The following is a 56,862-nucleotide window of genomic DNA, read 5'->3' on the forward strand; positions in this document are numbered from 1 at the left end:
CTGCCTCTGACATCTGTCTTAGATCTATCACCCCTCCATTTGCAGCTATGCCCTCTCATACAAGCCGACTTCGTCATCCTAGGAAAAAGACTCTTACTGTCCAAACTATCTAATCCTCTAATCATCTTGTATGTCTCTATTAAATCCCCTCTTAGCCTTTTTCTCAAATCAGAAGACCCAAGACCCTCTGCCTCTCCTCATAAAACCTTCGTTCCACACCAGGCAACATCTGGTAAATCTCCTGTGCACCTTTTCCAATGCTTCCACATCCTTCCTGTAAGGGGGTGAGCAGAACTGTACACAATATTCCAAGTGAGGCTGCACATCATGGCTTTGGAACTCAATCCTTCTAACAATAAAACCGATGATACCGTATGCCTTCTTAACAGCACTATCAACCTGCATGGCAGGGATCTGTGTACATGGTCACCAAGAGCCCTCTGCACTACCAAGAATCTTTCCATTGACCCAGTATTCTGCCTTCCTGTTATTCTTCCCAAAGTGAATCACCTCACATTTAGCTTCTTTGAATTCCATTTGCCTGTTCTCAGCCCAATTCTGCAGTTTAACCAAGTTACCCTGCAACCTGCAACATTCTTCCACACTGTCCACCACTCCACCGCTATATCCTTTTGGAGTTCTACACCATTGTTTCATAGTTTACAATTCAATGTTTGAGTTATTTTCAAACTTTGAAATTGTCCCCTGCACACTAAGATATATCAACAAAAGTAAGGGTCCCAATCTCAACCCCTGGGGACCTCTACTAACAAACTCCCTCCAGCCTGAAAAACATACACTATCCATTTTCCTTTTCCTTATTACTCAGTCAATTTTGTAACCATATTGCTACTGTCCCTTTTATACCACGGCACAAACGTTTCGCGCAAGTCTGTTATGTGGCACTGAATCAAATGCCTTCTGAAAGTGCAAGTGCATCATATCAATAATGCTATCCTCATCAAATCTTTCTGTTACACTCTCCAAAAAACTTCAGTACATTAATCAATCGCAATTGCCCCTTCATAAAGCCATGCTGACTTCCTAAGCAACCCACCTTTTTCCACATGACTGCTAATTCTGTTCTGCATAATTGTTTATAGAATTTTGATCTGATTTTGATTTATTGTTGTCACTTACACCTAAGTACAGTGAAACGTTTTGTTTTGCAGTACAGGCAGACCATAACATACAAGGGCATAAAGATCATAGGGTGATTGAATGGATCCAGGTGTGGTAATTTTTACAGACTTACAATTGTTCAGCATTTTTGAACCTCAATTTTAAGAAATAAAGAGAGCTTACAAAGAGCCTCCGTGTGTATGTGCCATCTTAAATCCAGCAGCATCCCCACCACGAAGGTTAAACTGACTGGTGTCTAATTGCTGGATTCATCCTTACAAATGTTCTTGAATTATGTCTGCATAACATTTGCAATTCTCCAATCTTCTGGCACCTCCCTTGAGTCTAGGGAAGACTGAAAGTTTGCAAGTACAGAGTTTCATTTCTCCAGGTATTTTTCAACAATTTGAAAATGCCGTTTTCTTTTTACTTTTCCATTGTGCATTTATTCCGTAAACCCAGTGTTTCCATCCTACTCATGGAGTCATAGAGACGTACAACACAAAAACAGACCCTTCGGTCCAACTTGACCATGCCTACAAGTATCCTAAATTAATCTAGTCCCATTTGCCAGCGTTTGACTCCTTATTCCTGTTCTACCTTATTTTACCAATAGCAAAATAATCCACTCTACGTTATACTCCACCTTATGTGTTTTTTCTCCATTTGCTTATGATTAAAGTGATACATAGTTGTTCTGTTTCCAACAATCTTCTATTATTGGATCAAACAGGCAGAGAGTAAAATATCTAAACATTAAAAAATAAGACTATCAGCAAAACTATGTGAGATTGTTAGAAGACTTGCGAAGGTAGCTGCAGAAAGGTAATTGAAGAGTCTAGGAGCTAAGGGCATTACCTCAGAATAAGAGGTTGCATGTTTAGGATAGAGATGAGGAGGAATATTTTCTCTCAAGAGGGTAAGAATCTGTGGAATTCTTTACCACAGAGGGCTGCCAAGTATATTCAAAGATCAAAATCACACAACACCAGGTTAGAGTCCAATAGGTTTAATTAGAAGTGCTAGCTTTTGGAGCACTGCTAGTCGGGCAGGATCATAAGACACAGAATGTAGAGCACAAGATCAAGCTGTCATGCAACTGACATGACATATTGCTTGACATGACATAACCTTAGGGTGCTGTTAAATCTTTCATTTTTTAGAATGGATTGCAGGTTTCAGTTCAATTATATATAAATCCCAGAACTTTTTCTAGTCACGTTCCTGAGGTGCCTTAAGGTTTTTATAAAAAAAAGCTGACAGCTCAGGCAGTCCATTAAAGGTGTGAAGTTAGAGTCTGTCTGTATTCCAATCTTCAGTCAGACTGGTTTTGTTTCCAAAGTAGGAATTTATAAAATGTCACGTGGATTGACTGCCTGTAGGTTATGTGCTTTTTGAAGAAAATATAATGCAAATACAATTCTGCAAATGCAAATTCACCCCAAAGACTAATATGTGTGTGCATGCATGTGAGGGAGTGTATGTGTGAGAGGACAGTGTGAGAGAGTGTGTGTGCATGAGTGTGATGGAGTAGAAGCCTGTGAGAGGGTATGCACGTGGGTGAGAGTGTGGGGGGTGTACATATGTCTGTGTATGAGAGAGGGTCTGCGTGATTGTAAGTATGTAAGGGTGTGTGTGTATGTGTGCTTATGTGTGAGTGTGTGTGTGTGAGAATAGATAGTGTAGTGGGGTCACCTGTAGTGTGACATGAACCCCAGATCCTGGCTGAGGCCATCCTCATAGATATTGAACTTGGCTATCAGCCTCTGCTCGGCCACTCTGCGTTGTTGCATATCCAGAAGTCCGCCTTGGAGAACAGTCACCTGAAGATCCGAGGCCGAATTCCCTCATTGCAAAAGTGTTCTCTGACTGGGAGGAAACATCCCAGTCTGAAAATTGTGTGTTGTCCATTTGTCCATTGTTGTAGCATCTGCTTGGTCTCACCAGTGTACCATGCCTCAGGACATCCTTGCCTGCAGCGTATGAGATAAACAATGTTGGCCGAGTCACATGAGTTCTGGCTGCATACATGGTGGGTGATGTCCCCACGTGTAATGGTAGTATCCATGTCAAAGCTCTGACACATCTTGCAGTGGTTGCCATGTCAGGGTTGTATGGTGATGTGATCGATGTTGTCCTGAAGGCTGGGCTGTTTGCTATGAACAATGTCTGCTTAAAGTTTGGTGTTTGTTTAAAGGTGAGGAGTGAAGGTGTAGGGAAGATCTTGGCGAGGTGCTTATCCTCGTTGATAATGTGTTGCAGGCTGCGAGGAACATGGCGTAGTTTCTCCACTCCCGGAAAGTGCTGGACAATGAAGGGTACCTATCAGTCACTTCCCATGTCTGCCTCCTGAAGAGGTCATTACGGTTTCTCACTGTGGCACGTCGAAACTGGTGATCAATGAGTTGAGCATCGTACCCTGTTCTCATGAAGGCGTCCTTCAGCACCTTCAGGTATCCATCGCGTTGCTCCTCATCTGAACAGGTCCTGTGTATGTGTAGGGCTTGTCCATAGGGGATGGCGATTTTAATATGTTTACCTGACGAAGGAACAGCTCTCCAAATGCTAGTACTTCCAAATAAACCTGTTGGACTATAACTTGTTCATAACTTTGTCCACTCCAGTCCAACACCAGCACCTCCACTTCAAGTATAGTGAAGACTGAGATTAAAGGTTTTTGATCAGTAAGGGAATCAAGGGCTATGTGGAAAAGGCAGGAAAGTGGAATTGTGGATTATCAGATCAGACCATGATCTTATTGAATAGTGGCAAATTTGAGGGGCTGAATGACTAAGCATTGATCCTATGTTTTATGATCTTATACATTTCCACGTTCTGCAACAGGAAATTTTGACCTATTATAATTCAGTATAAGTCTGAACTATTTGAGTTTACAAGAAATAAGTAATTCCACCACAGTCCCTTGAAGAATACAATATACCACACCTTAACCTTTTGCCATATGTACACTTATATGGTTACATTCTGCTTAATCCCAAAAGCTACTATCTTTGTCTTAATTGTCTTATGTGGAAATCATGTCATAATGCTTAATGAAAGGGCTCTGGTTTAATAGTTGTGGGATACCCATCCAGAGGGGTGGTCTTGGCTTGGTGAGGTGGTTGCAAGTTTGACGGTCTTGACTTGGCGTGAAGGTCTTGTTAGTGTGGAGGTCGTCAGCAGCTTCCAGGTATTCCAGCGTTTGTCATCTTAATCAACTTTCCCCGAACTGAAATTAATCTGAGATGAACTGTGTCTTAATTTTTACTTATTTCTTCTTGTCTATAACTTCTGTCATTAATACAGGCTTTGTGGTATGGCGACTTTAAAAATTCTCACTTTTCTTTGTAAAAATACACGTGACAATAAATTGCACATAAAAAAGCAAGACTGATCTATTTCATATCACGTTTATAGATTTCTAACATTTGCCTTCTCCATCTTTTGAATAGAATGTTGGAGAGTCATCAGAGTAACAAGCTGAGTTATTTTAGTAATAGTTCGATAATAATCAGTTCGATAATAATCAAAATGATGACTAGTTGTAAACTTACAATTCACTGGCTAGTACAATACATTAATGAGATTTATTTTGGAATGAACCACTGATGTTGTAATGGAAGAATCCAATTGTCCCTCCTTGAAGGGAAACAAAATGGGTCATTAGGTACTTAAAATATTTGTTCCACAAACCATGATGATGGGTTGTTCTGTGCCACACTGCCATGTATCTGGGTCAAATGTAAACAGAACCATTAGTTATTTTTACCCCATTATTGTCAAACTGTCTAAACATTTATCCATAAACAATGGAATTTATTTCAATAATGTAATCACAATTTTCTGCACAGTCATCGGGAGTAGCTAATATTATAGCAACATATGTAACCAAAAGATTGATTCTGAATATTTTTACCTTGATACCTAATCTAGGGCACTGTTTACAGGCTGATCCATTCAATATCTTAGAACATTTCATTGTAATTTCCTGCAGCGTTTACCACTCATCTTTCATGCATCAACTTGGACATGCTGGTTACCTTTCAGGATACATGTATTTAATGAGTTGACAATGCAGCAGGAGTCAGAGCTGCATCAATTTAAAGATCAAAGTTCTTTGGTGAAATGGGGCTTTTTTCCCCCCCATCTCTACTCTAGTTACTGAGAAGTAAGAAACAAACAAGACCAGAACAGATGAGTCAATGGAAAAACTTACATCCTTTGAACATTTCAACCCATGCTGTTGATGTCATCATTGGCTGTCCAGCCAACTGAACTAATCAATTCCCCCACCCAAGTTATGAATGTACTGATAGTGACACAAGCTGTTTTTCCGATGTTAATGTATAAGTACAGTATTTAGAGTCATAGAGGTGTACAGCATGCAAACAGAACCTTTGGTCCAACCCGTCCATGCCAACCAAATATCTCAACCCAATCTAGTTCCACCTGCCAGCACCCAGCCCATATCCCTCCAAACCCTTCCTATTCATATACTCATCCAAATGCCTTTTAAATGTTGCAATTGTACCAGCCTCCACATTTGGGGGAATGGTGGAGATAACTCCATTCACTTTGCCCCACAACCACCATCCCACCTTCCCTCCCCCCCACCTCCAACCACCAGCAGCTCCCTGTCCTTTGAAATAGCGCCATAGGATCCTTTAGGTCAAACTAAGGAAGTAAAATAGAGCCTCAGTTTCACAGCATCTGGCAGTGCAGTACGCCCTCGGTGCTGCATTGTTAATGTCAGCCTTCATTTCTGGTCTCAAGTCAAATGTCAGTTAATCTGTTTATAGGTGTTGAGGATAAATATTGATCAGGACACAGGGGATAGCCTGGATGTAAGTTTGCTCACTAAGCCATAGAGTCATAGAGATGTACAGCATGGAAACAGACCCTTTGGTCCAACCCATCCATGCTTTCATTTTCAGATGTTTCGTCACCATACTAGGTAACATCATCAGTAAGCTTTTGGTGAAGCACTGGTGTTATAACCCACTTTCTATTTATGTATTTAGGTTTCCTTAGGTTTGTGACGTCACTGATGATGTTACCTAGTACGATAATGAAACGTTTGAAAATGAATCTTCCAACTCAGCAAGCAAACTTACAACCAGAATCTCAACCTGAGTTACAAATCTTCTCAAAACTTGCCAACAGAGGAAAGCCATTCTGTACTTTTCCAGATAATACCCTGGGATATTTTACCCCTTTAAACAGGCTCTTGACCAGATGGACCAATGGGCTGAGAAGTGGCAGATGGAGTTTAATTCAGATAAATTTGAGGTTCTGCATTTTGGGAAGGCAAATCTTAGCAAGACTTATACACTTAATAGTAAGGTCCTAGGGAGTGTTGCTGAGCAAAGAGACCTTGGAGTGCAGGTTCATAGCTCCTTGAAAGTGGAGTCGCAGGTAGGTAGGATAGTGAAGAAGGTGTTTGGTATGCTTTCTTTTATTGGTCAGAGTATTGAGTACAGGAGTTGGGAGGTCATGTTGGGAGGACATTGGTTAGGCCACTGTTGGAATATTGTGTGCAATTCTGGTCTCCTTCCTATCGGAAAGATGTTGTGAAACTTGAAAGGGTTCAGAAAAGATTTATAAGGATATTGCCAGGGTTGGAGGATTTGAGCTATAGGGAAAGGCTGAACAGCCTGGGGTTGTATTCCTTGGAGCGTCAGAGATTAAGGAGTGACCTTATAGAGGTTTACAAAATTATGAGGGGCATGGATAGGGTAAATAGACAAAGTCTTTTCCCTGGGTTGGGGGAGTCCAGAACTAGAGGGCATAGGTTTAGGGTGAGAGGGGAAAGATATAAAAGAGACCTAAGGGGCAACTTTTTCTCGCATAGGGTGGTATGTGCGTGGAATGAGCTGCCAGAGGAAGTGGTGGAGACTGGTACAATTGCAACATTTAAAAGGCATTTGGATGGGTATATGAATAGGAAGGGTTTGGAGGGATATGGGCCGGGTGCTGGCAGGTGGGACTAGATTGGGTTGGGATATCTGGTCTGCATGGACATGTTGGACCGAAGGGTCTGTTTCCATGCTGTACATCTCTATTGACTCTATATTGCGCTTACTTTTTAAGGTTTCATCTGAAAGCCAGCATTTCCAAAAGTGTGGCACTTTTTCAGTTTTTAGTGGCAGCCTAGATTGTGTAAAGGCTAGTTAAAAAGTAGGCTGAATTCAAACTGGCCCATCCAATGTGTCAATTTGCTCTCAACCATTAGCAAAGTGTTTGACTAAAAACGGCACTTATTCACTAACAAGCTGTTGATCATTGCTGCCAGGATTTTGATGCAGGATCTCAGTACAATGTTAATTTGGAGATCCAGAGGTGAAGTTGGAGTGAGGTCTTTTGCCATCAAGGTGGAACTTAATTGAGTGTGGTCTTGAAGAATCTGGGAAAACTAAAGTCAATGGGAATCATGATGAAAACTCTCCATTCATGGTGGAGTCATATATAGCACAAGGGAAAATGGTTGTGGTTATTGGACGTCAATAATTTCATCCCCAAGACATTGCTGTATGCGATCTATTTGGAAATTCCACAGGGTATAGGTCCAAACACCTTCAGCTGTTTTAACAATGACCCTGCCTCTATTGAAAAGTCAGAAGTAGAGATGTTTTTTGATGACAACAGGGTTCAGTTCAATTTACAACTCCTTAAATACTCTACCTGGATTCATGAATGGCATGTAATCTTTACCCATCCAAGTGCAAACCAATGACCATCTCCAATGAGAGGCATCTAACTGTTAACATTCAACAGGATTAGCAACATTGAATTCCCCACCATCAGTAACCTGTATGTTACCATCATGCAGAAGTGTAACTGGACCACAAGAGAAAGTCACAGACTGGATATTCTGCAATGACTTTAACTCACTCAAAACTTTTTTTTTAACCACCTATGAGCACAAGTCAGAAATGTATTGGAATACTCTTTGACAACACTCAAGCTCAGCAGTATAGGGTAGAAAGCAGTCTTCTGGTTGGCACCTCATCCAGCACCTTAAACAAACACTCACTCTGGGATCTATCCACAGTGACAGCAATGTGTATCATCTATGTGTTGCAAAGCAGCAACTCCTTACCAACAATGTCTACCACCTGGAAAGACAAGAACAGCAGGAACACCATCCTTTCCAAGTCACTCACCATCCTGGTGCAGAACTGTATATCCATTTCTTCAAGATCACTGACTCAAAGTCCAGCAACTCCGTTCCTGACAGGCCAATGGGTATCCCTAAGCTGCAGCCGTTATAATGACCCAAAATTAGGGTTGTTTTGGTTTTGACGGTGATAACAACAACCCACGGGGATTTTTTTGTTTTGAAAAATTCTCTCTAAAGAACTTGAATCAATGGTCCCCAAGCCAAATTGTTGCAACTGAAAGTGAATTGGTATTGTCAGTTTATTGTGCTCCTGCTGCTGTAACTTATACCTAATGGGTAATGTTTGTCATTGATCATATGCAATGTCATATTTGTCCTTTCAATGGAGTGATCTGAAACCTTGTTTGAATTGCTAAATTCAATTTTAATTTTGCTACTGGCTGCAGTCTTACAAAACATTACCAAGAGATTTCTGCATGATTCCCTTTTTAAATCAATGTTTTGTTGCAACCTCTTAGGGTCATAGAGATGTACAACATGGAAACAGACACTTCAGTCCAACTTGTCCATGCCAACCAGATATCCTAAATTAATGTTGTCTCATTTGCTAGCATTTGGTCCATTTCCCTCTAAACCTATCCCACTCATATACCCATCCAGATGCCTTTGAAATGTCATAATTGTACCAGCCTCCATCGCCTCCTCTAGCAGCTCATTCCACACACACACACCGCCGTCTGCATGAAAACATTGCCCCTTTGATCCCTTTTAAATGTTTTCCCTCTGACCCTAAACCTATGCCCTCTAGTTCTGGACTCCTCCACCCCAGGGAAAATGCCCTATCAATGCCCCTCATAGTTATATAAACCCCTATCAGGTCACCCCTCAGCCAACTCCTATACTCAATGCTCTGACCAATAAAGGGAAAAAGTACCAAATTACTTGTTCACTATCCTATCTGTGACTCCACTTCCAAGGAACTATGAACCTGCACTCCAAGGTCTGTTTGTTCAGCAACACTCCCCATGACCTTCCCATTAAGTCCTGCCTGGATTTGCCTTTCCAAAATGCAGCACCTCACATTTATCAAAATTAAACTCCATTTGACATTCCTCGGTCCATTGGCCCACCTGATCAAGACCCTGTTGTAATCTGAGGTAACCTTCTTCACTGTCCACTACACCTCCAATTTTGGTGTCCTCTGCAAGCTTACTAACTATATCTCCTACTTTTACATCCAAATCATTTATGTAAATGATGAAAAGCAGTGGACCCAGCACCGATCCTTGTGGCACTCCACTGGTCACAGGCCTCCAGCCTGAACTCAATGCACTTTTTAAAAAAATGTTTCCATTTTATTACTTGATGTTGATGTTAGTCAATATTTGAGATGCCAATCATGGCCTGAATGTGATCTCCTCTGTAATCTGATGAACTGGATACATTTGGAGAATCATCTTTGTCATTTCCCAGAGAAAGTGAGGACTGCAGATGCTAGAGATCAGTGTTGAAAAGTGTGGCACTGGAAAAGCACAGCAGGTCAGGCAGCATCCAAGGAGCAGGAGCGTTGACATTTCGGGCATAAGCCCTTCACATTCCTGATTCTTTGTTTATTGAAGCATCGACACTCCTGCTCCTTGGATGCTCCCTGACCTGTTGTGCTTTTCCAGCACCACACTTTTTGACTTTGTCATTGGCTATCCACTACTGAGCAGCAAGGTCCATTTCAGATCCCATGTAAAGATAATGGTGAAGAATTCCATTGCAGACCCACCCTGTTGGAATTTGACCACACAGTACCTGTAAACACATTCACCCTTTCATAAGGAAAATTCGCATTTTCAGACAGGGCTGTCTCATGCGTGCACACTTTGTGCCAGACTGGTTACAGGTTAACTGCTTGCCTATTTTGCTTGCATAGATTGCACCGAGAGCAGTTATGTAAGGAGTGAACATTCCGGTCATCGTGACACACGGGAATGGTTTCTGTGTGTGATAGAGAAATGGCAAGTTCTCAACAGAAACAGAAACACAGTTATGTAAACAACTTTCAAAAGTCAAGCTTTTTGACTGGACCATTTCTGTTGGAAAATTAATCTGCATTTCTTTGTTTTGGTTACAATAATATATTTGAATTCATTTGATTTGATTTTTTTTTCCCTCTGAACAGTATTGGCAGCAGTATTGGATTTGTTCACTTTTGAATATTTACACACTCCTGCAGCCATTGTGGCCGTGTTGGCATTGTTAATTTGATGAGAATCGTTGAGATATTTGGCTTTATTGATGACACTGTTAGCTAGCCCTAAAATCCTTTCATAGGTGAGGGAGAAAGCTTCCTGTATTCGCATCTCTAGCTTTTCTTTTTGTTTTTCACCTCAGAAAAACTTCCAGCACGATCAGAGGTTTTATGTAAACGGACACTGTCTTACATAAGGGTGATGTAATCTACAGAACACACTTACAATCGACAAGGGAACATTCTGTGAATCAAAGTTACCTATATCCAAATTGTGGGCGACATTTAGTCACAAGCAGGTTAGCAACTGTATTTGTGTTTTTGCAAACCAGCTGAGCCAGGCAGAGAATCTCACCTCTGTTATAGCATATTGGCAAAATGTGGGTCGGTCAGTATTTTAGTTTTAATGCAGGAGTAATTGCAGATTTGATATAAAACATAACCACTTATTTTTAAAAAATATTTCAAGGCAGACGCCAGCATTCAGGAGAGGGTTATCAATATAATATTTGGGTGATATATTGTAGGGCTGGTGCACTGCATTGCCTCTTTATTTCGCGCAGATTAAATATTTAGCTCTTGCAAGTGGGTGTGTGTGTGTGTATATATACTGTACACAGCACTGTGCATGGTGACTTGTCACAGTTTGTCAATAGCTGTGGGGAGTAAAATAAAAACAGCTTCAGAGGGAGCGGGGAGGGCGGGGAGAGATGTCAATCCGGCAATCCCTCCACCCACCTCCACACCCCCCTCCCCAAAATAAAATAATTCAAAATAAACAGAATGTTACAGAACTTGCTGGTTTTGTAACAGTCTGACTCAGGCCAATAGGAGGCAGGGGATGGCTGTCATGTGATTCTGGGCTTTATGTAACATTTTTTTTGCATTGTGGTTGGCGTTCCCTTGCTCTATAGGAATTGGAAAGGAAGAGGACGGGGTGCATTTCAAAGGGTTGGGAGCCAGGCAATAAATGAGAGAGGGGTGTCAGAGTGAGGGAGAGCTGGTTTGATTTGAGTGGGAGGGGGGGAGAGAGAGCCGTGGGTTTGGATTTAAAGGGGGTGGAAGGTGGTTTCATCCTCCTCTTCAACCCCCCACCCCTGCACCATCCCCTGGTCTACTCCAGCCATGGGTTCACAAGGAAGGGGTCTGGACGTGATGCTGGAGCTGGCTACCGAGGCGAGGGAGTTCCAACTGGCCGCCGAGATCTACCAGCGGCAGCTGCGGGCCAGGCAGCAGCAGCAAGCGGGGGGCGACCCGGAGGAGATCCGCTTGAGACGTGCCCGCTGCCTGGTGCTGGCGGAGAGGCTGAGCGAGGCGCTCCAGGAGTACCAGCTCCTGTCGGCTCAGGGCAGCCTGCGAGCCGAGCACCTGGGCGAACTGGTGGTTTACCTCGCCCGGAGCCTGAGGGTCAGTCAGGGCTGGGGAGAAGGTGATCCTCCGGGCGTGGGTTTGCTGAGCTGCCGCTGCTGTACGGGCACCTTGTTCGAGCCGGTCACTCTCCGCTGCGGACACACTTACTGCAAAAACTGCTTGGAGAAGGAGCGGGACAGCGTCAGGGCTTGCTGCAAAGTTTGCAAGGAAAGAGTCCCCACCGCCGGACCCTACAGAGTCAACGTGGTCCTGAACAGTTTCTTAGGCAAATACTTCGTGACGGAGACCAGAGCACTCGCCCTCCGACACGAAGGCAACAGCTTATATAAGAAAAACAAACCCCTGGCTGCCTTAGAGAAATATCATCAAGCTATTGTATTAGGTAATGTCTTGCTGTTCGTTCTGTGTGTCAGCTGCTGCCTTCAGTTCTTCGGGAGTGTGTGAATTTGGGGGGTGACCGTTCTTAAAACTTCTGAAAGTCTACAAGTTGCCCAGCATTCATTTCAAAAGGGAGATGGTTAAAGTGTTTTGTTTCATGTTGTTGCACGTTTAAGTTTGACATAATGTAGTGAGGGAGCTCAACCCTAAATTGTCACTGGCAAAATAAATCTGATGGTGTTTTTTTTAAAAAATGACCAGGTCGAAATTTAATGGGAGCGGGCATTGGGAGAGTGTTTCCCGAAGGTTAATGGAAAGGTAAAAAAAATAAGCTCGAAGTATTCCGGATGCTGGAAATTTGAAATAGACCCAGAGTTTGTTGGGGAAACTCAGCAGGTCTGATGGAGAGACTCTTCCTCGGAATCCACAGTGGACTCGAAACGTTACCTCTGTGTCTCTGTCCACAGAGGCTTGCAGACTTGCTGAGTTTCTCCAGCAAACCTCTGGAATTATCAGGGCATAAGGTCCTACCTATTGGCCGTTTGTCAGAGTCCTAGGTTTGGAGACTAACTGTTGTGTAACCTGGGTGGGAAAATTGGGTCAAACAGGCAGTTCAATGTCTGAAGCTTTTTTATTTGCAAATCGGTTTCAATACTGCGTTTTTGTGCGTGTTTTGAATGAATTTAAAATAGGATATGTTAAAAAGATATGGCTTTAGGAGCATTCTGTCACAATAACAACTTCCCAGTTAGACGCCTCTCTCAGAGGTTTTTAAAAGGCGGATAATCGCACTCATTACCAGTTCTAAAACGTTATTTTGGACCACACTTTATCCTTCTATAATGCGCCCAGCAACATGAAAGAATCAATACTTCAAAGCTTAAAAAGTTAAGGTTTGATCTTCCTAATACCGTTTACCTCATGCTCCTAAACAGAGCAGTCTTTAAGAAGAAGCTCATTAGCCTAACAGTGGATTCGCTTCCAAAGCCACAACACTTATTGCAAAGTAAAATATTGAGAAAATAGTTTTGCCAGCTATCGCTGTGTAACATTTGACAGAATAATTTTATGCTGATAACCCTAAATCACGGTCATTTGATTTTTTTGACAAATCTAAATTCAAACTAAATTACTAATTCCTTAATCTTCAAACACAGTCCAATGCATTATTCACATTTAACCATGTTTAGCTTCCCACTCTGCTTCAAAACTGGCTTCCTGAGGAAGCAAAGAAACTCAGATCTTTCCTGGAAATTTACACTAATACAAAATGATTGTGGCTGAAAAGAGAGAGAGGTTACTGAAATCGTTGTATTCCTTTGGCATTTGGCTTTCTTGAGCATTTACCCTGATGAATGCAAAGTTTAAAAACTTCAGCAACATGTCTTTCTTTTTAGCAGTGTTGAAGTTTTGTAGGAAGAAATGGTTATTGAGTCATACAGCATGGAAACCGACCCTTCGGTCCCACCAGTCCATGTTGACCACAATCCCAAGCTAAACTAGTCCCACTTGCCTACATTTGGTCCATATCTCTTCAAACACTTCTTATACATGTACTTAGCCAAATGTCTTTTAAAACATTGCCTTTTTGAAAAAAATGGGGGACAGACTTCAAACAAGAATGCAATAGCCTTCTATGATCGTGATAATTATGAATTATTTATATTTTACTTTCATTCCTTAATCATATGTAACAATCCCTCATTGTCATTTAGAAACATTTATAAATAAACAAAATGGATAAACACATTGGATTTTTAGATTTACTGGATTTTCTCCAATATCTCTCATTTAAGGTACAACTGCAAGAAAGGCAATGATAATTCTCCCTTAACCACGTCAGAGTCATTTTGCTGTCAGTTATGATATTTGGATTTAAAAATTGATTTCTCTATTGGAAATAAGATTGGATTTTATCTCTTTTTCTAAAACTGTTAATGTTATGTGTGACTGAGTCACCAACCTGTAAATTGGAAGTTCTGTTCTTTAATATAGTTTCAAAGTTATATTGTCTTCCCTGGTCTTTTGTGTCACTAACTCATGAATTTTGGATACCTTTTTGGAGAGGTAGTCCTTTGAAGAGCGATTCCTAGACTTTTGTGATACCTGGGCTGATATAATGTGATTGAAACCTGTCAAAAAGGTTTATAATGTCATAGGGATGTACAGCATGGAAACAAACCTTTTGGTCCAACTCGTGCATACTGACAAGAAGTCCTAAATTAATCTAGTCCTATTTGGCCCATATCTCACCTTACAAAGAGACCTTGGGGTGCAGGTTAATCGTTCCTGAAAGGTGGAGTCCCAGGTAGACAGAGTGGTGAAGAAGTATTTGGTATACTTGCCCTTTATTGGTTAGTGCATTGAGTACTGCAGTTGGGAGGTCATGTTGTGGCTGTACAGGACATTGGTTAGGCTACTTTTGGAATACTGCGTGCAATTCTGGTCTCCTTGCTATAAATTAGCTTAGATTCCCTAAAGTATGGAAACAGGCCCTTTGGCCCAACAAGGCCACACTGCCCCTCCAAAGAGTAACCAACCCAAACCCATTCCCCTGCCCTATATTTATCCTTGATTAAAACGCTTAACACTATAGGCAATTTAGTATGGCTAATTCACCTGACCAGTACATCTTTGGATTGGAAGGATGCTGTGAAAACTGAAAGGGTTCAAAAAAGATTTACACTTTCTCACTGGCAACATTCTTGTATACCTGATGAGCAGGTAGTGAAAGTGTTAAGTTTAGGGTTGTGTAACAAAGGCTCAGCTTGCATGACTTTGACCAGATAAGAACTTGCAGTAAACAGTGAGGTGCTGGAGGCAAGGGTAGTGGGTTAACGAGGTGAAAAATGTCCATTATATAATGCCAATTAACATGGTGAAAAGCATCCGTTATGAAATGTCAGTTAACAAGGTTAAGAATATCCATTGTATAATGCCAGGTGGCTTAATCTTTACTGTTGATGCTCACTGATTGTAATGGTCACCCAATCAATGTAGATGTTGCCTTATTGGATGCTGCTCCCTGTAAGTGACGATGTATTTCCTTAAGAATATGCCGTTCAAGAGAAGACCGAGAACTCATGTCTTTGTGCACATGGGCAATTGTTCTGTCTCTCTCCAGGGCCTGGGATAAAGGTGAAGGAGGTAAAACCATACTGTGTCTCTGAGTGTTTGCTTCGACTGATTCTGGGGTAGGGAAATGGGACGACACAAGGTTTGGAAGGTTTGAGCTTCAGGGAGCTGCTGAATAGACCTGGAGTGTCAGAGGATGAGAGGTGACTTCATAGAGGTTTATAAATTCATGAGGAGCATAGACGGGGTGAATAGTGAAGGTCTTTTCCTTGGGGTAGAGGATTTCAAAACTGGAGGGCATAGCTTTAAGTTGGAGAGGGGAAGGATATAAAAGGTGTTGATGGTAGAAGTCTCAGGTGGGGATTTGGCTTTCTCTACCTCAACTTGAAAATTATTATCCATGCAATATGTCTGATTCAGTACGGTTCCAAAAAGGGGTGAGGATTATAACCCAAAAATATGGTGGAAACTGCTGTATCACTGCTGTAATTATGTTTCTGCAATTGTCTTTGGAAAGCATCAATCAGAAGAGGACAAGTCAGTGATTACAAAAAAAGGATAAACAAATTCATCAAGCCTACACCAAAACTCATGGTGGCTAGAACTTCATAACTAGACACTTTCTTTGAGCCCATCTGCAACCGACCGTCCCATAGGCAGTGTCAGGACAGGATAAAAACCCAGGGCCATTAGGAAGAGCAGTGTTCCGGAATATTCCTTGGTGAGCGCTACACTTCATTTGATTGCCTGAATCAATTGCCTGATCCTGTGCTGCAGGCTGAGAATTGGCAAAATGTAGCCAATTCAATCATGCCACCATGGGCATAATCGTATGATTTTAAACTTGTCACCTGCATAATGAATTTTTGAAGACTTTGTCATTTCAGATCTGGGTAATAGCCTCCTCCGTTTATTCCTTTGCTGATGAATGTACCCGATTTTTGTTTCGTCACAGTGAGAAAAATAAGTCGCAACCAAGATAGTCATCTTTTAACATAAATTATGCGTTCATAAATATATATCCGTGGGTGGAGAGCAAAATTCAAATTTGTATCTGGCTTTCTTCTTCCAAGAAAAAATATTCTTGAAACGAAGCAAGTTTCCTATTCTGAAGGTAAAGTTGGTGTAACTGAGATGAAGTTTTCAATGTGCTTGCATCACTGTCTATTTCTGGTTTTAAGGCATGAATCACTCAGGGCTAATGACCCTTATCAGGGTACATCAGGGTTCACATCCCTGTCTGTTATGTGGGGCAATGGGGTTCGATTCTCAAATGGGGAGGACAGCTTTATTTTTGAACGGTGAAGCAGATTCAATGGCCTGAATGGTCTACTTTGCCTTATGGTTAGATGGTTTTGGTAGGCACGTCTGTTTACTTTGTTCCGGATTTGGAATTTTTGATGGCCAGAAATCCTGGAGTGAGGGTGCATGACACGGTTGCCCAAGTGTGGTCACTCTGTTGCAGTCGAGTCCATCTGTACTATGGTTTGGAATTTACAAATATTCAAACAAAGGAATAACAGTAGGCTACTCTCGACCATTCAATAAGATGATAGCTAAACCGATTTTCACTTCGATTTGATATGTGTGTGTATCCCAACATTCCCGGTAACCTTTCATCCTTTTGGTAATCATGAATCAATCTACCTCTGCCTTAAAAATATTTAAAGGTTTTGCATCTGCTTGATAAGGGTCTTTTTGTTGTGACCGTTTTTATATTGTTTTACTTATGCATGACTATAAGTGATGAGAAGGTATTGTATCTTTATTCTGTTCTCAGGTTACTGATGGGCAATCTCTTTGATTGAGTCATGTTGCAATAAACATCACTGATTCATTATTAACTTTTAGAATAAAGTTGAAGCAGAGGATCCGTTCTGAAAGATTTGAATTCTGTTAACAATAATTGGTGTGTTTGATTGAGATAGTCAAGTGGGTATTGGATGATGATTTGGATAAAATAATAAAGTTTATGAGGAAAAGGCAAGAGATTGGCATTAGGTAATGAGGCTTCTTCATTGAGCTGGTGAAGACACATTTGGCTGAATGTGTTCTTTTTATTCACTCGTGGGAATTCAGTTTTCTTTTTATTCACTCGTAGGATTGAGTCTGGTTGGCTGGTTATTGCCTGTCCCTCCCGAGAAGGTGGTGGTGAGTTGCCTTCTTGAACTGCTGCAGTCCACGTGCTGTAGGTAGACCCATATTATCATTAGGGAAGGAATTCCAGGATTTTGTCCCAGCCACAGTGAAAGAGGACATCCAAATCTAATTACTTTGGAAATGGAATTTACCGTTTGAAAATCAACGGAGAGAGCAACAAATATGTGATGTTACATCCAAGTGAAATATCCATAGATATCCTTACAAAAGCAACAAGAAATGTTGGAAAGAACAAAAGTTAAATTATTTTGACCTTAAACACTGACAAGAAAGAGGAATACTGAAACTTGGAAGTTGACTTTTTTATGATTGTTGAAAGTATAGATGGAGTTATTCTCTCAACAGGCCCTCGGTGAAGCTGTGGACAATTTTAACGAATAAAGTGACAATTATTTGGCATCTTTGTGTTTTATTTTCAGCCCCCAAAGACCATTTGCTGTTGAGCAACCGTGCACAGATTAATGCAAGTCTGAAATGCTTTGAAGATGCGCTGCGCGATGGAACTGCTGCTTGTAACATCCAGCCTTTCTGGTCTAAAGTGAGATTTTAAATGTCTCAAATACTCTACGTTGTTCTGTTTGTTTCGTCATTATAACAGTTTTAGTTATATTGCAGGGTAATCGATATGTGCATCCTAAACAACTGGTGTGCTTTGTTGCTAGGGTCATTTAAGAAAAGCACAAGCGCTAGCAGGTCTGCAGAAAATGGACAAAGCTTTGAAGGAGTATCTAATTTGTATTGCTTTAGATTCAGAAAATAAAACAGCAAAAATGGAAGCCCAAAAGGTAATGAAGCATTCATGTAGTCAAACTGGAACACTTGGATTATATATGCAAAATAAAGGCTGCAGAATTTAGTGTAAATTCGCAACCTTTGATTGAAATATTTTAAGATTAAGTTCATAATGATAGACTACTTAGGAATAAAAGATGTTTTGAGTCTGTTCTGCCACTCAATTAGATTTTGGCTGATCTTTATCATGACTTTGATTACTCATTTGATTCCTTAATAATTTTATCAACCTCTTCTAAACTTGCAATCAGACAAAAGCTTATTGGGGGCAAAAATACGAGATTTCCACTGTCCTTTGTATTAAAAAGACTTTCTGATATCACTTATTATTGTTTGAGTACTAATTTTAAGTTGATGCTCACTTAATTGGCTTAAGTGACTCTTGTTGGTGAAGGGAGTCAAAGGTTATGAGGGGTAGGCATGAATGGCATTGAGACCACAATCAGATCAGCCATGATCTTATTGAATGAAAGAGTAGGATAAAGGAAGTGAACTCCTGTCCCTAATTCCTGTGTTTACTTTTTGTATTCACTTTATATGAAAGTTAACCCCTTTTCTCAGGCAGGATTGTTTTTCTAAACTCAACTTTGATTGTTTCCTAGTGCAGACTGTAACAATAGAAATTCATTTCATTCTTGAATGCAAATAAAATGTTTTCTAGCACAATATCTCAAGCATTTTTGTCGACTGCTGGCTTACATCTAATGCTTTTAAGCATGAAGTTTGATCCTGAACCAAATCGAACATTTATTAAAGTTTATGAAACATATGAAAAATTGTAATGTTATATCTTTTCAACCAGTTATACTTGAACAGTTCAATCTCAGAATGACTTGAAAGCAGCATTCAAATTCAAGTCATAGATGCTGAAACCAGTTTTTGTTGTTAAAAACAAAGAAAAATCCTGCTCCTTTATTTCTCCTTTCCAGATCCTGTGTGATTTGCTTTCACCCATTGCTGAAAATATACATCAAAGATTACCTGACATAATGCAGCTTATGTCTCCACTATCACGAATTAAGGGAATTGTCCTGAACTCGCTGAATTCTAGAAATCCGAGCAATGTATTTGAAAATTCGTGCAAGGTATGTGCAATAAGACATCTTCAATTTTCACGCTGAACACAGATACTTTAGTGAAAGATGAAAAGAGAGGTTGCTCTCAGAATGTTCTTTATGCCTCAAAGCATTCTTAATCTTAATGAATCACTTAATGAATAAAGCTGCATTCATATAGTTCCTTTGACATGATGAAATGTTCCAAAGTGCTTCACAGGAGTATATTCAATAAATTGACTGAAACAAAGAAGGAGATGCAGAGGGGAGTTGGTGGTGTACTGGAATTGTCATTGCGCTTGTAATTTAGAGGAAATGTTAAAGAAAATAACTAAAGAGGATGTTGTAAATCAGAAAAAGAGCAGAAATTGCTGGAAAGGCTCAGCAGGTTTGCCAGCATCTGTGGAGAGAAATCAGAGTTAACGTTCCACAGAACCACAATCCTGTTGCAATTCAGAGACCCAGCTGAAAGCTGTGGGGACATGGGTTTTGAATCCCACCATGTGAGCTGGTGAATTTTGAATTAATTTCATCAATTTGTAATATAAAGTTAATCTCAGCTATCATATGATAGCTATCATTTGGGGAAAACACATCTGACTCACTCATGTCCTTTTGCTAAGGAGATCTGCCATCCTCAAAAAAAATGGCGAGTTGTCCATTTGGCCCACTAAGTGTGTTGTGCTATTCGACATGACCATGGCTGATACTCTATTTCACTGCCATTCTCTCCCTATGCCGTTTGACACTTAAGCTTCAAGAAATCTATTTCTTTCTGAAATATATTCAGTGACTTCACCACCACATCTTCCTGTGGGAAAGAACTTCACAGGTTTATTTCAGCCTATCCTGAGACTGTAACCCCTCATTTTAAATTCTTCAGTCACCGGAAACCTCACCTCTACATCAAGTCTGTCCAGCCCTGAAAGAATTTTATTTGTTTCCTTGAGATTCCTCCCAACCTTCTAAACTTCAGTCAATACAGTCCCAGATGACACAACCTGTCCTCGTGTAAAAAGCCTGCATTCCCCAAATCAGTCTTGTTAACCTTCGGTCTCAATGGCAGTTATGTCTTTCCTTCAATATTCATGATACTCCAGGTGTGGTTTCAGTTAGGCCCTGTACAGTGGCAGTAAGATTTCCCTGCTTCTGTTCTAAACCCTCCTGCAATAAAGGCTAACATACCATTTGCTTTCCTAACTGCTTGCTGCACAACATGCTAAATTTCAGTGACCAGTGTGCAAGAGGTTCCTTTGTATATTAACCTTAACCAATCTGTCACTAACTAAATAATACTCTGCCATTCTGTATTCCCTACCAATTGTCCAAGTTGCACAGCATTTGCTATGTATGTACCCACTCTCTGACTGGTCTAGATTTCCATGAGCCCGCTTTATTCCTCTTCACCATTCTGACTCGCAGCTAGTTTTGAGTCATTCGCAAGCTTGTAAAGCATTGATTCCTGTTGGACCTCAATTGTCACTATTTTCCACTTTGAAAATGATCCATTTATTTTCTTTTTTTTTGTCTACTAAGCAATTCCCAATCCACGCTAGTCCGGTTCCACCAACCCATGTGCTTTGATTTTGTGCAATGACTTGTTATTTTTATCAAAGACTTTCTGAAAATCCAAATACACAACATCTACTCTCCTTCATCTTTTGTACTTGTTACATCCTCAAAAAAAACTCTAGTAGGTGTGTCAAAGATAATTTCTCATTTATATATCCATGCTAACTTTCTACTGGTATTTTTAATTGCCCTACTATCACATTCTTTAGACTAGATCCAAATATTTTCCCTCTACTGATGTTAGGCGACCTGGTCTGTAATTCCCAGTTTTCTCCCTCCTTTTTTAAACATTTGCCGTCCTCCAAACTGCCAGGACTGTCCCAGAATCTACAAACATTTTGAAGGCAAACACATTCATTACTTCTGTAGCCACCTCTGTTAGTAGCCTAAGGAATCATCAGTTTTCAATTGCATAAATTTTAGCACTCATTTTTGCCTGATAGTAATTTTCATCAATTCCCCCTTTCTATAAGACCTTACTTCCCCAGCAATTCTGGGAATTTATTTATGTCTTCTTCACTGAAGTCAGAACTGAAGTAGTTGTTTAACTGCTGTGCCATTTCCTGGTTCTCCATTATCATTTCTCCTGATTCAGTCTAAAAGGGACCTAAATTGATAAACTAATCTTTTTTCTTTCTCAGTATTTATGGACAATCTTATAGTCTGCTTTTATGTGCCTTGCACATTTACTCTCATATTCTGTTTTTCCCCTCTTAATTAACCTTTGTCCTATTTCACTGAATTATAAACTACATGTTCTCAGGCTTGCCAATTTTTCAAGCAGCTCTTCTTTGAATCTAATGAAAGGAATGGCTGGAAAATGGGAAGCCTTCAGAAATGAGAGAACATGTGTCCAGAGACTGTATATTCCTTTAGGTTGGAAGGAAAGGCTGGTAGATGTAGGGATTGCTGGATGATGAGAGAAATTGTGGGTTTGGTTAAGAAAGAGAAGGAAGCATATGTAAGGTATAGACAGGAGAGATCGAGTGAATCCTTAGAGTATAAAGGCAGTAGGAGTGTACTTAAGAGGGGAATCAACATGGCAAAAAGGGGACATAAGATAGCTTTGGCAAATGGAATTAAGGAGAATTCAAAGGGTTTTTACAAACATATTAAGGACAAAAGGGCAATTAGGGAGAGAATAGGGCCCCTCGACCATGGCAACACAATGCCTGGAGGAAGAGCAACTCATCTTCTGCCTAGGAACCTTCCAACCACAAGGGATGAATGCAGATTTCTTCAGCTTTCTCATTTTCCCCTCCCCTCACCTTTTCTCAGTCCCAACCCTCAGACTCAGCACCACCTTCTTGACCTGCAATCTTCTTCCCGACCTCTCCGCCCACACCCCCTCTCCGGCCTATCACCCTCACCTTAACCTCCTTCCACCAACGCCCAACGCCCCTCCCCCAAGTCCCTCCTCCCTACCTTTTATCCTAGCCTGCTTGGCACACCCTCCTCATTTCTGAAGAAGGGCTTATGCCCAAAACGTCAATTCTCCTGTTCCTTTGATGCTGTATGACCTGCTGCGCTTTTCCAGCAACACATTTTTAACCCTCAAAGATCAGCAAGGCAGCCTGTTTGTGGAGCCGCAGGAGATATGGGAGATACTAAACGAATATTTTGTATCAGTGTTTACTGTGGAGAAGGACATGGTAAATATAGAATGTGGGGAAATAGATGGTGACATCTTGAAAAATGTCCATATTACAGAGGAGGAAGTGCTGGATGTCTTGAAGTGACTAAAAGTGGATAAATCCCCAGGACCTGATCAGATGTACCCTAGAACACTGTGGGAAGCTAGGGAAGTGATTGCTGGGTCCCTTGCTGAGATATTTGTATCATCGATAGTCACAGGTGAGGTTCCAGAGTACTGGAGGTTGGCTAATGTGGTGCCACTGTTTAAGAAGGGCGGTAAAGACAATCCAGGGAACTATAGACCAGTAAGCCTGACATCAGTGGTAGACAAGTTATTGGAGGTAATCCTGAGGGACAGGTGTTACGCATATTTGGAAAGGCAAGGACTGATTAGGGATAGTCAACATGGCTTTGTCCATGGAAAATCATGTCTCCCAGATTTGATTGAGTTTTTTGAAAAAGTAACAAAGAGGATTGATGAGGGCAGAGCAGTAGATGTGATCTATATGGACTTCAGTAAGGCGTTCAACAAGGTTCCCCATGGGAGACTGGTTAGCAAGGTTAGATCTCATGGAATACAGGGAGAACGAGCTATTTGGACACAGAACTGGCTCGAAGGTAGAAGACAGAGGGTTGTATTGGGTTGTTTTTCAGACTGCAGGCCTTTGACCGGTGGTGTGGCACAAGGATTAGTGCTGGGTCTGCTATGTTTCATCATTTATATAAATGATTTGGATGTGAGCATAAGAGGTATAGTTAGTAAATTTGCAGATGACACCAAAATTGGAAGTGTACTGGCCAGCGTAGAAGGTTATATCAGATTACAAAGGGATCTTGATCAGATGGGCCAATGGGCTGAGGAGTGGCAAATGGAGTTTAATTTAGATAAATGTGAGGTGCTGCATTTTGGGAAAGCAAATCTTAGCAGCACTTATACACTTAGTGGTAAGCTCCCAGGGAGTGTTGCTGAACAAAGAGACCTTAGATTGCAGTTTCATAGCTCCTTGAAAGTGGAGTCACAGGTATATAGGATAGTGAAGAAGGCGTTTGGTATGTTTTCCTTTATTGGTCAGAGCATTGAATATAGGAGTTTGGAGGTCATGTTGTGGCTGTACAGGACATTGGTTAGGCCACTTTTGGAATATTGTGTCCAGTTCCTATCAGAAGAATATTGTGAAACTTGAAAGGGTTCAGAAAAGATTTACAAGTATGTTGCCAGGGTTGGAGGACTTGAGCAAAAGGGAGAGGTTGAATAGGCTGGTGCTATTTTCCCTGGAGCGTCGGAGGCTGAGGGGTGACCTTACAGATGTTTATAAAATCATGAGGGGCATGGATAAGGTAAATAGACAAAGTCTTTTCCCTGGGGTTGGGGAGTCGAGAACCAGAGGGCATAGGTTTAGGGTGAGAGTGGAAAAAAATAAAAGGGATCTAAGACACAGCGTTTTCACACAGAGGGTGGTGCGTGTATGGAATGAGCTGCCAGAGCAAGTGGTGGAGGCTGGTACAATTGCAACATTTAAAACGCATCTGGGTAGGTATATAAATAGGAAGTGTTTGGAGAGATATTGGCCAAGTGCTGGCAAATGGGGCTAGATTAGGTTGGGATATCTGGTAAGCATAGACTAGTTGGACCGACAGGTCTGTTTCCATGATGTGCATCTCTATGACTCTCTGACTCTGTAACTTCTTTTGTTAATCATGGCTGGGCCATGATCTGTTTCAATGCCCAAAAGGAATGTATAACTGATGGAAAGCATGCATTTGCTCCTTACATATTAACCATTGTTAAAAATCACAGGCTATAGTCCAGCAGGTTTATTTGGAAGTACTGACTTCCAGACCACTGCTCCTTCATCAGGTAGCTGTGGAGCAGGATCATAAGACATAGAATTTTTCGCAAAAGATCAGTGTCATGCAACTGAAATGATTTATTAAACCTAGATTGCTGTTAAGTCTTTCATCTTTTAGAATGGGTAGCAGGTTTTGGTTCATTAATATGTAAATCTCAGAACCTATTTCCAGTCACATCCTGGAGATAACAAAGAAGTCCTGGGATTTACATGTTAATGAACCGAAACCTGTAACCCATTCTAAAGGATGAGAGACTTAACAGCAATCTAGGTTTGTGCAAAAGATGTTTCAGTTGCATGATACTGTCATTTTTCTTATAAATTCTGTATCTTATTATCCTACTTCACAGCTGTCTGATAAAGGAGCAGCGCTCTGGAAGCTAGTGCTTCCAAATAAACCTGTTGGACTATAACCGGGTGTTGTGTGATTTTTAACTTTGTCCACCCCAGTCCAACACCATCACCTCCACATCATATTAACCATTGTCAGTCCACTGACATGGCTTTTAATGAAGTTACCCAATCTACCACAGCCAACTCACCCATCAATACCTTTGTACTTTCCTTTGTTTAGATTTAGGACCATAGTTTTGGATTGGATGACTTCATTTTCTATTCCTTTGAAGAATTCTACAATGCAACTGTAACTTTTTCCAAAATGTCTTCTCGCAACAACATCGTAAATTAACCCCATCACATTGCACAAAACCAAATCAAAGATAGTCTGCCCCAAATTGATTCATCAAAATACTGTTCTAATAATCCATCTATGTGTACTCCAGGAATTCATAAGCCATAGTATTATATCGAAAGTGTCCCCAGTCTATAGGTAGAATAAGATCATTCATGATTACTATATCAGCCTTGATGCATGCATCTCTAATATCCTGTTTAATGCCATCCCCTACCTCACCACTACAGTTTTGATTTCCGCAGATAATTCTCATTAGTGTTTCCTGCTCTTATTACTTCTTAGCTCCATCCAGACTGATTCCATGCCTCGATTTCTTGTGCTACATCTGATTTCACAATTGCACTGGTTTCCGCTTTCAGTAATAATGCCACCCAACCTCCTTTTCCATTTTTTGTCTTTTCCACCTTTCTAAGGATTGCATGCCCTTGGACCTTCTGTTCTCAACCCAGAGCCGTTTCATATTGTACCATATTGTAATCATATTGTACCTGTCTATAATTATTTGTGCTGTTAACTCATCTGCCTTATTGTGAAAGCTCTGTGCATTCAAATATAATATCTTTAGACTTGTCTTTTTGACATTTTTACACTTGTTCTTTGTACTCCAGCCCTATTTGGTGCTAGTGCTTATTTCCTCTGTCTTTTAATGTTGCTTTCCACTTTTTTATCTTTAATTTCCATCTTTGTTTCCTCACTCGTGTCTCCCTGCTAAGATCTGTGTCCCCCTGAATCATGTTTCTCGCTCCATATATTCTGATTGCAAGACCTCTTTTTAACAATGTCATTTGGTACAATAAATTTATAAATAGGTAAATCGATAATGACCTCTAGCTGTTCTCTCTTGTCCTTAAGATTATCATGCAATGTCTCAGTGACATCCTTGATCCTGGAACCAGGGAGACAATGGACCATCATGTCAACGGCTGTAGAAATGTCCGTCTGTTCCCCTAACAATAGAATGTCCTGTCACTATTGCTCTCAGACTGTGTTTTTGGGCATCTCTGTCCCCACCAAACGTTCAGTTGGGCCACTCCTGGTGCCTGGGCCTTGGCTTTGACTGTATTCCCCTGAGAAACCACCTGACCCAGCAGTATTCAAAGGCAAAAATCTGTTAGAGGGAGAGATATCCCCACTTCCTGCCTGGTGCTGTTAACAGGTCATGGAGTTGTACAGTATGGAAACAGACCCTTTGGACTAACCCATCCATGCTCACCAGATAACCTCAATTAATCTAGTTCCATTTGCTAGCATTTGACCCACATCCCTCTAAACCCTTCCTATGAATCAAAAAAATATCTTAAACTACTGAAATATAATAACAACAGGAAATCTAGCCTGCAATTGGTCACATCCCACTAAACCCTTCCTATATTCCTATTGAGCAAAAACAAAATTGCTGGAAAAGCTCAACAGGTCTGGCAGTATCTGTGGAGAGAAATCAGAGTTAACTTTTTGGGTCGAGTAACCCTTCCTAGAACTGGTTTCTGATTTACAGCATCTGTAGTTCTTTTAGTTTTTATATTGATCTTGAAATTGTCTGATTGAACTCTATCCACCAACTAAACAGCCATGGTAATTCTGTTGAAAGTGAAACACAGTTAGCTCAGGATCTTCGCTTGAAATGTTAACTCTGTTTCTCTCTTGCCAGGTGCAGTATGCCTTATGTATTTCCAGCAGTCTACATGTTTATTTCAGGTTTTCAGTATCTGCTGTGTTTAACTTTTGAATGATAATTCAGTGATGGATTATTTCATATGGATTCATGGGCAAAAATGCAATTCTTTCAGGGTATTGTTCGATTAATAAAGAGCTTTATTTATTCAATGTCAGATTCTGTTTCTCTTTATAATTACATCATTTTGTCTCTTCAAGGTAAATGTCGATACAACTGGCTTTGAAACCAAACAGGAATGGAAGTCCCACTCCTACTGTAACTCAACAAAACCAGCTCAAGTAATGAGTGAAAATCAAGACACCTTGAAGAATTTGTCCACAGAACCAGCCTTGAAGATTTTCGAAAAGAAGAATACTTTGAAAACACAGCACAGTGCTATTAAAGAAGAAGAACCTGGAACAACTGAAGGCTACACCAAATGCAATAAGCGAGGTACCCTTGGGGTTGAGTACATGTTAGGGTGCATTCATGACTTGGTTAAGTTTTGTTCTCTGAGCCTGGGGTTTTCATCATTTTCAACATGGCATTCAGGAATTCTCTCCACTTATACATGAGACCAGTGGTTAACTGGATCATTTTAAAATTTTCTTTAGGTGACAGGGAGAAAGTTAAGGGAGAATGACGGAAATTTTTTCACATAGAGGGTGGTGGGTGCCTGGAATGCACTGCTGGTGATGGTGGCAGAAGCAGGCATATTGGCAACATTTAATTGACACATTTTGATTGACACATGAGCGGGAAGTGGACAGAGGGTTGAAACTACATATGGGCAATAAGTAGTGGCACCAGGAATTGGTGTAGGCTTGTACAACTGAAGGGCCTCTTCCTGAGCTGTATTGTTCATTATGTTTTATAACTTAAAAAAATTTCCATAACTTGTTCTTGTACTTTTAAGAACTATGTTCCACCATTCCATCCATTTTTATCCATGAAAATCACTCATGGTGGCCAATTTTCCACTGATCATACTCCAATTCTGGTCAGTTCTAGCACCAGAAAAATCCATTTCCTTCATTGTAATCTTAAGTAGATAAGGATTCTAAAATCAAAACATCTCACGAACAAAGGTTTTTCTCATTGTTGATATTTAATAATGATATATTATTATGTTTCAGTATTCAAAAAAGATAATTTATATTCTGCTTAATGTCACACTGTTTGACTTATGTAATTTAACATGTTTTATTCAAACATGTAGCCAGGTCACAGAGTCCCAGGAGAGAACAAGATACCTTACCAAAGCTTGTTGATGCGTTTGACCTGGAGTGCTCCCTATGTATGAGGTATGTGCTAATCCCCACTATTCTTTGCATGCAAACATTATCATTCTACTTGACTCATTTCTTTCTTGACTCTCTCTGATTGACTGACTATGGTGGCTCTGTAGTTAGCACTGCTGCCTCATAGTGCCAGGGATCCTGGTTCAATTCCTCTGACTGTCTGTATGCATTTCCTCCCACACTCCAAAGATGTGCAGTTCAGGTGGATTGGCCATTCTAAATTGCCCATAGCATTAGGTGCATCATTCAGAGGGAAATGGATCGGGGGGGGGGTTACTCTTCAGAGGATCAGTGTGGACTTTTTGGGCCGAAGGGCCTGTTCCCACACTGTTGGGAATCTAATCTTCAGAATCATTGACTTGTATTTATATAGCACCTTACAAGACCTTGACCTCTCAAAACACATTAAGTAAAATGAAACACTTGTGCATTATAAGAATTGTAGTGACCAATTTGCACACAGTAAGTTTCTAGAAGCTGAAATGTGATCGCGACCATGCAGCAACTTTGTAGATTTTCTGGTAATTATCACATTGCGTTTGTGTACACATTTGCTCTGCAGATTGACTGCTACATTTCCTATATTTCAAAAGAGGCCGTTGTTCTTTCATGGGGCGTGGGAGTCACTGGCGAGGCCAGCATTTGTTGCCCATCCCTAATTGCCCTTGAGCCGATTGACTAGTTGGTGCCATTCTAGAGGGAGATAAGCATCAACAATATTGCTGAGGTGATGTCAGCACAACCAGATAAATATGGCAGATTCCTTCCTGAGAGGGCATGAGTTATGTGAATGGTATTTTACAATGATTGATGATGGCACTACAATAGAGTAGCTTTATTTGTCACTTCTACCATACACAACTGATACAGTAAAAATGAGACAGCGTTCCTGAGACTAGCTTTCAATTCCAAATTTAATAAATGACAGAATCCACTGTAGGATGTGAAGCCATGTTTCCAGTTGTAAATCTTTGTCTCAAGATTAGAGAATTCAGTAATATTACTACTGCACCACTGCCTTCCTCTGTTTGTACACAGCATGCAAGTTTGCTATAAAGTGCCTTGGGACATGCGGAGGTAGTGAAAGGGATTTAGAGAGTGACAGGAGTGATGGAGAATGAGGAGAGAGGACGTCACTGAGTCTTTTGTCACCTGGAAATATAAAAAGCTTGGCTGAAACCTCTAGGAATCGAGTGCATAGTAATTACAGAAATCAGTTTAAAATTTCAAATTTTCATGTGTATATGAGGCAGCATGCATTGATCTCTCATATGCAAACATCAATGATAAAGCACAAACATTAATGTTTTATTGACAAGCTGGGGTCTGGCTTGAGAATAATTTGGGAAAAACTCATCAAAAGCTATTAACAAATATACATGTTCCTCAGCAGCAGTGAGGTGGCAGAGTGGCTCAATGGTTAGCACTGCTGCCTCAGTGTCAGGGATCCAGGTTCAATTCCAGCCTTGGGCAGAATGTGCAAACTCCACACAGACATTCTCCCTGTCTCTGTGAGTTTCCACCCACAGTCCAAACATGTGCGAGCTAGGTCAAATGGCCATGGGAAATTACCCCTAGTATTCAGGGATGTGTCTGCTCGGTGCATTAGTTTGGGGAATGGGTCTGGGTGGGTTACTCTTCTGAGGGTCAGTGTAGGCTTGTTGGGCTGAATAGCCTGTTTCCACATTGTAGGGATTCAATGAAGCAGTATTATCCCAAACCACGTACAATATTTATTCTTCTTGAAATGCAAATCATCTCCGAACTGTTTACTTACATAGGATAATTTTTAAACAATTTCAAATTTGCTGATGACATTCAATTTGACCTTGTAGCAGTATCTCAAACAAGCTTATTGGAGGATAATTAATAAGGTACACAGAGAGAGCAGATCATTTTAATTCTATAGCGATGTGCACAACATAAGGAGGCCACTTCTTTACACAGTCATATCTCTAAAGGAAGCTAATTTACAGTTAGTAAGTTTCAGATGACACCAAAATTGGAGGTGTAGTACACAGCAAAGAGGGTTACCTTAGATTACCACAGGATCTGGACCATTGGGCCAATAGGCTGAGAAGTGGCAGATGGAGTTTAATTCAGATAAATGTGAGGTGCTGCATTTTGGGAAAGCAAATCTTAGCAGAACTTATACACATAATGGTAATGTCCCAGGGAATGTTGCTGAGCAAAGAGACCTCAGAGTGCAGGTTCATAGCTCCTTGAAAGTGGAGTTGCAGGTGGATAGGATAGTAAAGAAGGTGTTTGGTATGCTTTCTTTTATTGGTCAGAGTATTGAGTACAGGAGTTGGGAGGTCATGTTGGGAGGACATTGGTTAGGCCACTGTTGGAATATTGTGTGCAATTCTGGTCTCCTTCCTATCGGAAGGATGTTGTGAAACTTGAAAGAGTTCAGAAAAGATTTACAAGGATGTTGCCAGGTTTGGAGGATTTGAGCTATAGGAAGAGACTGAACAGGCTGGGGCTGTTTTCCTTGGAACGTCGGAGGCTGAGGGGTGACCTTGTAGAGATTTACAAAATTATGACGGGCATGGATAGGGTAAATAGGCAAAGTCTTTTCCCTGGGGTCGGGGAGTCCAGAACTAGAGGGCATAGGTTTAGGGTGAGAGGGGAAAGATACTAGGGGTAATTTCCCTTAGGGTGAGACCTAAGGGGCAACTTTTTCATGCAGAGGGTGGTACGTGTATGGAATGAGCTGCATACTCATTTTAATTCTATAGCGATGTGCACAACATAAGGAGGCCACTTCTTTACACAGTCATATCTCTAAAGGAAGCTAGGTAGGAAGCTAGGAGGCTGGTACAATTGCAACATTTAAGAGGCATTTGGCTGGGTATATGAATAGGAAGGGTTTGGAGAGATATGGCCGGGTGCTGGCAGGTGGGACTAGATTGAGTTTGGGATATCTGATCGGCATGGACAGGTTGGACCAAAGGGTCTGTTTCCATGATGTACATCTCTATGACTCTATCTATCCCACTCCCCTGCTTATACACATTGTCCAGAATGTTATTCACTTACACATATTTATCAAATTCACTTTGAAAGGTACAATTTAATATTTTACTATTCTTTCATGTAGTGTTTTCCAGATTATAACACATAAAACATTTTTTTAAAATTTCTTTTCCTGTCTGTGTTTTATTTTCCTATTATCTGTGTCCTTTGGTTACTAACCCTCCATCCAGTAAAACCTTTCTCACTACTTAACCACATCAATCTTTGTTCCAATCTTTGTTAAAAATCCCCCAACATTCACTGCTCAAATGAAAACAAAACAGCCTATCTATTCCTTCCAAATCACTGGAAACCCTTATCCTTCATACATTATTAGGAAAAATAAAACCACATCAGGCAGTCAGTCATGAAGTATGAAGAGATTATAGTTTGGATGCAGTTGGACAGTGAGAATATTAATATGGATTCATGCTAGAGAATTGAAGGTTTATGTGAGACTAACTGCTACTGTTTTTGGAAAGTTTTGGAAAGACCAGAGGTCTTTTTACTGGAAAACAAGGAAATGAGTCCATCACATAGAACATAGAAAAGTACAGCACAGAACAGGCCCTTAGGCCCACAATGTTGTGCCGAGGTTTAATCCTTGTGTAAAATATAATAACCTACACACCCCTCAACCCACTGCTCTCCGTGTGCATGTCCAGCAGTTACTTAAATGTCCCAAATGACTCTGCTTCAACCACCACTGCTGGCAATGCATTCCATGCATTCACAAATCTCTGCGTAAAGGACCTATCTCTGACGTCTCCTTTATACCTTCCTCCTTTATATCTTCAAACTATGACTCCTCATACCAGTCAATCCTACCCTGGGGAAACATCTCTGGCCATTGACTCTATCTATTCCACTCATTATCTTGCATACCTCGATCAGGTCTCCTCTCTTCCTCCTTCTTTCCAGAGAGAAATGCCTGAGCTTATTCAACCTTTCTTCATAAGACAAGCCCTCCAGTCCAGGCAGCATCCTGGTAAACCTTCTTTGCACCCTCTCCAAAGCCTCTGTATCTTTCCTATAGTAGGTTGACCAGAACTGGACACAATATTCCAAGTGTGGTCTCATCAGGGACTTGTAGAGCTGTAGCAAAACCTCGTGGCTCTTAAAGGCGATCCTCCTGTTAATGAAAGACAAAACACCATGTGCTTTCTTAACAACCCTATCCACTTGGGTGGCAACTGAGGGATCTATGTACTTCACACCCAGATCCCTCTGTTCCTCCACTCTGCCAAGAATCCTGTCTTTAATCGTACATTCAACATATGAATTCAACCGTCCAAAATGCATCACTGCGCATTTATCCAGGTTGAACTCCATCTGCCATTTCCCAGCCCAACTCTGCATCCTGTCTATGTTGCGCTGCAGCCTGCAATAGCCCTCGATACTATCGATCACACCTCCAACCTTTGCGTCATCTGCAAATTTACTAACCCACCCCTCAACCTCCTAATTCAAATCATTTTTAAAAACTACAAAGAACAGAGGCCTAAGAACAGAGCCAACGGGACCCCATTCAACACTGACCTCCAGGCAGAATACTTTCTATCTACAACCACTCTCTGCCTTCTGTCAGCCAGCCAATTCTAAGTCCAGATAGTCAAATCCTCCTTATCCCATGCATCCTGACTTTATGAATGAGCCTACCATGGGGAACCTTATCAAATGCCTTGCTGAAGTCCGTATACCACATCCACTGCTTGACCTTCGTCGACCTGTCTTGTCACCTCCTCAAAGAACTCAATAAGATTTGTGAGGCATGACCTGCCCCTCACAAAGCCATGCTGACTGCCTTTAATCACACTATGCTTTGTCAAATAGTCATCAATCCTATCCCTCAGAATCCTTTCCAAAACTTTGCTGACCACAGACCTAAGACTGACTGGTCTGTAATTGCCAGGGATTTCCCTACTCCCCTTCTTAAAAAGAGGAACAGCATTCGCCTCCTTCCAATCCTCCGGTATGACTCCTGTGGAGAGTGAGGAGGCAAATATCCTCGCCAATGCCTTAGCAACCTCCTTTCTCACTTCCCGGAGCAGCCTGGGATAAATCTGGTCTGGCCCTGGGGACTTATCAATCTTAATGTTTTCCAAAATTTCCAGCACATCAACTTCATCAATCTTGATCTGGTCAAGACTGCATCCCAGCTCCTCAAAGTTCTCATTCACAACAAGGTCCCTTTCCTCGGTTAAAACCGAAGCAAAAAACTCATTTAGGGCTTCCCCTATCCGCTCAGACTCCACGCACAAGTTCCCTCCGCTATCTCAGAAATGGACTGAGGAGAGCCAGGAGGGGGCACAAAAAAGGCTTGGCAAGAAGGATTAGGGTGAATGTAAAGGCATTTTACTCATATGTGAGGAATAAGAGAATGATCAGAGAAAGGTAGGGCCGATCGCATAGAGCAGAAATGATTTGTTTGAGAGGAATACTGTGAGTTTCTAGGATGGTAAGAACCAAGAGTGAAATAACCCAAGCATGGCTTGGACATGAAACAACAATTTTACTGAAGATCCAAGATCAATGCCCCCAATGTATTGGGTAGGTCTGAAGAATGGAAGCTGCTAGTGTATTTTTCATGCTGCTGAACATGGGGTAGGAAGACCCAAGAAGCAGAAACAACCAAAGAAATACTGTTGGCCGCACTGAGTGACTTGTCCCAGAATTAGTTGCAAATATTCCTAACAACCCAGCTAGTTTAGAATTGATAGGCTTTTACTCACTAGTTTAATCCTTTTTGTTGCTGTGAACTGATGGATGGGGATTTAGTCACTGTTGCAGTACAGTACAGGAAGACATAAGGTAAACCCCATTGGTTTCTGACAGGTGTGCCCCTCAGGGTTATCAAATATATTAGCAAAGGAATGATCACTTATAGTCTTGTCTTGATCCCATTGTGGTGTTGGTTAGTCACACTTTGCTCAAAACATCTGGATTGTGATGGCAACATGCGCATCAATGCCTGGAGCTATAGTTAGTGATGTTAGAGTCTGATGTTCCATCCATCCCATGCCTGACTCACAATCTCTCCGGCTTTTATCTCCTGCCATTGGCTTGACTTAGAAGAATTAGCAAGCTCACATTTGGGTCTTTTGATTGTGTTATAAATATACCTTCCTTCGTTTTTAAGTCTGAGAGTGGGGCACTGGTTTAGACATCCATGATCTCTTTATTCCCTAATAAATATGTCAAAAACACTAGCTTAATTATATTTAGATTTGCAATTAGGAGTCAAAATATGGTTCTGCCTCTGCAGGACCACTTAGAATAATTTAAAACTCCTGTATTTCAGACATGCATAAGAGTCTGGCCTACATGTGACTCTCAACTGGTCTCTGGGCAAATTAGGGATGGGCAATAAATACTGGCCTTGCTGTTGACATCCAGATCCTATGAATGAATGAAAAAAACTCAGTTGCCAAAACACTTTCTTCATTAACTCAAAAATTAAACAGCAGCTAATTTGAATGTAAGGTAAAGTATGGATTAAAACCAATGACATAGCGTTTTCTTTTCACCTGCTGTATGACTTTATTTAACTGGTTCACTTAAAATAGCATTTAAGTGTTTGTACAAGTAAACTGTGTGATGCAGTAGGCTAGACAATGGATTCTCAATTCTGAGACTGGGGCTCAGATCTAGCCAAGGTTATGGAGTTGAAATTCTCTGCTGCTGGCTGCTTGGCTTCAGTGTACAGTGAGTTTGAGCAGTGTGTATCAGGCATGGGTAAAAATCTGTCCTGAGTTTAGCATTAATTGGCACCTGTGCAATCTCTGCTGAAGGTAATGGCCCAACATTCACTGTCGTGCATGAAGAGTTTTCACGTGAGATTGCAGCAGTGTGAAGGGGACCAAAAGCGGAAATTGCTGGAGAGACGCAGTAGTTCTGCTGAGTTTTTGCTTCAGGTCGCAAGCATCCGCAGTCCTTCGTTTTATTTTCGAGTGAAAGGGAGCTTTGCTATGAATCTGCCCATCTTTCACCTTTCCTGGGAGAGTGCTAGATGCTGCCCCGTGTCATTGAAATGAGAATTTCCCATTCTCTGAGCACTAACATCCCCGCCCTTAATCAGCATTTTCAAAGAAAGTTTACATTTCTGCCCTGACAATAGTTTCCATATCATACCTGTGTTGCAAGATGTTGTGGTCTGCGTTTGTTTATTTTGTTTTCTTTTAGGCTGTACTATGAGCCCATCACCACGCCATGCGGGCACACATTTTGTCTTAAGTGTGTTGAGCGGTGCATAGATCACAGTCCAAAATGTCCTCTTTGTAAAGAGGTCTTACCTGAGGTAAGTCCAATCCATGTATGAAACCATCCATTGTGATCAGTGCTCATTCCATGGTGTACTGTAGCATGCATATATATAGCATGTACTGTGTTTACACAGCTGATAGCATTAACTATATAAACCACATTTAAAAAGGATGTAGAATGTACAATATAGAACAGTACAGTACAGTACAGACCCTTTGGCCCTCAATGTTGTGCCAATCTTTTATCCTACTCTAACGTCAAACTAACCTACTTACCCTACATTTTACTGTCATCCATGTGCCTATCCAAGAGTCACTTACATGTCCCTAATGTATCTGACTCTAATACCACCGCTGGCAGTGCATTCCACACACCCACCACTGTCTGTGTGAAGAACCAATCTCTGATTTCTCCCCTAAATCTTCCTCCAATCACCTTAAAATTATGCCCCCCTTGTGATAGCCATTTCTGCCCTGGGAAAAGTCTCTAAATAGTCACTCTATTTATGCCGCTCATTATCTTGTACACCTCTATCAAGTTGCCTCTATCCTTCTTCACACTAATGAGAAAAGTCTTAGTCCTCTCAATCTTTCTTCATAAGACATGCCCTCTGGTCCAGGCAGCATCCTGGTAAATCTCTGCACCCTCTCTAAATCCTTCCCATGATGAAGCAACTAGAATTGAACACAATATTCCAAATGTCATCTAACCAGGGCTCTATAGAGTTGCAGCATAACCTTGTGACTCTTAAACTCAATCCCCCTGCTAATAAAAGCCATCACACCATACTCCTTCTTAACAACCCTATCAACCTGGGTGGCAACTTTGAGAGATCTATGGACATGGACCCCAAGATTCCTCTGTACCTCCACACTGCCAAGAATCCTGCCTTTAACCCTGTATCCTGCATTCAAATGGAACCTTCCAAAATGAATCACTTCACAATTTTCCAGGTTGGAGTCCATCTGCCACTTTTCAGATTTACTAGAAAGATACCAGACCTGAGAGTTTATAATTATCAGGAAACTTTTAACTGCCTAGGCATTCATTTCACTAGACAAGAGGAAGTAGAGGGGTGACCTGATGGAGGTTTGATTGGAGAGATGTAGATAAGGTGTTTTTGCTTGTCTACAAAACCAAAACCAGGGGCCCCAAATGTCAGACTGTCAGTAATGTATCCGTTTGAGAATTTAGCAGAAATGAAACTCACTATCGAATGAGCTTACTAGGTAGATGCCTTCAAAGGGAGCTGGATAAACACAATGGATAAATTAAAGAATGGAAGATTGTTTTGTGGTGGGTTTAAGGGTGTAGGAAGGCTTGTATGGAATATCAAAACCCAGTTTTGATTTGTTGGGTCAAATTACTTGTCTGAATGTTAATATTAATGCGAATGGTTTCTAAAAATTACCACTCTGAGCAGTTCCATTTTGGATGGAGTGATGTATGTCAGTCGATCTAAATGCTGCTGTGGTTCTGTATTTTAGCATCAGCTGTATAGATTGTAATGGCTTCTCAGCCAAAGTGGAAATGTTGACACACTCTTTCTTCTTTTGTTCAGTATCAGGCGCTAAGAAAGTACAACCGAACTGTTCTAATAGAAGAACTAATTGTGCATTACCTGCCTGAGGAACTTGCTGAACGGAAAAGAGTTAATGATGAAGAAATGGCGGAACTGTCAAAGTAGGTCAAAGGTGAAATTTTGGAATTCCAAAACAAATGGCAGAGAATTAATATCAATTATCTATAAAGAACTCTCTCTATCAGTGCTTTTTTTCCGGGAATCAAAATATTAAAGAATTATTCTTTGTGTTGATGTGCGTTTGTTGTCACCAGCCTCTTTCTGTAGATCTTTTTGGATATATTTATCCACTGCCTGAAAATACTATAACCTGAGTTATTGGTGCAGATGAATGAGAGCCAAATTATGTTTAAAAAAATGAACTAAGGTACATAGTTCAAATGGTAAGTTGGCTAAGGTCAATAGGGTAAGGCAGTTAATTACAGACCCCTGGAGTGTGTCGCCGTACAAAGAGACCGAGGGTGCAGGTGTGTAGTTCCTTGAAAGTGGAGTTGCAGGTAGACAGGGTAGTGAAGAAGGCATTTGGTATGCTTGCCTTCATTGGTCAGTGCATTGAGTTTATGAGTTAGGATGCCATATTGCGGCTGGACAGGCCATTGGTTAGGCCACTTTAAGAATACTGTGTTCAATTCTGATCTCCCTGCAAAAGGAAGGATGTTGTTAAACTTGAAAGGGTTCAGAAAAGATGACAAGGATGTTGCCAGTGTTGGAGGGTTTGAGCTACATGGAGAAGCTGAATAGGCTTGGGATTTTTCCCCTGAAGTGTCAGAGGCTGGTGGGTAACCTTATAGAGATTTTTGAAATCAAGGGGCATGGATAGGATAAATAGTGAAGGTCTTTTTCCAAGGAAGGAGAGTCTAAAACTAGAGGGCATTGGTTTACCGTGAGGGGGGGATGATTTAAAGGGACCCGAAGGGCAAGCTTTTCTTTCAGAGGGTGATGCATGTGTGGAATGAACTGACAGAGAAAATGGTGGAAGCTGGTACAATTACAACATTTAAAAGGCATCTGGATTGGAATTTGAACTGGAAGGGTTTAGAAGGATATGGACTAAATGTTGGCAAATGGGACTAGATCAGTTTAGGATGTCTGATTGGCATGGATGAGTTAGACTGAAGGTTCTGTTTCCATGCTGTATAACTCTACGACTATATTTAACAATGCATTAACACAGCATACTTACCTTTTGAAAGCTAGATGTGCACTGATGCAGCATGTGTCGTGCACTCAGGATGTTCCAAATTACTTTATAACCAATTAGTAATCTGTGACTGATAATCCTGATAAAATGCAGGCACCAATTTACACAGAGCAAGCTCTCATAAACAACAATGTTAAAAATCACACAAAGTCACAGCTAGTTACCTGATGAAAGAGCAGCTCTCCGAAAGCTAGTACTTCCAATTAAACATGTTGGACAATAACCTGTGTTGTGTGATTTTTAACATTGACCTCCCCAGTCTAACACTGGCACCTCCTCATCAAAACAACATTATTGCATGATTAATTTGTAGTGATGTTGATTATTGGGGACACACTTTCTTCTTTGAAATAGTGCCATGGAATCCTTTATATCCACCAGAGAGGGCAATCAAGGTCTTGGCCTAGTGATCTATCTGAAAGCCGATACTTCTTGGACTGCAGTGCTCACTCAGTCTTGTGCAAGACTGTCGGCCTCCTTTACTCATTTGGATCTGGGACGAGACGGGAAGACTTGAAGCCAGCTTTCTAACTCTGAAGTTGGCACTAAACAAATGGTGGATGAAATTGTAGAATCCCTACAGTGAGGAAGCAGGCCATTCGGCCCATCAAGGCAGAGGTGGATGCTGCAGATGCTGGAGATTAGAGTCAAGATTAGTGGTGTTGGAAAAGCACAGCAGTTCAGGCAGCATCCGAGGAGCAGGAAAAATCGACGTTTCGGGCAAAAGCGCTTCATCAGGCATTAGCTCATTCCTGATGAAGGGCTTTTGCCTGAAACATTGATGTTGCTGCTCCTTGGATGCTGCCTGACCTGCTGTGCTTTTCCAGCACCACTCTAATCTTGACCCCAATCGGCTATCAAGTCCATACCAGCTCTCAAAAGACCTTCCCACCCAGACTCACTTCCCCATCCTGTCCCTGTAACCCTGCATTTCCCATGGCTAATGCACCTAGCTTGCACATTCCTGGATACTATGGGCAATTTAGCATGCCCAGTTCACCTAACCTGTGCAAATTTGGACTGTGGGAGGAAACCCATGCAGACATGGGGAAAATGTGCAAATTCCACACAAGACAGTCACCCAAGGCTGGAATCGAACCCAGGTCCCTATTGTTGTGAGGCAGCAGTGCTTACTAATGAGCCACCATGTATATTACATCCATATCACTTTGTAAAATTTATGCTTATGGGGCATAAATGACCGAAGAAACAGGCCCTAATACCTGAATAACCACAGCTATCAGCTTGATCACAACTTGTACTCGCACCCATTCACAGGACCCCATTTCTCGTCAAAGTCTCTGTTGGCTTGAGGTGGTAAGGCTCTTATCTAGGTTCCTGTGACAGACAGCAAAAATGGTGATAGAAACTATTCTTGTCTCAAGCATAACACAATCATGTTATAATAGATTTGAATGGGTCACAGCGAAGGTGCAGGAATAGATCAGATTCATCTCATTTTGAAAACGCTTTAATAAGAACAATGTTAACGTGTGATTGGGTGGTTGAACATAAACAGCGAGGATAACTTCGTCTGGAACTGAGAAATCAATACATTCATTTGTATTAAAATGTTACCGAAATATGTAAGATGGATTATGTGCTTGATAGTTAAGGGACGTGTGCAAAACAAAATCTTGTTTTTTTCCTCCAGTCTCAACAAAGCTGTGCCAATATTCATCTGCACCATGGCATACCCCACTGTCCCATGCCCACTGCACATCTTTGAGCCCCGTTATCGGTTAATGATCCGGAGATGCATGGAGACTGGCAACAAACAGTTTGGAATGTGCTTGAGTGATCCAGTTAAAGGGTAAGTGGTGTTCCACAGCAGGGAAAGAGATAAATTAGCTTTTTGAATTCCATATTTTGACTCTATCCAGAGGTGGTTCTTTTCCCTCCTTTCCTCAAACGCTCTTGTTTGTCAAGTCCAATTTTTAAAAAACATTGATCCCCAACAGAACTGTCTTTGGGGTTAATTAGAAGCCTGGCTTATTCATAGCTGACAGGGAAAGTCAGAGACAGCATAAAAGCAAAACAAGAAGCATTCAATGTGATGAAGATTAGTGGGAAGCCAGAAGATTGGGAACCCTTTAAAAACCAGCAGAGGATAACTAAAACAGCAATAAGGGGGGAGAAGATGAAATATGAGAGTAAGCTAGCTAGAAATGTAAAAGAAGATTGCAAGAGTTTAAGAATTCTAACAGGTAAAAGAAAGGCAAGGGTAGATATTAAGCAGCTGAAAAATGAGGCTGGAGAAGTTGTAATGGGGAGCGAAGAAATGGCAGAAGAACTGAGTAGGAACTTTGCATCAGTCTTCATGATGGAAGACACTAGCAGCATTCTAAAACTTCAAGAGAGTCAGGGCCAGAGGTGAGTGTAATAGCCATCACAAAGGAGATGGTACTAGGGAGGATGAAAGGGCTGAAGGAGGATAAATCCCCTGGAACAGATGGAGTACAGCCCAGATTTCTGAAGGAGATCGCTGAGGAGGTTGTACAGACATAAGTGATGATCTTTCAGGAATCACTGGAGTTAGGAGAGTCCCAGAGAACTGGAAATTGGATAATGCAACAGACTGTTTAAGAAGGGAGGGAGGCAGCAGTCAGGAAACTATAGACTGGTTTGCCTAACCTTGGTAATTTGGCAAGATTTTAGCATCTATGATGAAGATTGAGATTGCAGAGTTCTTGGAATTAAAATAAACCTGAGTCAGCACAACTTAGAATTTTTTTTGAGGTGGTAAGTTAGACAAAGGAGAACCAGTAGACATGATCTATTTGGACCTCCAGGAGACCTTTGACAAGGTGCTGCACAGGAGGCTACTAAATCAGATAAGAGCCAATAGTGTTAGGGGCAAGGTACTGGTATGGATTGAGGACTGCCTGAGTTATAGAAGGCAGAGAATAGAGTTAGAGGGGTCTTAGTGAGTTTTGAGAAGATTTGTAGCTCAGGTTGAGGTTCTGGGTGTAGGTTTTCTCGCTGAGCTGAAAGGTTCATTTTCGGATGTTTTGTCACCATATTAAGTAACATCTTCAGTGAGCCTCTGGACGAAGCACTGCTGATGATTCCTGCTTTCTGTTTATATGTTTGGGTTTGAAAATGAACCTTCCAGGTCAGCAAGCAAACCTACATCCAGATGGAGGATCTTTTCAGAATAGCAGCGATGACGAGTAGAGTTCCATAGGGGTACCTATTGGAACTACAATGATTTATGTTATACGTTAACAATCTGGATGAAGAAATTGAGGGCATTGTTGCTACGTTTGTAGATGACACAAAGACAAGTGGAGGGACAGGTAAGCTATGAAAGGACTTGGACAGGCTAAGAGAATGGGCAAATAATTGGCAGATGGAATACAATGTGGGAAAGTGTGTTATTATGCACTTTGGTAAGAAAAATAGAGGCATAGACTACTTTCTAAATAGGGAAAGCCTTTGAAACTCTGAAGCAGAAGGGGAGCAAAAATGTATTCTAAGGCTGTATAAGGCTCTGGTTAGCCTGTATTTGGAATATTGTGAGCAGTTTTGGGCCCTATATCTAAGGAAAGATGTGCTGGCATTGGAGGGGATCTGGAGGAGGTTCACAGGAAAGATCCTGGGGATGAAGGGCTTGTCATGTGAGAAGTGGCTGATGACTCTGGGTCTGTACTCAATGGAGTTTAGAAGAATGAGGGAGTTTTGGTTGAAACTTACAGAATACTGAGAGGCCTGGGTAGAGTGAATGTGGAGGAGATATTTCCACTAGTAGGAGAAACCAGGACACAGCCTCAGAGTGATGGGACAATACTTTAAAACTGAGATGAGGGGTAAATTTCTTCATACAGAAGGTGTTGAATCTGTGGAACTCATTGCTGCATAAGGTTATGGAGGAAAAGTCATTGAGTATAAAAGTTTGGGAGAAGATTTGTAGCTCGGGTGCTTGTTGTTGTGGTTCTGTTCGCCGAGCTGGGAATTTGTGTTGCAGATGTTTCGTCCCCTGTCTAGGTGACATCCTCAGTGCTTGGGAGCCTCCTGTGAAGCGCTTCTGTGATGTTTCCTCCGCCATTTATAGTGATTTGTATCTGCCGCTTCCGGTTGTCAGTTCCAGCTGTCCTCTGCAGTGGCCGGTATATTGGGTCCAGGTCGATGTGCTTATTGATTGAATCTGTGGATGAGTGCCATGCCTCTAGGAATTCCCTGGCTGTTCTCTGTTTGGCTTGTCCTATAATAGTAGTGTTGTCCCAGTCAAACTCACATTGCTTGTCATCTGAGTGTGTGGCTACTAAGGATAGCTGTACAAAATCCCATGCAAGGACTGCACAAAACACTACATAGGACAAACAGAAAGACAGCTAACGATCTGCATCCATGAATACCAACTAGCCACGAAACGACATGACCTGCTATCCTTAGTAGCCACTACTATTATAGGACAAGCCAAACAGAGAACAGCCAGGGAATTCCGAGAGGCATGGCACTCATCCACAGATTCAATCAATAAGCACATCGACCTGGACCCAATATACCGGCCACTGCAGCGGACAGCTGGAACTGACAACCGGAAGCGGCAGTTACAAATTACTATATAAATGGCGGAAAAAACATCACAGAAGTGCTTCACAGGAGGCTCCCAAGCACTGAGGATGTCACCTAGACAGGGGACGAAACGCCTGCAACACAAATTCCCAGCTCAGCGAACAGAACCACATCATTGAGTATATTTAAGACAGAGATAGATAGGTTTTTGATTGGTAGAGGAGTCAAGGGTTTTGGGGAAAAGGCGGGAAAATGGGGTTGAGAAACATATTAGCTGTGATTAAATGGCAGAGCAGACTTGATGGACCGAATGGCTTAATACTGCTCTCACGTCTTATATCTTCAAATGCAGGGAATGATTGTCACAACACACACACGCGCGCGCAATGAAACGCGCACGCGGACAGAAACACGCATGCACTGAAACACACACACACACACACACACACACACACATATATATATATACACACACACACACACACACACACACATATATATATATATACACACACACACACACAAGATGCAAAAGGAGGAAAGGAAAGAGTTTACAACCGAGAATAACTTTTTAAAAAGGCCATTAATTTGCATGATCTGTCGAGAAGTGTCGTATCCTGTGAAGATTCTTTATTATTCAAGCCCAGATTCCAGCAGGAGTCAGTTGGCTGCAGGCAAACAATGCAGAATTTCTTTTAAAGTTAGTGAAGACAATTTGAGATTTGATCCACTTTTCGGGCAATAAAAAGAATTTTCCAGAAAGCTGGGTTGCGAAGGAAGGTTAGACTTGAGGCAAGCTAAACTCTACCTTGGAGTCTGCCTGTGATATTAAAAGGCAAATGCATGAGTAGGTAGGGAACAGAGGGATACAGATGCTTAGGAATTGGGCGACAGGTTTGGACAGTACATTTGGTTCGGCTCAGGCTTGGAGGGCCGAAGGGCCTGTTCCTGGGCTGTAAATTTTCTTCGTTCTCTGTTTGTTCTTTGAAGACTTGGTTCTTATGAGAGTAAGGCAAGGGGTCCAGAAAATGATAATTAAACAGTTTTCAGAGATCATAGGCATTACAGGGCTGACAGATGAGTTTGAACTGAACGAGGTAGGGACACTGAGCTGCATGACATATTAAGCCACGAACCAGAAGCTTGACCAAAGAGGTAGGATATAAAGTACGTAATAAATGGAAGTATAAGAAATAGAGAGGAATAAGGATGGATTTTCAGGGCGAAGGGAGCTGAAGCCCTTTCCTCCAATGCTGATGCTATTAAATGTGTTTGCAAACCTTTAGAACTGGAGGTCTCAGAGGTTTGTAGGGTTGGAGGAGATCATAGGGTGTGGTCTTGGAAAGACTTGCAAACTTGTCTGTTTACTCATGGTCTATAACTACAGAAGCAAATAATTCAGATCATCATGCTTTAAGGTGAGAGAAGAAGGTTTTATAAGGGACCTGAGGGATAACTTTTTCACATGCAGGGGGTGGTTTGTATGTGGAATGAATTGCCAGAGGAAGTGGTCAATTCAGGAGCAGTTACAACGTATATAAGACATTTGGACAGGTACATGAATAGGAAAGGTTTAGAGGGATGTGGGCCAAATGCAGATCAGTGGGACTAGTTTAATTTTGGGAAACTTAGTTGGCATGGACCAGTTTCTGTGCTGTATAACTCTATGATTAATCTGTAAGTAATAACGCATTCCTGATCTATTTGCCAATAAAACAGTTTCCTACAATCATTCTTGTTAAAGTTGCTTGTGCTGATGATGAAGAAGTGTGCAACATCGCTCTTATTAATATGAATTTGAAAAGTCTGGAATCAGAGAGAAAAAGCTGTTCCCCATTTTCTTATGAGTTGATTTGTCCATGCCTCCTTAGCTTAGTGAGCTGGATGGCTGGTTTGTGATGGCAATATTGTGGCTTTAATCCTCACACTGGCTGATGTTACCAGGACAGAGTCTCCTTCTCAACCTCTCCCCTCACCTGAGGTACGGTGACCCTCAGGTTAAACCACCACCAGTTGTCTCTCTGCCAAATGAGAGAGCAACCCATGATCTGGTACGGCTAAGGTGACCTTATATTTACATGATTCTCTTCTTTTGGAATTTACAATTTTGTTTTCAGTAGCTTTTGTTTTATTATTTCTTTTTACTGTGGTCCTGAGATAATTGATCTGAAGTACTAGATATTTGGGGAAAGTTAATAAATTATGGAAAAAAAGTGAATAATAAATTATGGGAAAGTGTTTAATGGAGCTAATATAAGAAATTATTATGGACAGAATAATGATACTGAAAAATTAATATATCTTGATTTTTAAACTGTACAGTAGGTAGGGGAATTGCATGTACTCTTACTATGATCTTTTCAATATATCTTGATTGATTTAATTTTTGCATATATTTGAAAGTTCAGTATTTAAAAAGAGACTTTGGAGGAGTTGGTTAGCTTTGTTAGCTGGACAGCTGGCTTGCTAGTGCTTCACCTGATGAAGGAGCAGCACTCTGAGAGCTTGTGATTTCAAATAAACTTGTTGGATCAATACCTGGTCTTGTGTGAGTTTCGACCTTATCCACCCCAGTCCAACAGCGGCAACTCCACGTCAGTACTGTACAGAAACAATACCAACAGCACAGGTTTGATTCTTACACTAGTTGCACTCTCCATAAAGAATTGTCTTTCCGAACCTAGCCCCTTGCCTGAGGTAGGCTGACCCTCAAGTTAAACCACCACCAATTCTCTCTCTCTCTCTCTCTCTCTCTCTCTATGTCTCTGTCTCTCTGATAAAAGAGTAGCTCTATAGTCCACCAGGACTATGGCACCCTTACCTTTTATCTTAGGGAAAGAGAAGGTATAGAATTGCAGAATCAGTGCAAAAAGAGACTATTTGGCCCATCAAGATTGCACTGACCCTCTGAAGAGATCCCACCCAGACCCACCCCATAACCCATCATGTGTTTGTTTTAATAATGGTTAACCCAGCCAACCTGCACATGGCTGGACACTATATGGGGCTTTTGTTTTTAGTATGACAATCCACCTAACCTGCACATCTTTGGTCTGTGGGAGGAAATCAGAGCAGCCGGAGGAGACCCATGCAGACACAGGGAAAACTCCCCACAGACAGCCACCCTAGGCTGGAATTGAACCTGGCAGCAGTGTACCACTGTGCTGCATTATGAAACTTACAGATAAGTTTCTGATATGTGAAGTGGGGATGTTATTAGAGTCTAATATTAGGGGCACATTGACTTAACACTTGGAAAAATATGAGCTGAATAGAGAGAAATTTAAAGGAATTGCATTGGATTGCTGCTCAGTACTTCCTTTTCTAGAGAATAAAACTGCAAACCAGCATTACTTTTTAAGATTTACACTTGAATTCCCATTGTTCCTTTGCCTCATGTTGGCTCTTATTTTCCAAGCGTTTTATAGCTCCCCCGCTCTTCCCTCTAAAGTCTACCTTCTTGCTCACTGCTATATTGAAATTTATTCATAAATATCACACCCATGCTGTTAATTAAGAGCTTTCTTTGCTGCAGGCTTCCTCAGTATTAACTATAACCCCAAGTAGCATTACTTTCTTCACTCAAATAATCTAAAGGAGGAACCACACTTCATTCCCCAAAAGTTGCTCAGACATGTCTGAAAGAAATTAAGTCACTAATGCTAGAAAATAGTGTTTCAAACAGAACTAGCTGTGCAATATAACAAAATTGGAACAGGTGTAACTCATTCAGACACTTGAGCTGATCCTTTCCACATATTTTCCCAATCACTAAGTCAATATGTCCCTAATATTAGACTTTAGTCATAAAGGGAAGTTAGATAAGTATGAAATAAGCTGCCAGAGGAAGTGGGTACAATTACAAGATTTAAGAGGCATCTTGGATAAGTACATGAATAGGAAGGGTTTAGAGGGATATGGACCAAATGCTGGTAAATGGGCCTAGATTAGTTTAGGATATCTGGTCGGCATTGACAAGCTAGACCAAAGGGTCTGTTTCCGTACTGTACATGTCTATATATAGAAAGTTAGGCTGATTAGATTTCATGAAGCAGGGTTAAAAAGAAGCTGATGTGGAGCAAAAGCACTGGCATAAACAAGTTGGGCTGAATGGACACGTTCTGTACTATATTCTGTGTAGGTCAGTTCATGTAGGAAGTCCTGCTCTACTTTCGTGCTGTGTTCACTGCCAAAGTAACTAACAGAAGGCATTTGCTTGTTGGCTGTATTTATGATCTGGATACAATTGACTGCATAGATAATGTTTCCAGATCAGGCAAATTGACTCTGCAGCTTGTTCTGAGCTCTTAGCTTTTCCATTAGATATGCGTCACTCTGAGATGGAATTTCACAGTTGGCCCCCCCCCGTTGGCTGGATGATATAAAATCTTTCCCACTCTGCTCCAAATTCCTTTAAGGTAGCGTTATACAACAGGTGTACGAGCCAAGTTGTTCAGTTGCTTATTCAATAGCCTGGAGATCACGAGTTCAAATCCTATCAGATCAGGTTTCAGAAGTGAAATTCAGTAACAATTTCTGGGATAGTACCTGAAAGTAAAATTGAATCCAACTGGTTAACTAGGGTCTCTCAGGAACAAGAGTGTTTGACTCCAGCAGGACACCATACTCTTGAGGCCAATGGGCAATAAATACCAGCTGGTCAAGTTCAGATCCCAAGATCAAATGGGTAAAAATGAGCTGTGTATGTTAAAAGTTATAATTACTTTATACAAGTTCAAAGCATACCTTATTGAAATAAACATCTTGCATTTACGTTGCGCCATTAATTGCTTCAAGACATTCTGGTAATAGCTGTTGCAGTACTTACAAAGTATGTATATATGGTAAAGTAGGAAACACAATGACCAGATGATGCAGAACACATTCCCACAATTAAGCTGTTCTTTGAAATAAGTCTCTACCTGTGAAGGCAAACACAGCCTCATTTTAACACCGCTTTTTGAAGGCAGCTCCTCCAGAACAGCAGCATTCCCTCAGCACTGCATCAGGATTGTCAGCTCAAGTCCCTGGCGGAGAATGTGAGAGAACAACATCCCGACTCCGAACTGAGAGTATGACCCATTGAACCATTTTAACCACTGCACAGCCGGTTACAGTTTTGAGATAACTGTTCTCATTTTATCTTGCACAGCTTTGCTGACTATGGCTGTATGCTGGAGGTCAGAAGCGTTGAGTTATTTTCGGATGGCCGTTCAGTCGTGGACACTATTGGCAGGAGAAGGTTTAAAGTGTTAAGACACAGTGAAAAGGACGGATACAGCACTGCAGATATTGAATACCTTGAAGATAAAAAGGTATGTTTTATCAAGAATACCCTGTATCCATTGTTTTACTTTGACAAATGCAGACTGCTGTTGATGGAGTCAATACGAAAGACTTTTTTTAATTAAATCTCATTTGTCATTGGATTTTTCCACCATACAACAAACTGTGATTAAATCCACAGCAAGCCAGCTACTGCTGTAAATCTGAAACAAACACAGAAATTGCTGGAGAAACTCAACAAGTCTAGCAGCATCAATGGAGAGGAGTAGAGTTAACCTTTCAAGTCTAGTATGACTCTTCTTCAGACCCACTGAGTTTCTCCAGTGTTCTCTCTGTTTGTTTCTGACTAAGCTCATAGAATTATTAAGTGCCATAGGAGGCCATTTGACCCACTAGTTAGTCCTGCTTTTTAACCGCAACCCTACAAAGTTATTATTTTACCAATTCTCTTAACAGTCACTATTGAATCTGCTGCCATTACCCTTTCAGTCAGTGCATTTCAACTCACTGCTTCACAGAATTTCTCCTTATTTCTCTCCTGGTTCCCTCACTGCTTATCTTAATGCATGAAGAATGCATTGGTTGGTAGTAGGCAAAGCTGGTAGAAGTGCATCTAAAGGCATGTATTTGCCACTCATCTGGTCTTTAGTCACGAAATGTTTCTCATGTGTGCACTGAATCTTCTGTCATCTCCTGAATCTTGTCACCTAACAGGTAGAGGGAGAAGACTACACTGAGCTCGTTCGCCTACACGACCTTGTCTATGATCAGGCATACCTGTGGTTCAGCTCACTCAAGCAAGTACTGAAGACTCGAATTCTGAGCCACTTTGGACCAATGCCAAGGAAGGATACAGATATACAGGTGCGTTAGCTCATAGCTGCATATGTACCAGAATTACTTTTGGAAATTATTTTAACACATAAACATCCAGCCCAAGCTTAACCAATAACCGTTACATTGCAGCAATTGGTTTTTTGACTGAGTGACTGCACAAGCCTTCTCCCACCCCTAATTCCATCAACATCAGCTTCTACTCCTTTCTCATTTGTTTTAGTAATGTCCTTTAAATGCTTCTACGCTATTCACTGAGCCTCAACTATGTTTTGTGGGACTGAACGCCACATTCTAACCAACCTCTGGTTAAAGAATTTTCAGTTGAATTCTCTGTTGGATTTAGTAGTGTTTAACTTGTAATTGTGGTGACTGGTTTCAGATTGTGACACAAATGGAAACACCTTCTGTCTATGTAGCCAACCAAACCCTTTCACAATTTTAACCATCTCCATCAGATCAAAGTTTGGGAGAAGATTTGTAGCTCGGGTGCTCGTTGTTGTGGTTCTGTTTGCTGAGCTGGGAATTTGTGTTGCAGACGTTTCGTCCCCTGTCTAGGTGACATCCTCAGTGCTTGGGAGCCTCCTGTGAAGCACTTCTGTGATCTTTCCTCCGGCATTTATAGTGATTTGTACCTGCCGCTTCCAGTTGTCAGTTCCAGCTGTCTGCTGCAGTGGTCCGTATATTGGGTCCAGGTCGATGTGCTTATTGATTGAATCTGTGGATGAGTGCCATGCCTCTAGGAATTCCCTGGCTGTTCTCTGTTTGGCTTGTCCTATAATAGTAGTGTTGTCCCAGATGAATTCATGTTGCTTGTCATCTGCGTGTGTCTGTCGACCACTGCAACGGACAGCTCGAACTGACAACCGGAAGCGGCAGGTACAAATCACTATAAATGCCGAAGGAAAGATCACAGAAGTGCTTCACAGGAGGCTCCCCAGCACTGACGATGTCACCTAGACAGGGGGACGAAACATCTGCAACACAAATTCCCAGCTCGGTGAACAGAACCAAAACCATTAGATCACCTCTCGTCTTTTCTAAGCAAATGAGTCCCAGCTTGTTCCAAGCTGAAATGCTATTTTTCATTGATTTTTCTGCTTGGTTGCTTTGAAGTGTTCTAGCAATTACGTTTTATCTCCTGGACTCTCCCTGAACCTGATTCAGGCAACTCAAGTAGTGGAGGCTGGTAAAATTACAACATTTAAAAGGCATCTGGACGGGTACATGAATAGAAAAGTTTAGAGGGATATGGGCTTTCAAAGGGACTAGATTAATGTTCAGCCTGAACGAGTTGGATCAAAGGGTCTGCTTCTGTGCTGTTCAACTCTATGACTCTTAAGTAGAACTGATATTAAGCTCAGTGTGTGTGGTTTCAGCTGACTGTTATTTTATGTTTTTGGTTGTTCTCCAGGCCAGTCCCAATGGCCCAGGCTGGTGTTGGTGGCTGCTCGCTGTGCTCCCACTTGAGAGTCGGGCTCAGCTTCCTTTCCTCGCCATGACAACTCTTCAGGAACGCTTGAATGGCATTAGGCGTGTGTTATTGTTCATGTCGCGCAACTCTGCACGGTGACTGAGTGACTGGTTTGGACCACAGCTCATGTGCGCTGTGGTAGGAACCCCTGTTGGCTCCACAATAGTGACGTTCTTTTCTACATTCATGTCTTATCTGAAGCAGTCTGATAAAAGGGGTATCATCTTTTGAAGGATGTGCATAGTCAGGATGATTTGAAGAGTGTTACTGATAATATAATCAATTGACGGCATTTAGTGCTAACACCTCAGTACCTTCTTTTGTGACTATTTTTACAGCCTAAATCCCAATAATGTCTTCTTTTGAGAATGTATATTTTTGTTAAGTCACATGTATATTTATGGAGCTACGGAAGTATGAAAAATATTTATGCATTCTTATCTACTCAGAATTCAGTCTGGGGCTAAGGTAAAATATCTGTAAGGAACATACACACTATAAAATAGATTCAAATGATGAAATGTTCTAATGGACATAGTGAGAGGAATGTACTATTTATTTCTGGAAAACAAATACACTGGGAAGTAAACATTTTCACGCAATCTTTCTTTTTAGGGTGAATCTTACAACTATTTTGTTAAACATATGCTACACTCAATATTTCTCAATACTCTTTGTAAGATCCAGATTCAAACTTTTCTCCCACTTCTGCCATTCATTGCAAAGAATTATGAACAAACTGAAGCCAAGGAGGTAGGCAGATAATTGTTTCACAAGAAACCTAACAGTAGTTCGTAGACAGAGTTAGAATTCACGCGACATTAGGTGATAATTCAAGGTTTATTTGATATCACAAGCTTTCATAATGCTGCCCCTTCTCACTTCACCTGACAAAGGAGCAGCTCTTCAAAAGCTCGTGATTTCAAATAAACCTGTTGGGCTACAACCTGGCGTTGTGTGACTTCTGACTTGGTCCACCACAGTTCAATACCGGCATCTCCATGTAGTAGTTTGTAGCTGTGAGGAGGCACACGAGATGGCTGGAGTTGTCATATACCTTGAATGTTCCTATTTTCTCTCTCGTCTTACCCCCCTCCACCACATGAAGCTGCAAATCAGTGCCTCCTTGCAGTAACACAGCTGAGATCAGGGATTTCAAACTCTTCTCGCACTGCAGCACGGTGCTGTAACCCATTGTGCCATTCTGCCACCCACAATTTCCTCTGGGTAAAATGTATTTAAAGCCTAATGTTAAGTAGCATTTATAGTCATAAGAAGCACTTGTCTTCCATGGATACTACTGTGTCCAGCACAAAATACAAGAATGGACCACTTAGTTTGGGGATTTTTTTACTTGAAAGCATGTTTGCACCTTGTCGGATTTTGGATTCCTGTTATATTATCAGTAACATTCAGTTTAACCTGAAAATGTGCACATTCCTTCTCATGCGTTCTCATAAAGCCAAAGCTAAATATATTTATTATCTTATTTTTGCAACAATCCATGTCATATGCACGCAGCATTCAGAGGTGTGCAATAATTTAACCTGCCTATACCTATAAAATTTGTCACATTTTTTGTGAAGTATAATGTCATAATCTTAAGTGAAACATCAGGCTGGTATACTACTGTGGATTAGGGTAGAGTAGCAGAATTCTGCTTTTTAATACACATTCTGATTATATGAAGTACTGTTTGTTGAGAACATTATGTATGTTTTAAAAACACTGTATTTGAAACGCGTAACTTTGTTTTGACCTAGTGAGTGTAATTGTGGAATTAATTTTTATCTAAACATGATCTTGACTGGTCGATGCCCCTAGCCTTAATAACTCTGTTAATTGCATTTCCGACAGTTAGCAAAACTGAACAATGTTGAGTGCATTTCAATTGACCGCACACTCTTTCATGCTTGAATGTAACGTATTGCTTCAGTGGGACACCTCAGATATGCTGTGAAGTAATTCTGATGGCCTATCTACTAACAAAAGGCTAGGGGTTTGGTACTGGCTGATTCTGAGTGATCTTATGATAACCTGTCTTACTTGCATTAAGTGGGCTTAGTTTAAACATTTCTGATTGAAACCAAGCCCCAAATTATTTACACATGTGCCATCTTAAGGTAACACCCAATCTGAAAACTAAAAAAACTAAGAGGCACTGTTTACTGATATAAGAAACAAGGGACAAACAGATTAGTGGTAGTCTCCACTGCAGCGGTTTCATTGTAAGTATTCGCTCATTTTGATGTGGTGTCTTAGCAGTGTTTGGCGAGTAAGCACAACTTAGCATAGAACTTCAATAAAACAACTGTGCCTCTTTAAACTATTTTTCTACTTAAATTATTCATGCATGTTATTAATATTTCGGCTTAGTCTGTATAATCCAGCATACTCTTCCCCTCACAAAGTCTTTCTTTTCTCACTAACTAATGGTTTTTGTTTAACATGAAGTGAAAGTTCTGATTTGATCACTTAGCAGTATTTTCCTCTCCTTTGCAATTGACCAGTTGTAGTATTTAAACTGGATAATGATGCAAATGAAGACTTGATGTCAATATCTAAATTTCCATCAATTGGTGGAAGAATTTTGTTAAACCACTTATTCAGTGGAGTGAGGTGAAGACCAATTTTGGTTTATTATCCTGTGTACATGTTAACATGTGAAGATCAAAAGCAATAGAGGTCAACTCCAAGGGACACATCAAACTGAAGTACGTGCATTGCATTACTTACTGACATATAGTAACATCAATTTCCCAATGCATTTGTAAATTAAGGAATCCATTTAAACTATCTCAAGGCACTTATCCAAAATGAATAAAGTGTTGTATTGCTCCATTGTGTCAGAGGAGTAAAGGGACAAAAGTGGGGATTTGGCATGAGCCTATTCTTCAAGATCAGCCTTCGATTATATCTTAACTTGGTCTACCTGGCTTGGTTCTGTAGCTCTTAATACTTTTGCCTGACAAAATTCTACCAACCTTGTTTTCTGTTGACCCCTTTCTTGGGGGAAATGAATTCCAGATTTCCACAAACTTTGAGTGAAGAAATACATCCATTGAATACCTCTGGCTCAATTGTAAGGCCAATCTTGATTTTGGACACTCCCAGCAGAGGAAACAGTTTCTCTAACAACTCCTTTTGATCATTTTTAATCACCTCCATTAAGTCACTGCTTAATCTTCTTTATTCAAAGAAATACATGGGTTGTCTGTGAAACATGTCTGATAATGGAACTTGACTAAGTCAGTACTACCACTCGATACTATTATTTTCACAATGCTACCAAGAAGATTAGCCCTCTGCTGATTTCCTTATGCCTGAAGAAATCCTTTCAAATTTGAATGATCCTTTCACTAGTTTTGACCAGTTCTGATCTCTTGTTCTAGCTTTAGATTTTCCCATTTAAAACAATTTGCATTTATATAACACCTTTACTATAAACATCCCAAAGTGTTTCATGTGAACGTACCAAACAAAATATAACTGACAGACACAAGGAGATATTAGAACGTCATTTGTCCGGAGAGGTTGATGTGAAGTGGCTTTGAAAAGGAGGAGAGAGAGAAGAGGAAAGACTTAGAGGGGAAATTTGATAAAGTATATTACTTATATATTTTTATTTTCCAACCATCCTGTTTTAAGACTATAGAGTTCAGTTTTTCCAATCTATCCCTCACATGGAATGTACAACACCGAAACAGGCCTTCGGCCAACTATTTGTGTTGGTGTTTGTATTCTTTGATGTCAGGGATCATTTTTGTTCATTTTTTTATATTTCCTCCATAGATTAAGATGTCGTCTGACTAGAGAATGTATTATTTTAGCCAGGTATCTTCTCACTTATATCTGACTGGTTGAGCGTTGCAACTAAGCGTTTGTTCTGATTATTGCTTCTCTTTGGTAATTGTAAGCACTGAATTTTTTTAACAGCCCCAAATCTCTTTCCAATTCACCTCTTACAACATCCTTTGTGATGCCTGTTTCTCCTTCCAATACAGAGGACTTTACATTTGTCTACATTGAATTTCATAAACCAAAGCTACATTAATAATGACTTGACCTGTTCAGTGCTGAATTGAAGTGAACGTCACCATGTTTTACTATTTCATTTTGTGCCTTTACTTCCTTCCCCCATCTACTTCAAGCGCCATCCAAATAGTTGATCCTGATATTGGAGAGACTAATGTGAATTTGGAGTGATTTCTTATTTGTTGTCACACTGCATTTATTGCAACACTTCTGACTCTATGACTTCATTTTATTTCTGGAACTCTGTCCCCCTTCAAGCTGTCAAAGCAGAGGGAACACTTGGAGCGTTCAAGATTGAAATCAGGAGACATCAACAGAAAGGGAATTGGAGTGAGGGCAGATAAAAGGAGATACAGAGGTGCACATCATCCATGATCTAACTGGATTGCAGAATAGTCTGGTGGGTCTCAATGACCTTCTAACTGTAAAGGAATGGCCAGAATCTAGATCATCCTCCTGGGGAATGTGGTTGAGACAGATTCAATCAAGGAAACCAAGAATTGCAGGGCTACAGGGGCAAAGCAGGGGAGTGGGACTAGCTGAGTAGCTCTTACAGAGAAACATAATGGGCCAAATAGCCTCCTTCTATGATATTGTCATTCTTTGATTGTAATGATACTCTATTTTTTCTGCAGTTAGTGGAAAAAACAAAAGAGCAGATGCCTCCTTGAATTTCTGAGATTTAGTGTATCTTCATTTTTGCATTCTATGTGATAATCGTACAGCTACTCCTGTGAAATTAACTGAAGAGTTTGTTGAATGTCTTTGTGTCCATTGATGTTATTTAGTAACTAGTCACTATGTTTCTTGTTTATATAAGTGGGACACTTGAGAAACAAATGTTTAAATAAACTAAGAATTGGAAGTGCAATTAAAATGAAGTGTTTGTGGTGAATAAGACAACCATGATGTTAAATAAACCCATGCTTACCCTGTATTTTGTGGTCTCAATCTTGAGCTTAATTCTAAACACAGTGCTTCAAGTTTAACAAAGACAATTGTGATTAAAAAAAAACACCGTTAATCACATTCATGAGAATAATAGTCAAGTGCAAGTTGGAATATCAGTCTTTTTGAATAGAAGATGTTCAATTGTTCTCTGATGTGTATTCTGGTTTTAGTAATATATGTTCTTTGACAAAACCTCTCACGTAAGCCTATAACCATCACCACCTAGTGGACAACGGCAGCAGATACACCGGGTAAAAACAATGACTGCAGCTGTTGGAAACTAGAGTTTAGATTAGAGTGGCTCTGGAAAAGCACAGCAGTTCAGGCAGCATCTGAGGAGCAGTATCTCAGCAGATACACAGGAACACCATCCCCTGTGACTTCCTCTCTGACCCACAGAGCATTCTGGGTTGGGTCCATATTGGTCATTCCATCAATATCATTGGGTAACATCCTGGAATTCCCTTCCTAACAGCACTGCGGATCTACCGACAATCCAAGGACTGCAGCAATTCGAGAATGCAGCTCACCACCAACTTCTCCAGGAAAATTTGAGATGGGCAATAAATGCTGATGTTGCCAGGAATGCCCAAATCTCAAATTACTTTTTAAAAAAATGAACATGCAATCTACATTATCAAAAGTGACACAACTGATGCAAATCCATTGTGTTCAGTCTAAGGCATAGGAAGCTTACACAGGGTAAAAAGATAAAGCAATTACTTTTTTTTTGTTGGACAAACAAAAATGATTGCAGTACACAAAAATCAAAAAAGTAATGTATAAATACAGTGATTAACCAGAAATCCAACGAATTCACTGATTTCAATGATCTTATTTTCTACTTAAGTCGAAGACATGCCAAAAATAATGTGGAATAACACCGTAAAAGATCATTTGCTGTGAACGAACAAAACTTAAGGAAACGCAGTCCAAAGATGTGCAGGTTAAGTGGATTGGCAATGCCCATAGTGTCCAGGGGTATGCAGGCGAGATGGATTAGCCATGGGAAATACAGAGTTTCAGGGATGGGATGGGTCTGTGTGGGATGCTGTTTGGAGGGTCAATGTGGACTCGATGGACCAAATGGCCTGCTTCCACACTGTGGACATTCTGTGATTCTATATGCCTCTGTTATTTTGAAAATTCCTACAGGAATTGCCTCATTATGATTTAAATTTGGCCCTTGCAGTTCAGCTTGGTGCCCAAATTAAGTTCTACACTTGCTGTGCAAACTTTGGGAATCTGGCCAGTGAAAGGGAGATGTCATCCACTGACTCCAAAGATGCTCTGAATTTTTCAGCAATCCTGAGCATCCGAAGCAGCTGGCAGTTTTCCTTTAGCCTTTACAGGAAATAATTATCTCTTTTCTGATTTTGTTGTCCTCTACTCAACTGATATTGTGGCTGTACAGGACATTGGCTAGGCCACTTTGAATATTGCGTGCAATTCTGGTCTCCTTCCTATCAGACAGATGTTGTGAAACTTGAAAGGGTTCAGAAAAGATTTACAAGGATGTTGCCAGGGTTGGAGGGTTTAAGCTTTAGGAAGAGGCTGAATAGGCTGGGGCTGTTTGCCCTGGAGCATCGGAGGCTGAGGGTTGACCTTATAGAGGTTTATAAAATCATGACGGGCATGGATAGGATAAGTAACAATGTTGTTTCCCTGAGGAAGGGTTGTCC

General features: G+C 40.9%; 1 protein-coding gene across 1 annotated transcript; it reads left to right on the forward strand.

Moving 5' to 3' along the window:
* The first annotated feature begins 11,382 nt into the window (after window positions 1-11,382).
* LOC140496073 (LON peptidase N-terminal domain and RING finger protein 3-like) lies at window positions 11,383-55,166 on the forward strand. Its single transcript, XM_072595584.1, has 12 exons — window positions 11,383-12,234; window positions 17,885-18,003; window positions 18,128-18,250; window positions 19,187-19,342; window positions 26,936-27,170; window positions 27,937-28,021; window positions 35,219-35,333; window positions 36,861-36,982; window positions 39,737-39,895; window positions 47,753-47,915; window positions 48,601-48,750; window positions 50,135-55,166. Exons 1-12 carry the CDS (start codon window positions 11,607-11,609, stop codon window positions 50,291-50,293), a joined length of 2,214 nt encoding a protein of 737 aa, XP_072451685.1. The 5' UTR covers window positions 11,383-11,606; the 3' UTR covers window positions 50,294-55,166.
* The last annotated feature ends 1,696 nt before the right edge of the window (window positions 55,167-56,862 follow it).

This window comes from Chiloscyllium punctatum, chromosome 25, assembly GCF_047496795.1.
Source record: "Chiloscyllium punctatum isolate Juve2018m chromosome 25, sChiPun1.3, whole genome shotgun sequence".
Lineage (NCBI taxonomy): Eukaryota > Metazoa > Chordata > Chondrichthyes > Orectolobiformes > Hemiscylliidae > Chiloscyllium > Chiloscyllium punctatum.

Bases quoted from the DNA above. Each gene is read 5' to 3' on its own strand.
- LOC140496073 (XM_072595584.1), top strand. From the start codon at position 11,607: ATGGGTTCACAAGGAAGGGGTCTGGACGTGATGCTGGAGCTGGCTACC. The intron at 27,171-27,936 runs GTACCCTTGGGG...TCAAACATGTAG, and splicing joins CACCAAATGCAATAAGCGAG to CCAGGTCACAGAGTCCCAGG. The intron at 28,022-35,218 runs GTATGTGCTAAT...GTTTTCTTTTAG, and splicing joins GAGTGCTCCCTATGTATGAG to GCTGTACTATGAGCCCATCA.